Source organism: Oncorhynchus tshawytscha, linkage group LG18 (assembly GCF_018296145.1).
Source record: "Oncorhynchus tshawytscha isolate Ot180627B linkage group LG18, Otsh_v2.0, whole genome shotgun sequence".
Classification (NCBI taxonomy): Eukaryota; Metazoa; Chordata; class Actinopteri; order Salmoniformes; family Salmonidae; genus Oncorhynchus; species Oncorhynchus tshawytscha.
Window position 1 is genome coordinate 15728156 of NC_056446.1, and position 71052 is coordinate 15799207.

The 71052-nt window shown below is 43.3% G+C and overlaps 5 protein-coding genes across 9 annotated transcripts; 1 reads left to right on the forward strand and 4 right to left on the reverse strand.

Annotated features, from left to right (window-relative positions):
- Positions 1-456: 456 nt before the first annotated feature.
- Positions 457-3369, reverse strand: LOC112218071 (gap junction Cx32.2 protein-like). 2 transcript variants are annotated; one of them, XM_024378667.2, is made up of 2 exons: positions 3217-3369; positions 457-1704 (listed from the first exon to the last, which is right to left on the reverse strand). In XM_024378667.2, the coding sequence occupies exon 2, from the start codon at positions 1689-1691 to the stop codon at positions 948-950; it is 744 nt and encodes a 247-aa protein (XP_024234435.1). In that variant the 5' UTR covers positions 1692-1704; positions 3217-3369; the 3' UTR covers positions 457-947. The 2 variants fall into 2 exon arrangements, with proteins under 2 accessions (XP_024234435.1, XP_024234436.1); XM_024378668.2 differs by lacking the exon at positions 3217-3369 and adding an exon at positions 1836-2014.
- A 903-nt stretch (positions 3370-4272) lies between these two features.
- gja13.2 (gap junction protein alpha 13.2) lies at positions 4273-6424 on the reverse strand. Its single transcript, XM_024378669.1, has 2 exons — positions 6369-6424; positions 4273-5769 (listed from the first exon to the last, which is right to left on the reverse strand). The coding sequence occupies exon 2, from the start codon at positions 5744-5746 to the stop codon at positions 4871-4873; it is 876 nt and encodes a 291-aa protein (XP_024234437.1). The 5' UTR covers positions 5747-5769; positions 6369-6424; the 3' UTR covers positions 4273-4870.
- A 363-nt stretch (positions 6425-6787) lies between these two features.
- LOC112218073 (gap junction Cx32.7 protein-like) lies at positions 6788-8899 on the reverse strand. Its single transcript, XM_024378670.1, has 2 exons — positions 8824-8899; positions 6788-7984 (listed from the first exon to the last, which is right to left on the reverse strand). The coding sequence occupies exon 2, from the start codon at positions 7961-7963 to the stop codon at positions 7067-7069; it is 897 nt and encodes a 298-aa protein (XP_024234438.1). The 5' UTR covers positions 7964-7984; positions 8824-8899; the 3' UTR covers positions 6788-7066.
- Positions 8900-9486: 587 nt separating this feature from the next.
- Positions 9487-11668, reverse strand: hsdl1 (hydroxysteroid dehydrogenase like 1). Its single transcript, XM_024378671.2, has 4 exons — positions 11195-11668; positions 10646-11091; positions 10239-10448; positions 9487-10114 (listed from the first exon to the last, which is right to left on the reverse strand). The coding sequence occupies exons 1-4, from the start codon at positions 11412-11414 to the stop codon at positions 10043-10045; spliced, it is 948 nt and encodes a 315-aa protein (XP_024234439.1). The 5' UTR covers positions 11415-11668; the 3' UTR covers positions 9487-10042.
- A 248-nt stretch (positions 11669-11916) lies between these two features.
- Positions 11917-52637, forward strand: tbc1d32 (TBC1 domain family, member 32). Of its 4 annotated transcripts, XM_024377992.2 has the most exons (34): positions 11925-11962; positions 12387-12566; positions 12669-12830; positions 13050-13227; positions 13680-13751; positions 13876-14001; positions 14503-14581; positions 14683-14786; positions 14882-14943; positions 15029-15179; positions 15292-15351; positions 15707-15809; positions 19294-19431; positions 19591-19680; positions 21391-21533; positions 22139-22266; positions 22499-22700; positions 29465-29544; positions 29708-29846; positions 31953-32040; positions 32122-32240; positions 33080-33199; positions 33831-33919; positions 36764-36886; positions 37195-37303; positions 37799-37892; positions 38469-38594; positions 39601-39702; positions 44925-44994; positions 45390-45505; positions 46030-46184; positions 47299-47439; positions 49780-49968; positions 51617-52637. In XM_024377992.2, the coding sequence occupies exons 2-34, from the start codon at positions 12412-12414 to the stop codon at positions 51734-51736; spliced, it is 3933 nt and encodes a 1310-aa protein (XP_024233760.1). In that variant the 5' UTR covers positions 11925-11962; positions 12387-12411; the 3' UTR covers positions 51737-52637. The 4 variants fall into 4 exon arrangements, 3 of the variants coding, with proteins under 3 accessions (XP_024233759.1, XP_024233761.1, XP_024233760.1); XM_024377991.2 differs by having other exon boundaries at positions 11918-12566; XM_024377993.2 differs by having other exon boundaries at positions 11918-12566; positions 39601-39684.
- The last annotated feature ends 18415 nt before the right edge of the window (positions 52638-71052 follow it).

Sequence of the window (71052 nt, forward strand, 5' to 3'; positions counted from 1 at the left end):
CAAACTTTCACTGAATAGTACAGACAGTAGATGACTCACTTGTATTGACAATCTAACAGATGAGGTACTTATACTTGCATCTTATAAAATTAAACCATAATTGACTTGCAATATACTGTACATTCCTGCAGATATACATACTGCGTGTAGTCTGCAGCCTCATTGCACACACATTTGCTATAGTCCATTATCACCATGAAGATTTTGTTGCACCTCTTGACCGAAGAAGACTATGCTATATTTACAGCTTATATTTTGGTCTGAGTCAATCAAATCAGTGATACAGTATACACATCATAGTCTAGTTTTGCTGCACAATTTACTTTTTTATATGCTGTGCATACAGTATATTGTCAGGAGAAAATATGATGTTATAAAACATCACACCAGTCACCTGTTTATAGTTATTTAAATGTTTTCCTCACCTTATAACATAAAATACATTCTAGGCAAAGCTCACATTTTTTACATTTTATTTACAACCACATAAAATAAATACAAAAATCAAACTGACATAATTACAAATATTGAAAGTCACAAATATTTTCTGGATTTTGTTTTGGTCACTTCGGTCAGTGTGGTTTCAATAACCCAAACAATGTATGATGAATCACATTATATTAAGATGATCACATGATCACAAAAAGCCAATTCGAGGACCATCTCACTGAGGAGCGACAAGACTGCTGAAAATTAGGTTGCATTGCATTTGATCTCCTTCTAGTGCTCACCATGAACAAATACAACATGTTGGCTTGGTTTACCAGAGGACAATAAATCAAGCTCAAAGTTTCAGTCCTGTTACACCTACTGCATCGTGTTTACCCATACTTAAAGAATCAAGCCAAGCCTCACATTATTTTTTAGACACTGCATTATTTTAGGACGGAACAGTTTCAGTGTCATCCTTTCTCTGCCACTGAATAGCTGAGTGGTGATCAATGATTTCAGGCAGTACTGCCCCCATCCAGACAGCTGTGCATTGCGATGGCTGGGACTTTTTGGGCTCGTCTTCTTGAGCCAGAGCCACACTTAGAGCATATCAAATAAAATATCTCCACCACATTCAGCAGCAGAGATACACAAGCCACCACCAGCATGAAGATGATGAAGATGGTCTTCTCTGTTGGTCGTGACATGAAGCATTCTACAGTGAACGGACAGGGAGCTCTGCTGCATTCAATTTTGGGGTCCAGAGTAAACCCATACAAGTAATACTGACCCACTATAAACGCTATTTCAAGCAGAATCCTGAAGAATATATTGACTGTGTAACTAGCCAGCAATTCACCTTTGATTTTGACATGACCCTTCTCATCAGAATACTTAGGCCTTTTCCCCATCTCATTGCCTGCCTGACTCAGCCATTGCCTCAGTTTGTTCTCCTTGTGGATGACGTGCATGACATGTCCCAGGTACACCAATGTTGGGGTGGAGACGAAGATGATCTGAAGGACCCAGAAGCGGATGTGGGAGATGGGGAAGGCATGGTCGTAGCACACGTTCTTACAACCGGGCTGTTTGGTATTGCAAATCATATTGGACTGCTCATCGCCCCACACCTTCTCCGCCCCTGCTCCGAGGACCATGATCCTGAAGATAAACAGGACGGTCATCCAAACCTTTCCAATGACCGTGAAGTGCGACTGCACCTTGTCCAGCAGCGACGACAGGAATCCCCACTCTCCCATTTTTTTGCTCTGGCTAGAAAGACATAGAAAAAAACCCATAAATGTATACGTTTGGGAAAACAAAGCGAAAGGTTCAGTTACACTATTGGCAACATTCTGACAAATGATTGGAAATCTATGATGAGAATGAATGAAAAAAAATACCAGAGAAGATGAACAGAGAGCAGTCTGTGTTACGGAGAGAAGAACACCAGCGGTTTATGGGATGGTAAGGCTATTTCTTTGAGTAAAGTAAGCTATAAAACACATTGCCTAAATGGAGAGATTCCACTGTCTGTTATCAAGAGATTAAGTATATCAGTCAAAATCTGATGTATAATATTTTAGCATCAGACATTATATTTCAGTTTTTCAATAGGAAAATATATAAAGTTTTTTTTATTTTATATATGCAGTACATTACAGTCAGACCCAACATTATTGGTACCCTTGATAAATGCACACTCTATAAAATAAATAATACAAATGCTAAGCTACAGTATATTGTAATATTATTTTATACTAATAGAATTGCTCAGATATTTTGTTAAACAAGTCCTTTAAAAAATCTAATAAAAGATACTGGTCAAAATGACTGGCAACCCTGTTTTCAATAGCTTTCAATACCTAACCTTGCGAGGATAATGGCACTAAACATGTCCTGGTACTTGGTAAAGGGCCCAAGGACCAGTAGGAGGCAAAATAGCCCCATAACATCAAAGATCCACCACCAACATATTTGATGTTATGGGGCTATTTCACTTCCACTGGTCCTGGGGCCATTGTTAATAAGGTCATACGCATCATGAACTTTACCCAGTACCAGGACATTTTAGACCTGGTTGCCTCTGCAAGGAGGCTAAAAGGGACAAAAGTGCATCTTTCAGCAAGACAATAACCTCAAGCAAACATCAAAATCCACAAAGAAATGGTTCCTTGACAACAAAATCATCTCAGCCTCCGGACTTGAACCCCGTTGAAAACCTGTGGTTTGAATTGAAGAGGGGATCCCAAAAGCACAGACAAAGGATATCAAGGATCTGGATTCTGTATGGAGGAATGGTCTAAGATACCTCCCAATGTGATCTCTAATCTAAATCTCTAAACTACTGTATATCTCTTTCTCTGAGCAATTGTCATAGAATAAAATCATTTCTATATTTGTTTGAGAATACAATATAGCTCAGTATTTCATACTCCCTTTTCTTGCTCATCTTTATCAAGGGTGCCAATAATGATGGGCCCGACTGTACATTCTGTTTTGAGTATATATATATTTTTTTAGAAATGATTTCGATTTATTTGTATGATATGCCCAAAGTATGTAAGTGTAAAATGGCCCAAATACCACAAAATCAATATTTCAATAAAAACTCAAACTTTTGTTTCTAGGTTAATTAAAGATATGTTTAAGCCTAGGTTGTCCCTCTTACAATGGTTCAAGCGTATCCAGAAATCATTTTGCTTTTGGTGATATTAGATTAGCATTCTTATGTGTTTTCATGTAAAGGGAAAACAACCAAATAGTTCATTAAATATGTCTTACCTTTTATACAGACACCTTCTGGGCAGAACACAATATCCACCAGTTGTAAGTGGCAAATGTTCAAATGCTACGTACTGCTACTAGTTTACCTTGAACTTCAGTTTTGTCGAATTACACAATTGTCTTGTCGTGCGAGCTGACACGTTGTGCATGGAAATGATACATCTTCTGTTTAGAATTATGTGTTCCTGGGAATGATTGTACAAGTTAATAATTGGCAAAACAATGATAAAGGTACATTTTAATGTTGAGTCATTTTGTATTTCCAAATGAGTCAGTAATAACCATGAAATGGCTTTGTAATCTAAGCCATAGCCTTTGCTAATGATTCTCATTGACAATGTGGGTGGTCCAGGTCTAGGTAGTCAAAGGGTAATATAAATTCATGAAATCTTAAATCAATATTTTGGGGGGGTTCTTTGGATAGTTTTCAGAGTATACTGTATGAAATTGTATTTTTGTTGTTGACAATGCTCTCTCAGAATATGTGCCCTGATTGACATTAATAGAGTTCTGGCAAAACATAAGGATACTTATTTTATTATACTATAGCTATAAGCCCCTTTATTGTGAGGGTTGGAGGATGTGCCATTCATCATTTACAAGTTGTGCCTATAGCAATATTTTCATATGCAGTCTTGCACTCCTAGAACATTTATCTGGATTGGTATTTTGACAAAGTTCTGGTATAATAATAAGCCACTTTATTATGAGGGTTGGGAGATATACAGATGTAGGATCTTAATTTAAGCCAGTTTACTACATCAGGAAAATAATCCTGCAGCAACAGGAAATGTGAATTATTAGGTGGATTATAATTAATGGATTTTTTGTAAGGGTTGATAAACCTTAAATACACTACAGCAAGAAAATAGTGATCAAATTGAGATCTTATTCTTCAGTGATGTTCATTTAAAAGCAATATTTCCATAAATGCTGTCCTAAGAGACTCAACTATTCATGTGTATTATTGTAACATGTTTCAGTGATTGTTTGATGAGTTTTCAGTCTCTAAGGTTCATGCAACCACCATTAATACAAACATTAAAAACATTATTTTTTTTACAATATATTTCATTTATTCCTTCAAAAAAAGAAAAACTGCATATCTAGATTGTATTGTAGGATAGACAATATCTCAGTTGTTAACATTCATCAGGCAATATACAAATAATTTCAAGACCCCAGGTGGTAGGTATTTTGGCAATGAGGCCCTTTATCAACTTCTCCATGCTAGCAGATACCCATAGACTTCCAGTCATTATGCTAACGCTAGTTAGCATGTGCTCACTAAACCTCTAACTTCCTTCATACTGGACATGGAGACATAGAAATAGTATCCACGAATTCATCTGACTGGGGAAATACATTGACAAAATCCCAAAGCTTCCTATAACAGAAAATGTTACATAGAACATACCATTGGGATATAATAACTGAATTGCATTTATATTCAAGGTGTATTGGCATTGAACAGTAAACATTCACAATTGAACAGTAAACATTCAACATCAATACATAAAATGCACTAACTACTAGTGCACTGCGTTTAAATCAATAAATATAAGAAAACAAAACAGGTAGTGTATTCATTCAGATTTTCAACAATACAAAAGATCAAGATACAGTCATGGCTAATTAACTTTCAAGTGTCTTAGTGGTCCCCTAGCAACCTTTTCTCTTGTGTGGCTCCATCCAGACTACCCCCTAAACTCTGCCCACTCTCAAACTCCAGGTTCATCTTATTCTGTCTCAGTGGGTCCATCTCAGTATCCACGCGACCAGACCACCCAGAGGAGTGGAGGGTGGCGGGGTTCGCTGCTGACGTAGTGCGATGAGTGCGCCCCTTGGAGCCGCCACATCTCACTCTTGTGTAAAGCAGATAGAACACCTCAATCACATTCAGAGCCAGAGACACACAGGCCACCACCAGCATGAAGATGATGAAGATGGTCTTCTCTGTGGGACGAGACATGTAGCATTCTACAGTATAGGGACAGGGAGATTTGGAGCAAGGGAACATGGGAACCATGACAAACCCATACAGGTAGTACTGGCCAACAATAAAAGCGATCTCTAGAATGATCTTAAAGAATAGCTGGGTCATGTAACTGCCCAACAAATCTCCCCTAATTCTGACCTTCCCTGCTTCATCTGTGTATTTGGGCTTCTTCAATGTGCCATTATCTTCTTGGCTGTGCAGTATGGCTCTCAGCTTGTTCTCCTGGCTGATGACATGCATGGCATGGCCCAGGTACAGAAGAGTTGGAGTGGAGATGAAGATGATCTGCATGACCCAGAAACGGATGTGTGATATGGGGAAGATCCAGTCGTAGCAGACATTTTCACAACCAGGTTGTTGCGTATTGCATATGAAACCAGATTGTTCATCGCCCCACACGCTCTCCGCTCCAGCACCCAGAACCATGATTCTGAACAGGAACAGGACACTCATCCATATCTTTCCAATGACCGTTGAGTGGGACTGCACCTTGTCCAGTAACGTGGAAAGAAAACCCCAGTCTCCCATGTTTGCTGATGTTCAATGGCTTTCTGAAGAGGAGAAGAAAATAACCAGTTAATTCATTTGACAGAAGAAGGCCCATCTTATCAATGAGTCAGGTTGTCAATGTTTTCCACTTCTCTTGTTATCCTTAATCATTCATTTGATTTTTGGGGCACGCACAGAACGGCATCAAGACCAAGTTCCTAAAACTGATATCCCTCTATCATTAAGACAATACAATATATATATATTTTTTTTTTTACAACATTGTATGTAATAACCCTTCTGTATTGAAAGATAACCCTCGTTCAAAAACAAACTTAAAATGTAAGCAGTTAGTCACACAATGAAAAGCAGCAAAAATGCACATGACAGGCTAGATCATAGGTCATGTCTAGTATGTATTGATTATGAGGAAAAGTTGATGTATGCCTTATTTACTATTAATAATATGTTCATATTTTATGATATTGCATGGAAATCAGTACACCCCAAACACCTTACGTACTGAACAGTCTACTACTATAATAACTTAAATAAAAATGAATTAGATCCAAAAGAATTACAGAACAAACTACTACTTGTTTTTCTTTAAAAAATGACTCAAAGGATAGGAAAATGTGAAGTGAAAAAGGTTGCCTCCTACCTGGTCCTGACTCTATGGAGAATATACCTCTTAGACCAACTGATCACTAACTTGAGTTGAACCTTGAGTTTTGGAGGATGGTGGTAAGGATTGCGTCAGGTTCCCTGTTACGTTGTCATAATCAGCTAATTCAATTTTAAAAGTTAACCTGTAAAGGACTGGCAGGAAGAGCTGTATATAATGACTGACAGAAAGATACATACCCACAACAATAAGAAGCATGCACTCAACAGACTTCATAGGAACACATCTAAAGAAATAATATTGTATTGTAATGAATTGATAACACAGGGCCCAGAGTTGTTCCTAAAATAGGCATCATGGTGTCCGAAACATTCAAACCAAACACAATACGAGCCAGAATAATTTCCTTATAAAATAATTATTTATTAAATCAAGATTATAGTGTTATATGAATGACATCTACATATACATGCAATGTCACAACCTGTAATACAAATCCCAAAGAAATATTTAGAAAATTAAGAAATGCATCTAATATAAAGAAACATATTTATATTAGACAATATTTTCCCGTGGTACAAGCTCAAACATGAATCCTTTATCACATAAAAACATGATGAATATGTTACTTAATGTTTAGGAGAAATATATATGGCTGTAGACTGGCATGCGAATCATTGAGTCAACATTACAAGCAGGCTTTGTGAAAAAGAATGTGTACAAAAGCTGACACCTTAGATGTGGACTTCCCCCATGTTAGCAGTGTTTTCCTCAGAAGCCACACTTTTCGTCACCCCACTGCCCAGCTTCCTCCCCTGCAGCTCCAACTCCAGATTGACCCAGTTCTGGATCATCTGGTCTTTGTTCTCAAAGGCCTTCCTCTCCAGAACAGGGGTGACCGGGGTCACCGTGTAGTCCTTCCGCCTGTCCAGACACTCTTTGACCGATTTGACAAACAGGTAAAAGAGCTCAATGAGGTTGAGGAGTAGAGACACACAGGCTACCACCAGCATAAACCAGATGAAGACGGTTTTCTCTGTGGGTCTGGACAAGAAGCAGTCCACCTTGTGAGGGCAGGGGAAGCGAGCACAGATAAAGCGGGCCTGGAGGGTGAAGCCATACAGGTAGTACTGTCCCACGATGAACCCCACCTCTAGAAGGATCTTCACCAGTACGTGCAGTACGTAACTGCGTAACAGACGGCCACGCAGGTTAATCTTTCCATTGTCGTTGCTGTACTTGGGGACTTTGTAGCCCTTCTTCAGGAAGTTATTGGCCTGCTCATCCTGTGCTTGCTTCTTCATCTTCTCCCGGACTTTCTTCTCTACGTGGATGATGTGGAGGACATGGCCCAGGTACACCAGGGTTGGGGTGGAAACGGAGATGATCTGAAGCACCCAGAAACGGACGTGTGAGATGGGGAAGGCGTGGTCATAACAGACGTTCTCACATCCCGGCTGGTCTGTGTTACAGACGAAGTCTGACTGCTCGTCCCCCCACACCTTCTCTGCCCCGGACCCAAGGACCAGGATCCTGAAGACAAACAGGACCGTTAGCCAGATCTTCCCTATGACCGTGGAGTGGGACTGCACTTTGTCCAGCAGCCGGCCCAGCAAGTCCCATTCACCCATTTCGATCAGTTAGACAGTTTGCTGTGGAAAAACATATCATTGATTTATCACATGGTGGATTACTGTTATGACTACAACTGTCAAATGTTTTTAATGTTTTAAGCAATGTTTTAGAGAATAAATAGATCTCATAACAGCATGAAGTAAACTGTACTAATTCAAATGTATCAGTGATTTGTCAATCAAGGACTTTATGGGTTAATTTGAACCATTGAGTACATTGATAAGTGAAGGCCCATGAGGCCCAGATATCAGGAGCCATTACAATAACAGACCTTTGCAATCTGGTGGGAACCAAGGACCTGACCTTGTTAAACCCCCAAACATTGATTGCTTTATTCAGGAGGCACAAGACATTACAATTATTTCCTGCCTTTTCCATTGCAGTTTCCTGTGCCACAATTTAATTCAGGGTAATTTACTGAACGCATACTCAAAATTGAATCTTTGCCGATCAACATTTTCTGAGGAAAAACCTCTCACTACAGATAGTTTTTCATCAAAGATGTACGCGTAGTCTAAGTATTGTTACACAGATATGTTCACATGTTATAAATACTATAATTATAGGCTATGTCATTACTTTTTAGTCATGGTCAGCAAATCTCATCAACCCTTACAAAATATCCCTTTAATGTACATTTCAATTGATTAACCTCACTGTCTATGCATTATGACTGTCTAGTATAGTATTACCAATCAGAGGCAATGCACTTAACTATTTTAAGAGACCTTTGCATTTTCGTAATAAAAGAAGAGACCATTACATCTCACTTTCTAATGTCATGAATGCAATTTTCACAAACCTGGTATTTGATTGTGTAATAATCATAAGTCAATTGCTTGCTTTTTCAACTTACCAACGGACAAGACTTGCAGAAAGTCTGGAGCTCTCAGTCTCTCAGGAGGGTGATGTCAGAGTGAAGCCGAGAATCCTCTCAACCTTCCCCTCTTATGGAGGCACCATCCAAACCACAACAAAGACTACATATCCCACCTCTTAGTCATGACACCATTCAATAACCTGTGGTAGTGTTGTTGCCCAAGGTGAAACCATAAAATGATCATTTAGGTTCATATGATATCTACTGTATATCTACTGTATACCAAACATAGAGGCAGGGTATGCCAATATCCGAGACATTAAGCTTTAAAAACAAACAAAAGTGAGACAGTGCCAACCTGCAACAATATTGAATTGACTACATATCAAATATTGATTTTCATACACAATATGCATTTTATGTGTCTAATAATTAGACATTTTGCCATTTCTTTGTCAGTTGTTACTTTCCAATTCTTCCATCAATTGTTTTGTTTTTAACAGCAGACTTTGCTTCACATGTCCTTGTGAGGATTACAGACAATGACTGACCACATTTTTTCTAAATAATGTTACATATGTCAAGATGGTTGATCTTTCTAAATAGAAATGATTTACAAAACTATCTTATCTTTGTTGTTAAAAACATAGATATGTTATGTTCAAAAATGAAACCCTGATCAAGTACATCAACAAATCGTTATCTAGTAAGGACCCTCTTTATTGAGATACATTTTTTTATTATGCTATGCATTACATATGCATATTCACCAAGCATCGACTACATGAAAAGTCATTCAAGAGCACACAAGTTGTTTCTGCAATCATATCACCAATAAGTATAATCACAGCACATCACTAAATAAAAAAGAACCCATTTCAAAATCTATTCTCAAGTATACTGTCAGTTGTACCAAAACAACTCTTTACATAGGAATGCCAGTTAAACACCTCAGTGATCACAGTTGGTCAAATAAACCTCAAATCACTGCAAAAAATATCTCCATCACCTCCCATATCTGTGCATGTCACGGACGTCATTAACATAATTTGGGCACTACACTCCTGGAGATTCTTTAGTGTTATTGTAAACTATGAATAAATATAATTTTGTTATGCAATTCAAGATACAATCATTACACAAACTAATTCACTCACTAGTGTAATATCATCTGTATGATGACTGTATGACTACCAGCAATGCATAACGTTGTTGTCATGTGTTCAGTGGCTGGAGTTCTGTTTCTGGAGAACTTTCAGCATGAGCTTGTGAGCATACGTGACCCCAAGACCCAAATCCATTCGGGCATTGACTGCACAAGTCGAAACTGGAAAAGAGAACACCAACAAGAGAGTCATGGTTAGTCTATAGTTTAAAATGGACTATGGCTACTAAATGTCTATCCCTCAACTCTACCAAGACCCATTTTAAATCAGTACTGATCTGTGTACCTGCAGTGTATGAGGCCAATAGCCTGTGGTCCTGTGTGAGATGCCCAGGGTGGAGATGGCATGACGGGCATACACGTCTGACTGCGGTATTAGCCACCCGCCTGCTGATGCTCCATGGGGTGCCACTTGGAAAGGTACCAGACTTTGCACAAAGACTCCCTGACGACCATATTCATGGTGCAGAGCACGGGAAAAGTTGTCAAGGTAAGCCTGAGAGAAAAAAAGAGAAGAATCACAGCCATTTCAGTACAACAAAACAGTAGGCCACAATGCATTTAAAAACATGAATGTCATCACACACACACACACACACACACACACACACACACACACACACACACACACACACACACACACACACACACACACACACACCTAATAGGGTGTGTGTGTGTGTAGAATCTGACCGTAGACGCAGAGAGAGCAGCTTTGCTTGGAGAGGGTCTATAACATGCCCCAGAAGAGATGTTCACTACTGCTCCACGTCTCCTCTCTACCATGCCAGGTAGAACCAGGCGCGTCATCAGTGTGGTGGCAGCAATATTTCTGTTGATTACGTCCCATAACAGGTCTTCAGACAGGCCAGTAAAGTTTGGCGAGTTGCGAAGGGAGTCATCCACACAGTTAACTAGAAAGCCTATGTCTTTGTCCCGCAATGCATCTTTGACAGGCTTGCAAGCTGCATGGCCCTGACTGAAGTCTGCCACAAGCACCATTGTATCTACTCTGTGAGTCTCAGATATGGCCTTGGCTGTGTCACTGACACTGGCACCCTCTTGGCTTATCAGGATGATGCAGATGCCCTGCCTGGCAAGCTCCTCTGCATAGGCTTTCCCTATGGCCTCTGAAGCACCTGCAATACATGGGCATAGAAGACATGATGAGAACCACAACATAAAAACCCTTTATGTGAACTGTGGAATTATTCTCTGTCTATTCTATTGCATTTACCTTACCATAAATGACAGCCCATTCACCAAAACGGCGGCCAAGGCGCGTGCTTGGCATCAGTCGGGGAAGGAAATGCACCCTGACAAAGCTGTAGCAGTCCCGCACGAGGATGACAGCTTTGCTGGCTGTATACAGAGCACCCACAACGGCTAGGGTTTCCACACATGAATTGCATGACCGAGCAATTTCTTTGTACAAAAGCTCAAAACTGTCAACAGCAGCCATAGCAGTCACGGGTTGGTATTTAGCTAGCTAAACTAAAAACTACAGACAATGGTTTCCAATCCTAGCCAATCTGTATTACTTATGTACCTCAATAAGCCAGCTAACGCTTTTCTGATTATATACTTGACTTGATACTTAGTACAATTGTGTCTCGTATTATGCCATCTAGGTAAATAGCAGTTCTGACAGGTGCAATCTTGAGCTAGTTTGGCTTTTGACAGACGCTCCTTTCCCGGAAGGGATTGTAAACATGGGGACCATGTGACACCTAACACAGGAACGGGATTTAAAGGCACAGTAACAAGCATAACGTCTGAAACCCTTTTACAAGTAGTAGCTGTAATTTATTCCATATCATCATTGTCAATATTAACTCCATAAAAATTCAAACATCCTTAAACATCGTTCACCATTGGTGTTTGTTTGCAACCTTTTTCTCAGCATCATCTTTGTCTGTGACCTTCATCTGCTTTGAATATCCCACAATGCACGAGTGTGAGCTAGCTACCTGTTTCCATAGAGACAGTGGTCGAGCCAAGCTGCAGCAGGTTCGAAATGTTTACAAACTATTCAACTAGCTAACGTTAGCTATAATGACTAAATACGCTGTACCATATGTAGCTAGTAAGTCTTACACCGTTTATTACAATGTGATACATTTGCAATGGTTTGGGGAAATGTTGAACGAAGTTAGGTCATGCAAAGGACTTTATCTAATTTCCTTCGTTGCTAGCAAGCTAACGTTCGCTACCGTCGTTAGCAAACTATGTTAGTGCCCTAATTGCAGAAATGTCAACACACCATCAACTAGCTACATAGCAATACAATGCGTGTACGGGTTTTTAATACAACCACATCGCTTGTCTAACTAGCTAGTTATCGCATTGAAGAAGCGCTGTAGTAGCTAGCTAGATAACAAAGTTGGCACATTCTAATCTGAATTCTGCAGATAACGTTACAGTATTTCTGCAGAGAAGAGTGAATCCACATCAAGACCATGTCTCAGTTCTCAGCTGAGGCTGAGGCTGAACTTCAGTCTCTTTTGAGGCAACTTCTAAAAAGCATCAAAGACAGAATCTCTGGTGCACCATCCATTGAATGTGCAGAGGAAATCTTGCTTCATCTGGAGGAGACAGACAAGAACTTCCATAAGTATTCAGAAATAAATTGCTTTCTCGATTGTTCCCATCAAATCTGTAGTAATTTGTGTCCATTTTCATATCATTCTTGTTTATTATTGGTCTCTTTTTTTAGTTATGAATTTGTTAAGTACCTGCGGCAGTATGTGGAAAGCTCTCTGGGAGCAGTCATCGAGGAGGAGACAGAGAGCTGTGCCCGAGGGGAGGGATATGCTGTTGGGTCTGTTCAGGACACCTTGGTCCATGCTGTTACAAGGAAGACTAGAGAATCTGGAGAGTATGTATGGTGTCTCTTTCCAGTGTCCATTAATTAAGCATTCCCAGTGAAGACGAGATGACTAACATGACTCGCCACTTCTTTCACCGAATATTCCACTGCTTACAGGGGGAGTCTGTATGTGCTTGTATGCTTCACAACGAATACAATCTTGAAGCAGGAGTGTAGACTAGATATGGCATTGCATTCACCCCATCACATTTACTTTCTCATGTGTAGATACAAGCAAATGATGCAGACATTGAAGAACACGATGATGGTAGTCGTTGAATCTTTGATTAATAAATTTGAAGAGGACCAACTGAGAAAGGAGGAGATGCACAGGGAGAGCCAACATCAGCAGTCAAACAGCCATTACACAGACAACTGCTCCGACAGTGATTCATCCTTCAATCAGGTAATAGCATGTAAAATAAATAGCCTACAAGTCACTTTTGATGCCCTAATTGAATTTGGTCTGCAACTTTGTGGTCTGCTACTCAGTATTGCTATATAAACGCATGATGTGTTTTCGTTTGTGCTGGCAGAGTTCATATTGATTTATAGGGGGTTTAATCTAGGCTGGGACAAAGTGAGGATCCACCCAACTATCCACTGAATGGCTTTTTATACACTATCAGAACAGTATCATTATACCTTATTAACATATTTATTTTGGTTTGGATAAGTAATACTATTAAATGTGTAAATCATTATGTTATAGGCTACATTTGTTTGTGTTGCCTCTGAGTTGCGTTTGTAATCAGTGTAATTTATGCTGTCTAATTTTAGCTTACCAAGCTCAAAAAAGGGAATGTACAGTAATTACACATTAACTACAGTTGCAAATGCTTCCATGTTTCCATACAGAGTTATGCATTTATCAAACAAGAACAGCTGCAAGTTCTTGCTGAAAAGCTTGACCCTGGTAGGCCTAAAGAGGTAAAAGGATTTCAATATGATTTCTATCCTGTATAATTTGCTAGGTTATTACTAGCGGCAGAGATTTAATTGATTGGAGCCAATGTTGTGTGGTCCCTGAGAGTGAGAGTGATGTGTTGTGCAGGTGCGCTGGGAGGCCCTGCAGGCTCTGTGCTGTGCCCCGCCCTCGGATGTGCTAAGCTGTGAGAGTTGGAGTGGCCTGCGCAGGAACCTCTCTGCTGCCTTGGCTGACCCAGACCCTGACCTCAGTGTAAGTCACTGAATAATGCTCACAGAAAGGTTGGCTCCTATGAGTGCAGATAACATGTTCTCAGAGAGATGCCTGTCTTGTGACATTTTGAAAATCATATTAAAGAGCCAACAAAGGAGAATGAATACTGTCATCCTTGTTTTGCTTATACAAGGAAAAGAGCTGGCCAGCTCAGTTTGGCAACTGATGATTTCTAATATATTAACTCAAAGTAAAGTAAGCCTATAGTATAGTTACACATTATCGGTATTTCTTGTAGGCATACTTAGAGTAGACATTTGAAACCTCAGATGAATACAAGGTCCATAAATAGAAAAGGATACTCTGATATGGGAATTCACCCCCCAGGGAACTTGTGGTCAACTTTAGTTTTTTTCAGTCTGATGAACATTTGTCACAGTGAAATTGCAACAATTCACATTTGTATGAGTCCTATTTCCCAAAGGTTGTCTGTTTCTCTCCTCAGATTTCTCAGTATTATTTTGTTTACTCTCTACTCAGGATAAGGTCCTGCGCTTTTTTGCAAAAACATTCTCCTGTTCGCCACTGAATGTAACAAGGGAGATCTACACCAGTTTAGGTAATTCATTTGTTTTTCCCATATATGTTTCTGAAATGTATTGTTTAAAAAAAAAAATCAGTCTGATGTGGATAATACATATTTTGCCTTCTGATAAATAGCCAAAAGTCTGGAGTCTGACTTCCTGTACCATAAATTGAGCCTCCCTACTGGATCAGCGGGGATTGATGTAAACAGACAGGACATTACCCGTCTCTTAAAACAAGTATGCACCCTCTCTAATGGGATACTTTCATGGCAGTTATACCTATTTGAAAATTATGTCATTCTTATACTTTTTTTTTGTGTTTTTTTTGCCAGATGCGATTAATGAATGATTTTCAGAAGGAAGTAACAACCTTTTGGATTCGGCACCCAGAGAAGTGAGATGTTTGTTCTATTTTATGAAGTGATCCAAATGAATAGTTTAATCTAGAATTAGATTTAGTATCTTCTTTCTGTCACTAGGTACATGGAGGAGATAATAGAGAGTACTTTCTCCCTCCTGTCCATAAACCCTGAACACGGGTTAGAGACACAAGGGTCAGAGAAAGCCTTGAAGCCCATGCACCTCATTGCCTTACTGGATATCAAAGCCACCTGGTTTAAGAAGTGGATGGTGAGCACAATATTAACCTTCTCTAAACACCACAAAAAAACAATCCCCCCCATAAGTAGTCAAACCAATTGTCAGTGCTAGGTGAATATGATGACATTCCTGTCTCTTCCAGCATGGTTACTACAGCAGGACCGTGGTCTTTAGGCTCCTGGAGAGGAAGTACAAGTCTCTGGTGAGTGAGTGATGACTCATCTTTATGGTTCTGTGACAGTGAGGGTGGTGGTGACGCGATTGATGATGAGCTGATGATTGTCTCTGATTGTCCTCCTTCGTGATAATACATTTGTTTCCAGTTTTATTAAGATTAAAGTCTAGATTGCCTTTATAGCTATTGTCTTGCAGTATACAGTTGATGAATGTTGAAGACATTAAACTTTCTATATATCTAGTTATATTCTATTCGCAGGTAGAGTGCTGGGAAATGTATTACCCTCAAACAAATTATTTACTTTACAGGTCTTCAGTTGTATTTTTTCAGTGTTTTCAACATTCCTTTGATGATTGTAATGAGCGCTGTTCTATCCCAGATTGTGGCAGCTCTTCAGCAGTGCATTCATTATCATGACTCCTGTGACCCAGTCAGAGATGAGACGGCTGAGGTCATCCACTCTATGGAGCACCAGCACATCGGTAAATTAAACTTTCATCTACACTGGTATTTCTCCATTCTATTCAAATTATATTGTAACCAAGATCTACTGTAGCACAACACCAATAACCAACATGTAGACCTATTTTGTACACTGCTCAAAACAAATAAAGGGAACACTAAAATAACACATCCTAGATCTGAATGAATGAAATATTCTTATTAAATACTTTTTTCTTTACATAGTTGAATGTGCTGACAACAAAATCACACAAAAACGATCAATGGAAATCAAATTTATCAACCCATGGAGGTCTGGATTTGGAGTCACACTCAAAATTAAAGTGGAAAACCACACTACAGGCTGATCCAACTTTGATGTAATGTCCTTAAAACAAGTCAAAATGAGGCTCAGTAGTGTGTGTGGCCTCCACGTGACTGTATGACCTCCCTACAACGCCTGAGCATGCTACTGATGAGGTGACGGATGGTCTCCTGAGGGATCTCCCAGACCTGGACTAAAGCATCCGCCAACTCCTGGACAGTCTGTGGTGCAACGTGGCGTTGGTGGATGGAGCGAGACATGATGTCCCAGATGTGCTCAATTGGATTCAGGTCTGGGGAACGGGCGGGCCAGTCCATAGCATCAATGCCTTTCTCTTGCAGGAACTCCTGACACACTCCAGCCACATGAGGTCTAGCATTGTCTTGCATTAGGAGGAACCCAGGGCCAACCGCACCAGCATATGGTCTCACAAGGGGTCTGAGGATCTCATCTCGGTACCTAATGGCAGTCAGTCTACCTCTGGCGAGCACATGGAGGGCTGTGCGGCTCCCCAAAGAAATGCCACCCCACACCATGACTGACCCACCACCAAACCGGTCATGCTGGAGGATGTTGCAGGCAGCAGAACGTTCTCCACAGTGTCTCCAGACTGTCACGTCTGTCACATGTGCTCAGTGTGAACCTGCTTTCTTCTGTGAAGAGCACAGAAGCGGTCCTGCTGCTGGGTTGTTGCCCTCCTACGGCCTCCTCCACGTCTCCTGATGTACTGGCCTGTCTCCTGGTAGCGCCTCCATGCTCTGGACACTACGCTGACAGACACAGCAAACCTTCTTGCCATAGCTCGCATTGATGTGCCATCCTGGATGACCTGCACTACCTGAGCCACTTGTGTGGGTTGTAGACTCCATCTCATGCTACCAATAGAGTGAAAGCACCGCCAGCATTCAAAAGTGACCAAAACATCAGCCAGGAAGCATAGGAACTGAGAAGTGGTCTGTGGTCCCCACCTGCAGAACCACTCCTTTATTGGGGGTGTCTTGCTAATTGCCTATAATTTCCGCCTGTTGTCTATTCCATTTGCACAACAGCATGTGAAATTTATTGTCAATCAGTGTTGCTTCCTAAGTGGACAGTTTGATTTCACAGAAGTGTGATTGACTTGGAGTTACATTGTGTTGTTTAAGTGTTCCCTTTATTTTTTTGAGCAGTGTATTTGGTTGTTGGAGAACATTTCTAATTATTACACAGGACATTTTAATCATTAGAGGCTAATAGCTTTTTCTGTGGCTTTTCACCTGCTGTACATCCCTTGAGAACTCAATGCAGGCGACAGGCCCTCCCTCCCAGCTCATCTCCACCTCTCCCTATTCACCTGGTTCACACACCTCCTTATCCCACTGTGTGTGGGGTGTTTAGATGCTGAATAAGTCAAGTCTTGTTGAGGCGGCCCGTATCTGCAGTTATCAGACACCCGGTGGTTTGTTTTCCTCTGTCTGTGGTCTTACAGTCTGTCCTCCTCCTCTCCAGGCCCGATGGCTCTGCTGCTATCTATCTATCGCCAGGGCCGAGGAGTTCTCCCATGCTTTGAAAGAGATTACCACTGTGTATACTGTGTAGTCTGGGGAAGAACAGAGGAGCTGCATAGTGAAATACTGTTAGGGATGGTGGGGATGGAGGAAATCACTGACTGGCCAAGCTCAGGGAGTAGAATAGCAAAATGTCTATAACAGCAGCCAGAGTATATTCAAGTCTGGTCTTTTGAGTCTTGAGAAGCCCAGATTATCATTTGGTCCATGATACAAAGAATGACTTGTGTGAACTGGAGCTCACCTGTAATGAATATGTAGGGAGTCAGGAAGCAGGTGTAGAAAGAGAGTTTAATAATAAGACAAGGCAGGTGAACAAACCAGGAGTAGTGTACTGAACGTGAAAACAAACCAATTCTGCCTGATGACTGAGGCTACTGAAAGCTAAATAAAGGGAAGGTAATCAAGGTGATGAAGAAGTCCAGGTGTGGGTAATATTGGGGAACGGGTGTGGATAATGATGGGGAGCGGGTGTGGGTAATGATGGAGAGCGGTTGTGGGTAATGATGGAGAGCGGGTCTGGGTAATGATGGTATGCAGGTGTGGGTAGTGATGGGGTGTGGGTAATGATGGGGAGCGGGTGTGGGTAATGATGGGGAGGGTGTAATGATGGGGAGCAGGTGTGGGTAATGATGGGGTGCGGGTGTGGGTAATATTGGGGAGCGGGTGTGGATAATGATGGGGAGCGGGTGTGGGTAATGATGGGAGCAGTTGTGGGTAATGATGGAGAGCGGGTCTGGGTAATGATGGGGAGTGGGTGTGGGTAATGATGGGGAGTGGGTGTGGAAATGATGGAGAGCGGGTGTGGGTAATGATGGAGAGCGGGTGTGGGTAATGATGGAGAGCGGGTGTGGGTAATGATGGAGAGCGGGTGTGGGTAATGATGGTTGCCAGGACCGGTGATTAGTAGACCGGCGACGTCAAGCCCTGGAGATGGGGAGCGGGTGTAGGCGGGACAACACCATGATTGTGCTAAACAACTAATTGTAAGCTATGTAGGAGGTAATTAGGTAAGGGAGACTGGGGTTATGGAAGTGCAGAAATGATTTAAGCATCCCTTAGGCTTTTTGAAAAAAACTTTTCCTAAGCCTGTATTCTATTTCAGACTAGCTTCTCTCTCCTCTCCCAATGCTATATCCACTGAGACCTAAGAATGGCCCACTATTTCTCTCCCATACGCTGTTTCTCCTGAATACAGTGCCATTGATATTTCCTACAGCCTCATGTATAGAATGGAAGGCCTAATAAAAAAGATGCCTAATGTCTCTCTCCCTTATAGTTCTCCTTAAAACAGAGCGTGCCTCGTGTTGTCTTCTGTGGGGCAGCTCTGCCGTAGAGTGAGGCTGCGTTCTTGACCTTGCATTGGATGAACACAGATAAACTGACCCCGTTGTCAGTGATTGTACAAAAGGCTTTTTTTGTCCCTTGTTTGAACCTGTATTATCAGCACTGCCCGTAGTGTTTTATTGTTTCAGCGTATGCTAAAAGATAGGTTGGTGAAGAAATTGTATTATGTTTCATATCAAATTACATCAGCATGCTATTTGTTACATGTCGTGAATGGAGTTTCACCTGAATAAATGTTAAAGGAGTTTAGACAGCATGTTATCTCTTTTGTTCCCACTGTTGAAGCATAATCTTGTTTCTGTCCAGGCACTGCTCAAAGGACTCTCTACACTACCAAGGAGCTGGAATATATGTATTTCGTTCACTCATTATGTGTGCTTGGAAGGCTTCTCATGTACACTAATGGGAGAAAGCTCTTTCCCGTCACAGTGTGGAACCGCAAAGGTATGAACAGAAGTGAATACTTTTTTTTTAAATGGGGAAAAAAAGCGTAGTTTGACAGTTATTTCACAGAAGTTGCGTTGACCCCCATCCTGGAGGAAGAGCTGTTGCATTACTCTTGGTTGCCACCTTAACTGTCTGACACGTGTCATTTTCTTACAGATCCAGTCAGTCTGACAGACTTGCTTGTCATTCTGATTAGCATCATGTACCAACACCCCAAGCCTCCTCACAGTGACTCATCACATGCAGGTGTGGTTCACGTTGCCTCTCCCATCCCTTGACTCACTATCCAGCCTTCTTTTACACATGCTTCTCACCCTCTCATTAAGATGATGACTTAACTATGCAAGAAGGTGCAACAACAGATGAGTTGTTCCACGGAATGAGTGCCTTTTGCATCCCTTTGATATTTTAATATTGCATTTAAAAGCTAGTTATATTAATGGACGTGCCCTTTAATATAGACCACATGGAGAATTCAATACATCAGATTTTTATAATGACTGAAGTCTGGCTAAAGTCCCAAAATGCAGCATTTTGATATGTCCCCCGGTGCACCCTTTGTGACTTCTAGGAAGACTTTTTTCCCCCCCACCTTCATCGGCCCTAGTTCTTTTGCTGCTTTGACAAAGTCATTTCTGAGTAGTATTATTTATTTCGTCGTTCACGTCTGTCTGTCCCTCATTTTAAGGTCAACCCTGTTACGTGAACTGAACTCTTGTTTTAATGTGGTGAAAGTATTTATTGTTAAATATATATTTTAAAATAACATTGAACATCTAATCCTTACATCACAGTGTAAAAGCAGCTGAGCTGGTTCTCTGTTTTTGTTGTTGTCTGTGTTCTGGTATTTTGTGGTTGAAAAGTGAGAGGGTCAAACATAACTTGTCAACCCTTGCTACCCATAGATAGACAAGCTAGGAATGTTTTAACAATAAAGACATTTTTGTGAAGCTTTCTTTCAATTACCCCTCCCTGTTGCCCACAGCAAACTTCCAATTCCCCTGTCACAAGGGGATTTATGGCTGTTCTCACCTCGAGAGATGGGAAACGGTGTTTTTTAAGATTTAGTTCTTTGTGACAGAATGTAAAAATGACGTGAAATCTAAGTTTGTTTTTGCCCAAGTTACACTACTCAAAGGCACCCAATTTGGTGGAACAACTCAGATACTCCAGTATGTGGCTTAGTTTTTATGACAGCCCTTTATCTTGATATGTGTATTCTAGAGTACACCCACTTTGTGTCTGTCAGACCTTTGTTAAGGTGACACTGTGATACTCACTGAGATGAGAGATAACATCACTGAGACTCAACTTGTGTTGAGCCGTTATACACTGAGTGTACTACATCTTTTTCTATGATACAGACTGACCGGGTGAATCCAGGTGAAAGCTACGATTGATGTCACCTGTTAAATCCACTACAATCAGTGTAGATGAAGTGGAGGAGACGGGATATAGAATCATTTTTAAGCATTGAGGCAATTGAGACATGGATTGTGTATGAGTGCCATTCGGAGGGGGAATGGGCAAGACAAAATATTTAAGTGCCTTTGAACAGGGTATGGTAGTAGGTGCCAGGCACAACTCAATATTAGGAAGGTGTCCTCAATGTTTTGTACACTCATTGTATATTATCTGTTGGTGACACCAACACCCATTTTATTGCCCCTTCACTTTCATGAGCAACACTACAATACCTTTACCCCAGTTAAATGATCAATAGTAATGTACCTTCCCTGTCTAACAGCATGTCCTTTGCCAGTGCTCCACAGCTAAAGCCACAAACTATAGCTTAAAATAAACATATCTTTCATGGTCTTTGTTCAAATAATGATTACTGATACTTAGGAATTTTTGTTGCTGTGTCGTAAAATCTTAAACTGAGCTGTCCCGTGTGTTTGTGTGGGTGGGTTTTTATGCATGTCTGCATGTGTGTCGTTGCAATTGTGTTTCTAGACACTCTCTCTCCCACCACTCTTGTAATGGAGTTGCTGAGGACCCTGAGTGACCGCACAGAGTGTGCAGTAGAGTGCCTTTACCAAACCCCTGTCATAGAGACACTGCTGGCACCCATCATCACCCTGCTCAAAGGAAAACAGGTCAGTATAAAGCAGGTCAGTATAAAGCAGGTCAGTATAAAACAGGTCAGTATAAAGCAGGTCAGTATAAAACAAGTCATTATAAAGCAGGTCAGCATAAAACAGGTCAGCATAAAGCAGGTCAGCATAAAGCAGGTCAGTATAAAGCAGATCAGCATAAAGCAGGTCAGTATAAAACAGGTCAGTATAAAGCAGATCAGCATAAAGCAGGTCAGTATAAAACAGGTCAGCATAAAGCAGGTCAGTATAAAGCAGGTCAGCATAAAGCATCTGTTGCATTTTAGGTTACTTGGTACAGTATCACTAAATAACTACACTAAAATAATACAATCTCTCAGCTCTAATGGTTATAAACCTGTATTTATTCAATATATGTAATGCAGTGTAAACTGGGGTAAATCCAAGTGTTTATTTATACAATATTTCAGTTCTATATACAAATGAATGAACCAACATCCCCAGCATGATGTTTATTAGTATTGTAGAAATGTGTTGATGGTATGTGGTAAGTTAGTTACATTTGCACTGTATGAGTTGTCTGTGTTATTTTGTATTAATTCTGCAATGTGCCCAAAGCCATTTCAATTAAGTGTTTTGTGTCACAGGCTAAATTAAACTCCCCAGAAACTACATTGATTCATATAGCAGACACTCTCGCAAGAATTGCCACCACTGAGCGAGGATTATCACTTTTCTTAGATGAAAGAAATATAGTTTCTGGTGAGGGGGAAGGGTAAGTAAAAACTTATTTTATACACAGGGTACTTATTCATTGTTTATTATTATGAATATTGCACTTTCAGCATCTTAAGTGTACTAAAAAAGTATGACGTTTTTTCTCGTGTACTTACAGAGCACAACAATTTATGTTGGATTCTTAATCCTTATACATCAAACATTTGAATGGTATACCAGTATGAGTGACGGCTCATGTAATCGATCAGGGTGTTTTATTTGTGGTCTAGTATTTCAGCTGCCCATGTAATCGTTCAGTTCACCCAGAGGCTCCTGGCTAAAGAGCTGCCATTGTTACGGAATGCAGAGACATCATATGGCGTAAGCGGGGCCTTCATCTTCGTGTGTCGGCAGATGTACAACACATGTGAAGGACTGCAGGTGCTCAGGCCCTATGGCCTGCATGAGTGCATCGCTGCAGCTTGGAAAAAGGTATGTTTTTACTCTACCCGAAAAGGAAGCAATTTTCCATCATACTAATCAATTCTAAATGTTTTGGTCGCGTACACAGTTTAGCAGATGTTATAGTTGGTGCAGCGAAATGCTTATGTTACTAGCTCCTAACAATGCAGTAAAATGTCAAACAGGTACACAATTAATCAATTAAAAATAGAAAGAACAAGAAATCAATAAATAATGGAGCAAATCCAATTAACAATCCAAATAGCACTTTAACAGTAATCCTGACGCAATCTATACATATCTATCTGTACTCCAGCACTTTGGATTTGAAATGATACAATGACTATGAGGTTAAAGTGCAGACTGTCAGCTTTAGTTACTGCACTTTTTGTACATACAGTGGTTCTTCCTTTAAAAGTTGCCGTGTACTGCAGCACAGCTTGCGGGGTGCCGCAGAATTTTATGGCACGTTATTTAAATGTCAGCCGTTGTTGCCAGAATGATGCAATTTACCACAATCTGCCACCATCTACCACAAATGGTCACGGCATAAGCTCAAAACTTTTAAAGGGAGAACCACTGTAGTAGTCCCACCGTTTTAGGGGACCAAAAGTATTGGGACAAAAGTACTTCCACTGAGATGTAACATCACTGAGACTCAACTTGTGTTAAGCCATTAAACACTGAGTGTACAAAACATTAAGGACATCTACTCTTTCCATGCCATAGACTGACCAGGTGAATTCACGTGAAAGATATGATCCCTTATTGATGTCACCTGTTAAATCCACTTCAATCAGTGTAGATGAAGGGGAGAAGGCAGGTTAAAGAAGGATTTTTAAGCCTTGAGACAATTGAGACATGGATTGTGTATATGTGTCTATCAGAGGGTGAATTGTCAAGACTAAATATTTAAGTGCCATAGAATGGGTTATGGTAGTAGGTGCCTGGCGCACACATTTGAGTGAGTCAAGAACTGCCACGCTGCTGGGATTTTCACACTCAAAAGTGTCCCGTGTGTTTCACGAATGGTCCACCACCCGAAAGACATCCAGCCAACTTGACACAACGGTGTGAAGCATTGTAGTCAACATGGGCAAGCATCCCTGTGTAACGCTTTCGACAGTTTGTAGAGTCCATGACCCCGACGAATTGAGGCTGTTTTGAGTGCAACTCAATATTAGGAAGTTGTTCCTAATGTTTTGTACACTCAGTGTATACTAATATATATATATATAAGATTACATAAGCAAGATCTTTAACTTATCCTAAGACACTCCCAGTGTATCAGCAGTTTTACTAGTTTGATTACTCATTTGCCAGCAAGCAGGTATTGTCACGCCCTGGTCGAAGTATTTTGTGCTTATCTTTATTTATTTGGTCAGGCCAGGGTGTGGCATGGGTTTTTGTATGTGGTGTGTATGTATTGGGATTGTAGCTAGTGGGGTGTTCTAGATAAGTCTATGGCTGTCTGAAGTGGTTCTCAATCAGAGGCAGGTGTTTATCGTTGTCTCTGATTGGGAACCATATTTAGGCAGCCATATTCTTTGAGTTTGGTGTGGGTGATTGTCCTTAGTGTCTTTGTTCCTGTTGCTGTGTTAGTTGACACAAGTATAGGCTGTTTCGGTTTTCGTTACGTTTATTGTTTTGTAGTGTTTTGTGTGTATTCGTGTTACGTTTGTTTGATTAAACATGGATCGCAATCTACACGCTGCATTTTGGTCCGACTCTCCTTCACCACAAGAGAACCGTTACAGAATCACCCACCACAAACGGACCAAGCAGCGTGTCAACAGGCAGGAGCAGCCCAAAGAGGAGATGCGTAAGAAGGATTTCTGGACATGGGAGGAGATCCTCGATGGGAGAGGACCCTGGGCTAAACCAGGGGAGTGTAGCCGCCCAAAGGTGCAACAGGAGAAGAGGCAACAGAGGCAGCAGCAGCAGGAGCAGCAGCAGCTACAGTGGGAGAGGTTGCACCACCTGGAGAAATGGACATGGGAGGAGGAACTGGACGGTAAAGGACCCTGGGATCAGCCTGGAGATGATTGTCTCCCCAAAGCCGAGCTGGAGACAGCAAAAGCAGAGAGGCGGCATTATGAGGAGCTAGCACGGCAGAGCGGATGGAAGCCCGGGGGTCAGCCCCAAAAAATTCTTGGGGGGGGGCTCACAGGGAGTATGGCTACGCCAGGTAGGAGACCTGCGCAAACTCCCTGTGCTTACCGGGGGGCTAGAGAGACCGGGCAGGCACCGTGTTATGCAGTGGTGCGCACGGTGTCCCCAGTGCGGGTGCATAGCCCGGTGAGGTATATTCCAGCTCCTCGGATCGGCCGGGCTAGAGTGGGCATCGAGCCAGGTAAGGTTGGGCAGGCTCGGTGCTCAAGAGCTCCAGTGCGCCTGCACGGTCCGGTCTATCCAGTACCACCTCCACACCCCAGCCCTCCGGTAGCAGCTCCCCGCACCAGGCTTCCTGTGCGTGTCCTCGGTCCAGTACCACCAGTACCAGCACCACGCATCAGGCCTACAGTGCGCCTCGCCTCTCCAGCGCTGTTGGAGCCTTTCTCCTCTCCTGCGCTGCCGGAGTCTCCCGCCTATCTAGCGCTGTTAGAGCTTTCCTCATCTCCAGCGCTGCCGGAGTCTCCTGCCTGTTCAGCGCAGCCAGAGCCTTCCTCCGACACAGCGCTGCAGGAGTCTCCCGCCTGTTCAGCACAGCCAGAGCCTTCCTCCTCTACAGCGCTGCCGGAGTCTCCCGCCTGTTCAGCGCAGCCAGAGCTGCCAGTCTGCATGAAGCAGCCAGAGCTGTCAGTCTGCATGGAGCAGCCAGAGCTGTCAGTTTGCATGAAGCAGCCAGAGCTGTCAGTTTGCATGGAGCAGCCAGAGCTGTCAGTTTGCATGAAGCAGCCAGAGCTGTCAGTCTGCATGGAGCAGTCAGCGCTGTCAGTCTGCATGGAGCAGTCAGAGCTGTCAGTCTGCATGAAGCAGCCAGAGATGTCAGTCTGCATGGAGCAGCCAGAGCTGTCAGTCTGCAAGGAGCTGCCAGTCTGCAAGAAGCTGCCAGTCTGCAAGAAGCTGCCAGTCTGCAAGAAGCTGCCAGTCTGCACGGAGCTGCCAGTCTGCACGGAGCTGCCAGTCTGCACGGAGCTGCCAGTCTGCAAGGAGCTGCCAGTCTGCAAGGAGCTGCCAGTCTGTAAGGAGCTGCCAGTCTGCAAGGAGCTGCCAGTCTGCACGGAGCCGCCAGAGCTGCCAGTCTGTAAGAAGCCGCCAGAGCTGTCAGCCTACATGGAGCAGCCAGAGCTGCCAGTCAGCGTGGAGCAGCCAGAGCCGCCAGTCAGCATGGAGCAGCCAGATCTTTCAGTCTGCCAGGATCCGCCAGTCAGCCAGACTCTTCCAGATCTGCCAGTCAGCCAGACTCTTCCAGATCCGCCAGTCAGCCAGACTCTTCCAGATCTGCCACTCAACCAGACTCTTCCAGATCTGCCAGTCAGCCAGACTCTTCCAGATCCGCCAGTCAGCCAGACTCTTCCAGATCCGCCAGTCAGCCAGACTCTTCCAGATCCGCCAGTCAGCCAGACTCTTCCAGATCCGCCAGTCAGCCAGACTCTTCCAGATCTGCCAGTCAACCAGACTCTTCCAGATCTGCTAGTCAACCAGACTCTTCCAGATCCGCCAGTCAGCCGGGATCTGCCAGAACTGCCAGTCGGCCAGGATCTGCCAGTCGGCCAGTATCCGCCAGTCGGCCAGTATCCGCCAGTCAGCCAGTATCCGCCAGTCAGCCAGGATCTGCCAGTCAGCCAGGATCTGCCAGTCAGCCGGGATCTGCCAGTCAGCCAGGATCTGCCGAAACCACCAGCCAGCCAGGATCTGGTAGATTTATCTACATGCCTGAGCTTCCTCTCACTCCTGAGCTTCCTCTCACTCCTGAGCTTCCTCTCACTCCTGAGCTTCCTCTCACTCCTGAGCTGCCCCTCAGTCCCGAGCTGCCCCTCAGTCCCGATCTGCTCCTCAGTCCAGTGGGTTTCTGGGTGAGGACTACTAGGCCATGGTCGGCGGCGAGGGTGGACTATCCAGGGACGCGAGGAGAGGGGACTAAGACATTAATTGAGTGGGGTCCACGTCCCGCGCCGGAGCCGCCACCATGGACAGACGCCCACCCGAACCCTCCCTATTTGTTTTGAGGTGCGTTCGGGAGTCCGCACCTTAGGGGGGGGGGTTCTGTCACGCCCTGGTTGAAGTATTTTGTGTTTATCTTTATTTATTTGGTCAGGCCAGGGTGTGGCATGGGTTTTTGTATGTGGTGTGTATATATGGGGGATTGTAGCTAGTGGGGTGTTCTAGATAAGTCTATGGCTGTCTGAAGTGGTTCTCAATCAGAGGCAGGTGTTTATCGTTGTCTCTGATTGGGAACCATATTTAGGCAGCCATATTCTTTGAGTTTGGTGTGGGTGATTGTCCTTAGTGTCTTTGTTCCTGTTGCTGTGTTAGTTGACACAAGTATAGGCTGTTTCGGTTTTCGTTACATTTATTGTTTTGTAGTGTTTTGTGTGTATTCGTGTTACGTTTGTTTGATTAAACATGGATCGCAATCTACACGCTGCATTTTGGTCCGACTCTCCTTCACCACAAGAGAACCGTTACAGGTATGATATGCTGTTTGCTTTAATGAGCCATTGTCTACGCCTTTATCAATAGGAATTCTAAGTAATCCTTATCCCACATTCAGATACCAAACTCCACCCTCCTAAAATGTTCTCATAAACATAACATGTGAAATACAGTATTAACTATTGTACTTGGTGGGGGGGAAGACATCAGAAAAATACTCTTTTGCCTGTTGAGTCAAATGTCAGAAAGTTAAAGTTCCTGCAGCCCTATAAAATATTTGGAGTCATTAAATGACCAAGGATGCTGGAGGTTACCGAAAACCATACTTTATGATGGACAAGTTGTATTTTGTTGATCTGTAAACCTCCAGCATCCGTGGTGTCTTAAAAATCTAACAAAATTGTATTTGTCACATGCCCCGAATACAACAGGTGTAGGCTTGACCATGAAATACTTTCTTACGAGCCCTTCCAATGATGCAGAGATTTATAATAAAAAGAAAAATAGTAATACAAGAGGAATAAAATACACAAGAATGGAGCAATATACAGGGAGTACAATTACCAGATCAATGTGCAGAGAGATGTATGAGGTAGATACTGTACTTTATCTACATGAAGGCAGGGTAAAGAGACTAGGCATCAGGATAGATAATAATAAGAGTAAACTAAAGAACAGAGTAGCGTCAGTATATGATGAGAGTAAAAGTGTGTGTGAATGTGTGTTGATGTTGTGTCCATATGCGTGTGTATGTGTGTCGAAGGTAAGCGTGTGTGTGCGTATGTAGTGTGTGTGTGTGTGTGTGTGTGTGTGTAGTATTGTGAGTGCGCATAGAGTCATTGCAAGAGAGGGTCAGTGAATATAGTCCAGGTAACCATTAGGTAACTATTTAGCTGTCTTATGGCTTGGGGGTAGAAATGGTCTCGGAGCCTGTTGGTCCGAGAGCTGACGCTCCAGTACCATTTGCCGGACGGTAGCTGAGTGAACAGTCTGTGGCTGGAGACTTCAGCAATTTTTATGGCCTTCCTCTGACACGTCCTGAATGGCAGCTGTCCGCACCACCCTCTGTAGCGCTTTGCGGTCGAGGGTGGTGCATTTGCTAAACCAAGCGGTGATGCAGCCAGTCAAGATGCTCTCCATGGTGCGACTTTTTGAGGATCTTTGGGCCCATGACATATCTGACCCCTCCCTGTAGGCTGTCTCATCGTTGTCGGTGATCAGGCCTACCACCAGAGTGTCGTCAGCATACTTGATGATGGTGTTGGAGTCGTGGGTGGCTACACAGTCGAGGGTGAACAGGGAGTACAGGAGGGGACTAAGCAAACACCCTTGAGGGTCCCCCGTGTTGAGAGTCAGCGTGGCGGAGGTGTTGTTGCCTACCCTCACCACCGAACAGTTACAGAGGGTGGTGTTCAATCCCAGGGTCCACAGCTTGGTGATGGACAATGATGTTGAACGCTGAGCTGTAGTTTATGAACAGCATTTTCAAATAGTTATTTCCCCTTTTGTCCAGGTGGGAGAGGGCAGTGTGAAGTGCAACTGAGATTGTGTCGTCTGTGGATCTGCTGGGCGGTATGCTAATTGGAGTGGGTCCAGGGTGTCTGGGATGATGGTGTGATGTGTCTCATGACCCGCCTTTCAAAGCACTTCATAATGACAGCTGTGAGTGCTACGGGGCGATAGTCATTTAGGCAGGTTACCTTGGAATTCTTGGGAACAGAAACAATGGTGGTCAGCTTGAAACATGTTGGGATTACACACTTGCCAGCTGGTCTGTGTATGCTTTGAGAACGTGTCCTGGTGTTCCGTCTGGCGGCCTTGCGAGTGTTAACCAATTCTCAATTTGAGCTTGTCAACTACCCTCACAAACCCCAGAACAAAACTTTGCCTTCACAATAGCACCTCCACAAACCAAATTTCATGAAAGTTTAAACAAAACCATATTGTCTAAGGCCATTGTTTTGTGATGGGTGTTGCGTATCAGGCAGGCAGCTACAGGAGACAGAGAACTTTCTACACTGCTAATAATGGATCCCTGTGAGCCCTGTGCCTCTATGGAGGAAGGTATAAAGACTGGAGGAATGAGATGCAGATGCAGAGCATGACTGCTGAACTCCTCATTATTAAAGTTCAGTGTACGGGTTCAGGGGAGAAAAACAAAGGCTCAAGCTGAAGGTTTCTTTTCTCTCTCACAGACAACCTCCCTGTCAGAAAGAGTTCCCACCCCGGTTCCCGGAGCAATCCCCGGCACGTCCTCTCAGGAGCTGCAGAATGTGTAAGTTTCTTTGTGTCTCCCCCTGCAGGCAAACAGCATCTATTATAATTATGTTGTGATTTTATTTTCAGTCACCCCTCTAGCATGTTGTTAGGAAGGATAAATAAGATGGAAAATAATGAGTCTTCCCATCAATCATTCCTTCTGCTGTCTGTTCACACAGAGTGGTTTGGGAGGAGACTTTGCTGGACAACCTGCTGAACTTCGCTGCCACACCGAAAGGCCTGCTGCTCCTCCAGCAGACTGGAGCCATCAATGAGTGTGTCACCTACATGTTCTCCAGGTTTACCAAGAAACTACAGGTATGGAGAGAGAACACCATGGTGGGGATGAATAGGCTAAATTGAGTCCACTACCCTACTTAGTATTTATAACGCCCAGCTATATACAGTATACAGTTGAAGTCGGAAGTTTACATACACCTTAGCCAACTTTATTTAAACTCAGTTTTTCACAATTCCTGACATTTAATACTAGTAAAAATTCCCTGTGTTAGGTCAGTTATGATGACCATTTTATTTTAAGATTGTGAAATGTCAGAAAAAGAGTAGGGAGAATTATTTATTTCAGCTTTTATTTCCACATTCACAGTGGGTCAGAAGTATACATACACTCAATTAGTATTTGGTAGTATTGCCTTTAAATTGTTTATCTTGGGTCAAACATTTCAGGTAGCCTTCCACAAACTTCCCACAATAATTTGGGTAATTTTCCTGCCTCATGATGCCATATTTTGTGAAGTGAACCAGTCCCTCCTGCAGCAATGCACCCCCACAACATGATGCTGCCACCCCCGTGCTTCACGGTTGGGATGGTGTTCTTCGGCTTGCAAGCCTCCCCCCTTTTCCTCCAAACATAACGATGGTCATTATGGCCAAACAGTTCTATTTTTGTTTCATCAAACCAGAGGACATTTCTCCAAAAAGTACGATCTTTGTCCTCATGTGCAGTTGCAAACCGTAGTTTGGCTTTTTTATGGCAGTTTTGGAGCAGTGGCTTCTTCCTTGCTGAGTGGCCTTTCAGGTTATGTCGATATAGGACTCGTTTTACTGTGGATATAGATACCTTTGTACCTGTTTCCTCCTGCATCTTCACAAGGTCCTTTGCTGTTGTTCTGAGATTGATTTGCACTTTTCGCACCGAATTACATTCATCTCTAGGAGACAGAACGCGTCTCCTTCCTGAGCGGTATGACGGCTGCGTGGTCCCATGGAGTCTATACTTGCGTACTATTGTTTGTACAGATGAACGTGGTACCTTCAGGCATTTGGATATTGCTCCCAAGGATGATTTTCTTTTGATTTTTCCATGTCAAGCAAAGAGGCTCCGAGTTTGAAGGTAGGCCTTGAAATACATCCACTGGTACTCCTCCAATTGACTCAAATGATGTCAATTAGCCTATCAGAAGCTTCTAAAGCCATGACATCATTTTCTGGAATTTTCCAAGCTGTTTAAAGGCACAGTCAACTTAGTGTGTTCTGACCCACTGGAATTGTGATACAGTGAATAAGTGAAATAAGTGAAATAATCTGTCTCTAAACAATTGTTGGAAAAATGACTTGTGTCATGCACAAAGTAGATGTCCTAACCGACTTGCCAAAACTAGTTTGTTAACAAGAAATTTGTGGAGTGGTTGAAACACTTAGGTTGGAGTCATTAAAACTAGTTTATGTAAACTTCTGACTTCAACTGTACACATGCTGGTACCGCTACACTGAATTTGAAGTATAAATGTCTTTTTATGTAGCCTTACTGCCCAATGTATACATCATGTACTGCAAACGTGGGCACAATTCCCTGCTGATTTAATTGACTAGAATTGTTAACATGCACTTCCTAATTACCTTCCTTGTTTGGCGTACATTTTGCTCCAGATTGTAATCAAGCTAATCTATTTTTAATTTGCGCCATTGTTTTGTAATTAGTTAAGAATCTTTACACATTAAATCACTTTGTTTACATTTGTTTACATTTAATAATGTTTTAAATCTTACATTTCAGATTTTAGTCCTATCTGTAGTTAATGCTCATTACTTTGATTCATCCACAATATTGGTGAAAATGTGCTTGGTATCTGAGGCTTAAATTCTGTAGGTCTTTCTTGCGTTTTCCACTTGTTGTTTTACTTTCATCTTTATTTTCAATCAATTGTTTGAGCTAGTGATTTACATCAAATCAATTAACAGAAATACGGTGTATTTATACATCTGAGTGCCATTTCGATAACCCAGAGGATAGAACCATGCCTCTGGCCTAACTAATGTGTTCCCATTTTCAGAATAAACTAATATTCTTCACACAAAGACATGCACACACATACACTTTTTTGATTATGCAAGATAGTAAATAGCTTTTGGCTAATAGCAATCATGGGCTATTCTCAAATCTGTGAAAACGCTTTCCTCCAGGTCAGCCGATGTGAGAAGTTTGGCTACGGTGTGATGGTAACACAGGTAGCAGCAACAGCCCCCGGTGTGGTGGCTTTACACAGTTCTGGTACAGTAATACTACTAGTAAAACAGAGCATATTGTTATACAGTGTTAACACATGAGTTACCCCTCAGTATGTCCTGGCAGGTTTTGTGCAGGCCTTAGTGGTGGAGATATGGTCGGTCCTGGAGTGTGGGAGAGAGGATGTGAGGGTCGTTCACCCCAAGTCCACCCCCATGGACCCCATTGACAGGAGCTGTCTGAAGGTAAATTATTTTGCTCAGATCTTTACAGTGCTGTGTGCTTCAACGTCCATGGTTTCCTCATGCAGCCTCCTGAGGATAATCAGCAGGACAACTCAGCCTTGGTATTCACAGTCAGCCTTTCTTGGCCATCAGGTCAGAGAGAGGACTTACTACAGAGAGTGCTCATGAACAGGATGGATGGTTTATTTTAGTGAGCAGTGCTCTGATTGACATTGGTGTTATGACTGTGGGCCCTGTTCTGTTAGCTATTCATGGTGGGTGGGTCAAAGGTTGAGTGGTAGGTCTATACCATATTCAGACAGGATAGGAACCAGAATGACAAGAAAGACAATTATGTTTTTGTTTTGCTGCCATTTATCCCCTAAATTAAATAACGGGATCTAACAGATAATAGCCTAGCTCTTGTTTTCGGATGTTTTATTTCAATACGGTCTTTTATATTCACCAATCTACAGGAAGTAATCTACTCGGGTATTCACAGTTGGTGTTCATCAGTTTGAGATGATCTAGCAATATGTCAGTCCTCTGATACACCTCCGCAATACACACTGTCTGGAGAACATGTGAATGTAATTGTCATCCCTTTAATCCTTTTTTATTGAAATGCAGTATAGATCTTTAGACTTATAACGTTCCAAGTTCCATTTTCAGCAAAAAAAAAAGCTCTTTGAATAAATAGAATGTAGGAAAGAAACAACAGAAATTGCTGCACCCCAACCTTGTCATAAACCCAAACTCATTTCATCTTGACCTTAGCTTTTCAGAACAACCAAATGATGTATGACTGTTTGATGTATGATGTATGACTGTTTTGACCCCACCCCTTCCCTTCCCCCCAGTCGTTCCTGTCCTTGGTCAACCTGCTGTCCTCCCCCCATGCTGTGTGGGAGCTCCTGGGACAGCAGCCTCTGCCCAACAAGGCTGAGTACAACCTAAGGGAGATGCCCACATCCATTACAGTCAGTCCCGACCCTCACACCCTACCAGGAGAATGCTGGACTTGACATACACTTGTATCTGTTTCCTATGTTGGATATGGTTTTAACATCAGTTTGTTTGGATTATGCTACCCATAAATAAAATGTATTTGCTTCAGATATTTGAAAATGTGAAATATAAGATTATGCAGACAATGTCAAAGATAAGGTAGTACCAAAAGGTGAATAAATGAAGATTGTTCACTCAGGCCATTTACCATTGGAAAACAATGGTCAGTTCCGGTCTGCTTAACGGGGTGGTTCTCTCATAGACACCAATGCAGTAGCAGCTGGGTCTGGTCTGCTTAGTTTATTGAATGTAATGTAACCAGAAAAAAATGAGGGAGTGGGGTGTGTCACTTCCTCTTCTGTCTCTGGTAGAATTTTTTTATGTGGTTGCAGTTCCAGGTTTTGCCATAGGAGGCCACACTTACATAGGTTGTGTGCAAACGCAGCTGTTGTAACATAGTCCTACATGTGTACTTCTACAGACATAGCCCAATCAATAACTACTGCAAACGACCACGATGTAGGTAGAAATGTATTTATCAACCTTTCACATCATCACAATCTTTTCAGCATTTTCATTCTGTGTTGTACCTCTTTGCCACAGGATTTGATTGATAGGCTGATTGCTGTGAACTCAGATGTGAAAATTCATTCACTGTTCAACTACGAGCAATCTCACACGTTTGGCCTGAGGTAAGATCAATACTGTTCTCCGATCTTTCTTTCAGAATGAATGGGTGGTGGGAGCACAAAGGCACAGCAGTGCATGCATTGTGTGGTTTATCATCTGATTGGCCTGATTAGCCTGATCAATATGAGATTGACTCTTTGCTTTATGCTATTTTTATGCGACATCGACTGTCTGAATAATTCCACTGTATAAAAAGAGCTTTTCTCAGAATTGACTCGTATGTTTTCTTAGTTGAATTCAGGCTGTGTTACTGAGTCACTATTTTAGACACAGAGAAAGCAAATTAATATAACACTAAATAATTTTCTACAGATTAGACCCCACGACTGTTAAAGCTACCACAAAGGATATTCCTATTTTTGATAAGTCATTTATTTCATTCTAAACATGATTTGATGTGAGTGTTTTGTTTTGTTTATATCGCTCACATCTTTTGTGAACTCTTCGGGAAAATAATCTTCCATCAACCTAGTGATGTATATGGATTGGAAAGGGCAATGTATTCCACGTTGACTTCAAACAAACACCAGGCTGCCTCAGTGTTAACACGGCTGGCTGGTTCTTTCACTTTTATACACTTCTAGTGGTTATAGACTTGTCACTGGATGACCTCTGCCTCACTATCTGTCTCTCTGAGGAGAGGTCATCATTACTGAGCCACTGTCCCTCCTCACGTCCTCATTTCACCCAACAACTGTCACAGCCGCCTGTGTGTCACTGGACTGGCTGGCAGGATATCACAGGGAGGACCTGTCAGAGTGACGTGTACGGTGTCCATAGGACAGTCTAGACATGTCTAGTCTCTGACAGCACAGCACAGTGTAGATGTAGCAGCTGCTATGTGTTTATGGGTGAGTAAACCAGTTTTCTAGTGGAGGAAGAGTGGATAAATAATGCACAGCACTGTGAGTACAGACCACCTGATAACCATTTGTCAATGCTGAGGGGCTGTATTTATTCTCTGGCATGGAAGTAGCTCTTGGAAATGAGGAAAGTATTTTTTGTTCCACTTCCAAGCTGCCTTACTCAGGCTTGACTGGGTGTTAGCTCACCCACTGTTTTTTAGGGTTTCTCCACGCTAATTGTCCTTGGAACTGAACACAACATCCTCATCTTGAAAAGAACTGTAGATATAGGTTAGATGTTGACCTGCATGCTAAACAATGAAGGATGACTTGGGAAACGGACAGCCTTCAGGACTCACCAAAGCCATTCTGTCTTCCAATGGACGTCAAACTGAATGACTGAAGGTGCCCATCACACTGAGGGCATGATGACAGTTGACAGCAGCACAGAAATGAATCATCTTGCTTTGACAGAATGCTCTATCACAGCCACAACTCACACCTTGCTTAACCAGATCACATCCCTGTGTACCTCATCCCTGTGTACCTCAAAGGGTTGTCTCTAGATTGTTCTCTTACAAACACCTTATTGTTTTTTAACACATTGCCTCTGAAATTTTTCACTGCTTTAGACTTATTTTCTCTCTGCTGTTTTGAATGTTCTGTATTTTTCTGCCAGAGGGACACACACTGGTTTTGAAGTCAAAAGTGAATCCTTAGCGATGGCCGCCCCAGTCAGAAGGAGGGCAAGTCAGTGTTGGTGTTTCAGGGAGCGTGGCGGAAACTGCAGATGAAAGAGCCTGAGCTACATTCTCTTAGGAGGGCCCCACTCAGCTCCACCAAATATGCAAAATGGATCAATTAGGAGACTCTTGTTTTTGAAGAGGATGGCTTCCTGTTGACAAAACGCTGTGGCTGTGTAATTTGCTTGAACGGTTTTATTCAGTGTTCATTTCACAAGTGTCTCAGTAACACGTTGGCTCCCATTTTTCATGCTTAAAATAATGATAATGAATTGCCCTCACACTGCACTCCTTATCAGAGCCTGTAATGATATGAACAAAGATGGAGCTCCTTACTCCCTGAATGCAGAACAAGCATTTATAATGTTTACTGCCTCCTGGCTGGCTTCTACACAATCTTTCACTTGTAGTTAATGATTTGACTGGTGGGATATTTCTGCTCAAGGACTGGATCTTTTTTCCTGTTTACAAGAACTTGCATTCCTGCAGTTTGGTGTCTGTGTTGAAAGAATTATATCTAGAATTGCTCTGAGGGTCCCAAGATTGTTTTGGTCTTGAGTTAAAGAGCAGGCTGCAATGGAAGAACCATTTTGGTTGAGTGCAGCTTCCGTACAGTATGTTGTGTTTGCTGCCCAAATTCTGTTCAGTAGGATTGTGTCACTGTCCCTGTAAAAGGACCAGGCTGATATGAACTGACTGCTAGGTAGAAAATCCCTTCATTATAGCCATTAGAGAGGGACATCTCTGTCACTTAACAATATAACCCAAGGTTGTCATATTTTACTGCTCACTTCCACCTGCCTGTTTTATTTCCCAGCCATGTTCTCCAAAAGTACACAATGTCTCCGTCACATCGCTCCTGTATCCGCTTTCATGATTTATTACTCTCACAACTGCTGCATTAATGTTGAAATCTATTTCCACAACTCAGTTAGGGATTCTTTCTCCCTATTATGCAAAGCCCTCTGGCTTGGTCCTTTGCGGAGTCTGTTAATATACAAGGCAATAAGGCAGGCTAGCAGAAACAAATGCTAGCTTTCATAAGACCTGGGGAAAAGACAACATGCTGTCTGTTGTAGGTGTGTAAGCAGTAGGCAGCTAGACCCAATGAGTTGTCAGAGCAAGCACCCAATGGTTTGTCAGAGAAACATTTGGTTGTGGCTGAGTCATTTTAAAACGATTACGTCTGTACGATCTGTAATTCTATGTCCTTGAGAAGTAAAAATGTGTTTATCTATGTATTTTGGTGTACTTTCAGATTACTTAGTGTGATGTGCTGCAACCTAGACTCCCTCCTTCTTCTGGAGTCACAGTACAACATTTCCGACATGTTGCTGCAATGTCAGAAGGACAACATCACCGATCCATCGTCCGGTGAAGGGTATTTGAAAAGGGTTTTGTTTTCCTGTGCCTCATAGTGGTATGGCAGGCTTTGGTTCCACCGTTAGAGGTTAATCACAACAAAATAAGAAATGGATCATTTGCCTTGTCATGGAAATAAAGCGTAAACAAAAGGCAATTTCCAAAAGGGTGTTTTGAATACCTCCTTAATGGATATTGCAACTGTTCATGAATTGAAATGCTCCATATTGTCCGGTCACAAAATAAATATATTTGCATGCACGCTAGTTTTATTTGTGAAGTGGAGATTTCTCCTCCCATTGTTCCTTCACCCCTCTCCTCTCTCAGAGATTTCATCATTGATGGTCTATCTGTGGAGAGGAACCACATCCTGGTGCGTATGAGTGTGATTGGAGGACCATCGGAGAGGAGACTTCCCCTTAGGGTCCTCCAGAAGGTCAGTGCCCTTCTACTCACACCCCTTGGCCTTACATCAAGTCGAGGAAGTCCTGATGACTGAAGGAATGGTTTTCCAGAACTGTGTGTTACACTTAAGTGCTATCATCTGCATATACAAAAGGTTCATCATGGTAACCTGTTCCAGGGATGCTGTGATCTTCTGTGACCTGGAAAGACATTCAATAGCTTTCAATAGCACCTTGTCTTCAATGAATGTAAATAGCACAGACAAGATGATAAGGATTAGCAAACAAAACTCCATTAACATTTAGAGTACACTGAATCTGAAAAGTAAACCATGGTTCATATGTGATTTATATTCTACATCTTTACATGTGGAATAGCTCAGATTTCACTTATTACATAGCATCTACAGACAATCAGTAACACACCATATTTGTATTAGGCGTGTCAATAATATGAGATACATAAGCTTGTAGGAGTTTGTAAACAGAGATCACATACATTTTAAATGATTATTTATCTTTTTTAGGGCACTGACCCTTATCCATGGCCGATGTTTTCATCATACCCTCTGCCCAAGTATTATATACTGAATCTTCCAAAGACAACCCGGTGTAAACAGGGTAAGATTTACATACTGCATCTTCCAAAGACAACCCGGGGTAAACAGGGTAAGCATTACATACTGAATCTTCCAAAGACTACCCGGGGTAAACAGGGTAAGCATTACATACTGAATCTTCCAAAGACTACCCGGGGTAAACAGGGTAAGCATTACATACTGAATCTTCCAAAGACTACCCGGGGTAAACAGGGTAAGCATTACATAATGAATCTTTCAAAGACTACCCAGGGTAAACAGGGTAAGCTTACATACTGAATCTTTCAAAGACTACCCAGGGTAAACAGGGTAAGAATTACATACTGAATCTTCCAAAGATAACCCGGGGTAAACAGGGTAAATATCACATTATACATTGTCAGGGATTGTGAAAAACTGAGTTTAAATGTATTTGGCTAAGGTGTATGTAAACTTCCGACTTCAACCGTATGTCAGTGTTGTTTAAAAGGTCAGGGTCAAGAAAGAAAAGATATCTCTGATTGCATAATGGAGGCAAAAGTCTCCTGGAAGTTAATAAGAATGTGAATAAATGCATTTGGTAGTCGGAGTGAGCAATGTCTTTTTGTTTTGTCTGTAGACTGTGAGATAAGTGCCTTCCTGTCCTCCACCAAGAACACGGAGAGGGATGGGAGCTGGATGGATACCTGTAGGAGACAGTACTGCAAAGTCATGACCACCAAGTCCAACATTGTCTCAGGGAACAGTGGGTGATATAAAATTATGTTATGTGTAGGGCAATACGTTTTTCTAGACAACATGGTCTAACCAGGAACACCTCTGGGCCCGACATACGATACAGAGATATTCCTGGTCAGGTCACATGGTCAGAAGGGAAAAAACCCAGACCTAGACTTCTGACCCTGAATAGTTTATCAATAAAAACCCTGAATCAATATTTCAAAGTTCTTGCCATTACATGATATGCTACAATCAATACGTTACACACTGTATTTGAGAACGATAGTTCTGTTGGGTTATAACTCATCTGTTTTATATTCAAACCACAGACGGAGGGCACAGTATGTTAACATTTGATAGTCCGTTAAGTTCCCATGAATAAATGGACAATCAGTTTGTCAGTGGATGATCAATTTGTCAGTGGATGAAATGATAGACCCATATTGAGTGTCCTGACAACTAGATAATGAAGAACCAATAGCTCTCTGCATATAACTGCAAGTGTATCAATGACCAATTTGTTAAGATTACTATCTTTCCCACATAAGATTTTCATGTACTGTACTTGTAATTGACCATACTTGTCATGTGTCAACTGTTGCGGTCTCTGAGGGTGTTCGCGTCATTCATTGGTTGCTAATCATCGAAACCGTCATGATTCATTGTGTGTTCAATTGCTTCCTCTGAATGTCAATCTAAAGTAGTTACATTTTGAATTATTTCTTGTGAAGGGATCACGGAGTGCAGAGTAAGAGACTTCATGATTTCTTATTTAATTCAGAGACAAAGAAGCGCCCAGGACGAGGGCCTTTGATGTAGCTTAAATTATAAAAATTGTCTACATAGAGCTTCCTCTCTTCATATATTAGATAAACAAGATGCTTGATTACCTTCCTATTTTCCCAGCTGTGTGTACAGTAAAAGTAGCTCAATTTGTACTTGCATGATGTATCATTGAAGAGAGATGGCTTTTTCAAAGGCATCTGTGATGTTCCTAAAACCCACTATGTGTTTCCTGTATCCGCCCCCAGTCCTGGCTGATCTACTGGAGAAGGCTGTGTCGTACCTTTCTGCTTTGCCATCAGAACGTTTCTTCCCACCTGCGGACTACATAGGTCAGTGTGGCATAGTGAGTGAGTGATTCATCTTGCATTTTTGTGGAATTTGCCTTGAAACTTTCCCAGTGGTGACACATTTATCAATCAAAAGTAAAGAGCAAATTATAAAATGCTGCTATCGGTGTCACATTCGCAGTTTTGTTATCTATAATTAACTGTTTTAATTAGTGATGAGTCCCTGATTTACAGTTGTAGTCGGAAGTTTACATACACTGAGGTTGGAGTCATTAAAACTCGTTTTTCAACCACTCCACAAATTTCATGTTAACAAACTATGGTTTTGCCAAGTCGGTTAGGACATCCACTTTGTGCACGACACAAGTCATTTTTACAACAATTGTTTACAGACAGATTATTTCACTTTTCACTAAATCACTGTATCATAATTCCAGTGGGTTAGAAGGATGATAGGCTAATTGATAGGCTAATTGACATAATTTGAGTCAATTGGAGGTGTACCTGTGGATGTATTTCAAGGCCTACCTTCAAACTCAGTGCTTTTTTGCTTGACATCATGGGAAAATCAAAAGAAATCAGCCAAGACCTCAGAAAAACAAATGTAGACCTCCACAATTCTGGTTCATCCTTGGGAGCAATTTCCAAACGCCTGAAGGTACCACGTTCATCTGTACAAACAATAGTACGCAAGTATAAACACCATGGGACCACGCAGCCGTCATACCGCTCAGGAAGGGGACGCGTTCTGTCTCCTAGAGATGAATGTACTTTGATGCGAAAAGTGCAAATAATAATAATAATATGTTAATATGTTTGGAGGAAAAAGGGGGAGGCTTGCAAGCCGAAGAACACCATCCCAACCGTGAAGCACGGGGGTGGCAGCATCATGTTGTGGGGGTGCTTTGCTGCAGGAGGGACTGGTGCACTTCACAAAATAGATGGCATAATGAGGTAGGAAAATTATGTGGATATATTGAAGCAACATCTCAAGACATTAGTCAGGAAGTTAAAGCTTGGTCGCAAATGGGTCTTCCAAAGGGACAATGACCCCAAGCATACTTCCAAAGTTCTGGCAAAATGGCTTAAGGACAACAAAGTCAAGGTATTGGAGTGGCCATCACAAAGTCCTGACCTCAATCCCATAGAACATTTGTGGGCAGAACTGAAAAGGCGTGTGCGAGCAAGGAGGCCTACAAATCTGACTCAGTTACACCAGCTCTGTCAGGAGGAATGGGCCAAAATTCACCAAACTTATTGTGGGACGCTTGTGGAAGACTACCCAAAATGTTTGACCCAAGTTTAACAATTTAAAGGCAATGCTACCAAATACTAATTGAGTGTATGTAAACTTCTGACCCACTGGGAATGTGATGAAAGAAATAAAAGCTGAAATTAATCATTCTCTCTACTATTATTCTGACATTTCACATTCTTAAAATAAAGTGGTGATCCTAACTGACCTAAAACAGGGAATTCTTACTTGGATTAAATGTCAGGAATAGTGAAAAACTGAATTTAAATGTATTTGGCTAAGGTGTTTGTAAACTTCCGACTTCAAATGTATGTGGATATCTAATGTCAGGACAAATCAGCATCCATCCGCCACTCATAGAATGGAACATTTTAAATCCAACTCTAATATAGTTTTTTCCCCTAGTGTTATAATCATTTCCCATGTATTTTTTATCTCATGCAATGTGCTCCATCATGACATCTGGCTCTTTGTCCAGAAATCCAAAGGCAGGTTATTTACTGTTCAGTGAGCACATTCTGTCCATCTCATCACTAGTTATTTAACTAACTTTCCCTTGAAGCTCAAAGGATCCTCAGTGCTTTGGTGTTCTTTTAGCCTCATTATGCTATCAACACACATCAACATTTTCAGGGTCCAATGAGACCTCACTGCCCATTATCTATTAATGGGAGCTAGCTAATAACTTTAGACCAGTCAATGATGGTCTGTCATTTCTAAAGCTTTGGTGCTGATTTGAAATCTTTATTTTCATGTTTTCTTGGAGCTTAGTTTTATTGTTTCCTCAAACCTGGGCTAACCTACCTTTTATCACTGTTTGAGACCCCTTCCCTTATATATGTTCCGTTATGTGTTCCTGTAGAATTCTGTTAATAAATGTCTCATAGTATATGGTTGACTTGGTAACATGCAGAGGTGCGTCAGTGTTTCTCATTGAGCCCTTTGAGTTTTGGTCCTGATCAATACCATGAATGTGGCAGGGCTTGCAAACTATCACAGATTACAAAGGGAAACACAGCTGAGAGTTGCCCAGTGATGTGAGCCTACCAGATAAGCTAAATTCCTTCTATGCTCGCTTCAAGGCAAGAAACACTGAACCATGCTGTCCCCTGACGACTGTATGATCACACTCTCCGTAGCCGTTGTGAGAGAATTTTAAGTGCTTTCAACAGGTTAACATTCACAAGGCCGCAGGCCCAGAGGGATTACCAGGGCGAGTACTCAAAGCATGCGCACCTGCTGGCAAGTGTCTTCACTGACATTTTCAACATCTCTCTGACCCCGTCTGTAATACCTACATCAGGACTGCCCAACCCCCTTCCTGGAGATCTACCGTCCTGTGGGTTTTCAGTCCAACCCTAAATTAACACACCAGATTCTAATTAGCTGCTCAACATGACCTTAACTAGCTGAATCAGATATGCTAAATTAGGGTTGGACTGAAATCCTACAGGACAGTAGATCTCCAGGAAGAGGGTTGGGCAGCCCTGACCTACATGTTTCAAGCAAACCACCATAGTCCCTGTGCCTAAGAATGCCATGGTAACCTGTCTAAATGACTACCACCTCATAGCACTCACATCTGTAGCCATGAAATGCTTTGAAAGGCTGGTCATGGCTCACATCAACACCATCATTGCAGACCCGCTCCAATTCGCATACTGCCCCAACAGATCCACAGATGACACAATCTCTATTGCACTCCACACTCCCCTTCCCACCTGTTTTAAAGGAACACCTATGTGAGAATGCTATTCATTGACTACAGCTCAGCGTTCAACACCATAGTGCCCTCCAAGCTCATCACTAAGCTCAGGAACCTAGGACTGAACACCTCCCTCTGCAACTGGATCCTGGACTTCCTGACGGGCCGCCACCAGATGGTTAGGGTAGGCAACAACATATCTGCCACGCTGACCCTCAACACAGGGGCCCCCAATGGGTGCGTGCTCAGTTCCCTCCTGTAATCCCTGTATACCCAGGACTGCGTGGCCGCACACGACTCCAACACCATCATTAAGTTTGCCGACAACGCAACGGTGGTAGGCTTGATCACTGACGACAATGAGACGGCCTATAGGGAGGAGGTCAGAGACTTGGCAGTGTAGTGCCAGGACAACAACCTCTCCCTCAACGTCAGCAAGATAAAGGAGCTTATATCGTGGACTACAGGAAACGGAGTGCCGATACGCCCCCATTCACGTCGACGGGGCTGTAGTAGAGTGGGTCGAGAAGTTCCTCAGTGTCCACATCACAATCGTGTTGGTGTGTTTGGACCATAATAGGTCCTTAGTGAAGAGGGCACAACATCACCCCTCCCCCTGAAAAGATTTGGCATGGGCCCACAGATCCTCAGAAAGTTCTACAGCTGCACCACTGAGAGCATCTTGACTGGCTGCATTGCCGCTTGGTATGGCAACTGCTCGGCATCTGACCGCAAGGGGCTACAGAGGGTAGTGAGTACGGCCCAGTACATCACTGGGGTCAAACTCCCTGCTATTCAGGACTTTTATACCAGGCAGTGTCAGAGGAAGGCCCTAAAAATACTCAAGCCACCCAAGTCTCTTCTCTCTGCTACCACATGGCAAGCGGTACCAGAGCTCCAAGTCTGACCAAAAGGCACCTGAACAGCTCCGAGCCATAAGACTGATGAACAGTTAATCAAATGGCTACCAGGACTATTTACATTGACCCTTTATTATCATGTATTTATCTTAGTTATTTTGCACTGACTTCATTGCACTGGCTGTATGCACACTCACTAAACTCTACCCACACACTCACACTACATACGCTCACACACACACACAAAACACACATACACACATGCATATTGATGCCATACACACACACACACACACTCACAGATAGACACTTTCACACACTCTGCTGCTACTCTGTTTATGATATATCCTGATTGCCCTGTCACTTTTACCCCTACCCACATGTACATACTGTATTACCTCAACTACCTCGTACCTCTGCACATTGACTCGGTACTGGTTCTCCTTGTATAAAGCCTCGTTATTGTTTTTATTGCGTTACTATTTTCTTTTTTATTTAGCAAATATGTGTCTTACTTTTTAACTCTACACTGTAAAGTAAGCATTTCACTGTAAAGTCTTCTCCTGTTGTATTTGGCGCATGTGACAAATTACATTTGATTTTGATTTGAAGTGTTCTTTCTCCGCTTCGCTTGCTTAACTCAAACACACACTGGAGTCTCTTTGTGCGAGACATGCTCATTAGAGCTGAGATGTAACTCTTGGGCTGTACTGTAGCTCACAAAGGAGGGTGAATCGTAGAAAAAGTCTAAAGAAACTTAAAAAGTCAAGAAAACCATTTCTCTCTCACACTCTCCATCTCCCCCTCAGACACACATGCACACACACACTCCAATGCCCTGTTTTCCCCTTTTGTCCTTTCCTCCGTGAAGTTATTCCTTTCACCATCAGGGGAGCAGTTGTCATATCCTGTGGGGTTTAGCTCTCTTCCCCTCTCCTGTCATGGCTTGTGATTGACATTAACAACAGGCTCGCAGATTTGCTCATGTCGAGGGGCTGCCATTATGTGGTGGAGAATAATTTGCTGGAGTTCCTTCACCTCACTCCCAGGCCTTTCTCAGGGGCTCATCTATCAAGAAGAAACAATGGCAGACGGGAGAGAGAAGCCATTCATCTCCATTAGATAGTCATTTCAATCAGGGAGTGGCACTGATATTAATAAAGAGGGAAGAGTAGTTTCCACAGAGCTGCAGGTTTACTTCACTCTCATCAAGGCCATTTTCTCAATTAAAGCATGCGTTGGTTTCTATGATGAATACAGAGCGCTCGTCTGATCATCTCTGCAATGTATCACTTGATGCGAGATTAGGGTTTGAGTCATTTCGCCAAATGAGCGAGCATTGTCAAAGGCACAGTCGCTTTGCTTTGCCACAGTCATTGAATTGACATTTTTATTGATGGCTGGGGAGCGCTAGTGAGTAAACCCCTGGTAATTTCCAGTTCCTTTATTGCCTGTTTTATAGCGTCGGGGAGCGGCATAAAGACTGGCAGCCTGTCGTCTGTGGACCAGCTGGGGATTCGGGCCTCTCTCAGGTAACGCCATCTGCATCCTCAAAGTCTGAACCTCCCAGCTTTGTTCCAATCTCCCCAGTAAGCACCAGCCATTTTCTCAGAGAGGGCAGGTACTCAACGGCCAATAAAGATAACAAAAAAACGATTATTACAGAATGATGTGGTGATCAGCACTATTGCAGAGACATTCTAGAACAATAGGTCAACTTTCTATGAACTCGAATGAGATATTGCATACTCTGGGCAATATGCTAATGAGAGATGAGCGTTAAGACAAGGCTAATTTAGGCTAATTATATCCTTCTATTAACCCTAATTGTTCTGATTGAACACCACATAATTTGTTAAATAGATGAGTCAAAGTGTGATCTACAGTAGGATCCTGAATGTTTGAATTTGTGTCTGTTTGTTTGTAGGTATGGGAGACATCTGAACTTACTGAGGGATAACTCTGAGCAGGACCTCTGTCTTTTGATGAAGCATTGCCAAGAGCTCCTATCTCAACAGAGAGCCAAACTCACGTCGGAGCTTTGTATCCTTATCTGCTATGTTGACAACCATACGAATCACAATGGGACTGACTAAGCATCCGCTGACTATTCCAGAGTCAGTAAAGTGATATCTATTGTTTTCTCTCAGAAGGAAGAAAATATATTTTACACCTGCTTTTTTCAAGGACGCAACATGAACCCTCAAGAGGCTTTCAGAAACGTACATTTTTCTCAATTGAATGATACTTGAAGTTCTGCTGAGATTCCTCTCTTTATTCCGTGATAAGAGCCTCTCATATGACTATGCTCTGTTTTAAATTCAGATTAATACGTCTATGTTTATCATCATCATCGTCCACTCCCCTACAGTATGTGTCTGTCAATCACATTGAGGAGGCCCACTGCATCCAGCCTCGGGCCCCTCAATCTTTAACCCCTCTCCTGCCTGCTGAGACTGACCTGTGGTGCTCTAGGTGTGGTTTTTATAGTGGCCCTGGTGATGTCCAGTCAGACAGGCCCAGATGTTGCACTCTGTCAGAGCCTCTCCATAACTCCCCTCCACCAGACACTCTGCAGGGAGCCTACCCCGGTCATGACTGGTTCGCCTCCACCGTGTTCCTCATCATGGCTGGAGACATGGAGAGAGCACTCCGCCTCCTCCTCCACCTCTCCACCCTGCTCACATCAGCCTTCCTCTGGCCCGCCAGGCTCCACGGATCGGTGAGTCCAGCAGCCCACCCCTCGTTCTTCCAGGAAGGAACTGAATACTAAGTTGCCTCCAGTCTGACAGATAGAGCGTAGCTCTTTTCTCCCCCTGCTCTCTCCCTCTGTTTCTCCCTGCCTTCTATTTTCAGGCAGCTCTGGAAGTAGTCAAGGAAGAGGACGGTTAAAAGTATGTAAGGAGATAAACACGTCTTTCATTTGGTGGGAGCGTGTAATTTTTAAAAAAAATTTTTTTTACCTTTATTTAACCAGGCAAGTCAGTTACACATTCTTAACAGTTCTTAACACATAATGAATCCTGCTGCAAAATTGGATTCTTATGAAATACTGTCATTTGTATGGCCATACATTGGAAAGATGCATTTTAGAGTTGCATTTTAATGCTAAATATTCTCACCCAATTTATGCACCACAAGCCCAATCATACACGTTTGAGTTATGTTATCGTTTGTATCTGTGTAGACTAGGGATTCTTAATACTGCGTGTTTTCTTGATGGAAATGGTGGACATGATAAGATTATGCTGGAATAGTCATTATCAATGTCCCCACTTACATTTGGAAACAGCCATCTCTGACTGCTGATGACGTTGAATACTCAGCTGTTAATAGTGCTTCAGCAGTAAGAATATGTCTCGGAAATGGTGGAAGCGTTTGTACAACTGATTACAAATCTTCATGGCTCTGCCATCCGAACAGCAGTGCATGCAAATCAGGATGTATGCAGACAGATGGGAGTAAGCACACCATGTCGCAGATGAGGGAGAATTACTAAACAGTGGCGGCACAATCCTCTGTATATTTTATGCGGACGATGCTGTCAATACCTAGAAGAACAGAGGGACAAGTGATTAAGTGATAGTAGCAAATTCACACAGTGTACCCAGTGAAACACATACACACACGCACGCACATTGCGTTCTCCGAAAGCATTGGGCTCTGACAATTCTGTTCTGAGGAAATTGAGGAGTGAAAATCAGACCAATCCGCTGTCTGCTGTTTGTGTGGCATTTGGCGTTCACATTTGGCAAGTTTAGCTATTAACCTACAGAGCTTGGCTTTTGTAGTTAGTTACTATGCATTGTAAATCTGAACTTCTCTTCGCCTTTTAGGTTCACCTGCCCATGGAGATTGCTCAGTCTAGCATCCATCCGGTCTACTCATGCACAGCACACTATGTCGAGATGCTGCTGAAGACTGAAGTGCCTCTAGTTTTCTCTGCCTTTAGGATGTCCGGTTTTACCCCCTCCCAGGTATAATATCACCTTCCGTCCTTTCACTCGTCCAAATGTTTCACTCGTCAGGGTGCTATTATAATGAAATGGACACCCTAAGGGACTATTTTGACCATGTTTATGACCATTAAAATGGGATAGAAAATGAGTTTTCATGAACCGGCATAATACGTTTTCCTCAAGGTGACAGTAGTACTTATTCTCCATATAAAAGTTCAGAACTGAGGCTGCGGAATCCCTCTGTTGTTCGGCTTGCCACAGTTGATTCCCTTGACGTCAACTTTCATCCTCAAACAAAGAGTTCACCTTGAAAAATCTTCTTTTTGATCTCATCTCCTTTTGGCTCAGTGTTTCAGGCGGACTGTCATCTCAGACGTAATGTGTGTCAACAGGGACTATAAGCCAAAGCGTCTCTCACAATAAAAAAAAGTTTATAATATAGCTTTTAAGTCAAAGTCATTGGGTGCAAACTATTGAATGCACTTCCTCCCAGTTTCCCAATCACAGCTCTATATATAAATCCAGTATATTCTTTGCCATAGATGAAAATATACCCTCATAAGTTGAGTTTTGAAAACATGACAAATCAGGAATCACGTCATGAATCTGACCATCGGATGAAGGTCAGATTCATTCCTCCATCAGGAATGGCAAGATATTATTGTGCTCCTGGGTGCCTCGTTAAAATTCCAGCTGCAGCTACGCCACATCCTTTGAAGTTGCTAGGAAAGATATTCAGAGAATGTAAACATACAGAGTAAATTGCAGTGTGGAGTTGGTGGGCAGAGGTGGAGGGCCTAGCAGAACAGGCTGGGACTTGAGTTAGCTCTGTCTGACGGAATAGTTCAAGTTGAATTCACTTCTTTCCCTTCAAAATACTGTCATTGAAAATAACTTGAGAAGACAATGCATTCTCAACATGCTCTTAGAGGCCCAGTTAGAAAGAACTGTAAAGGGTGTCCAGTGTACTGGTAATTCGGACAGGAAAACCAATTAGGATTTGTCATTGTTTTTATTGGTGCATTATATGAGCTTGATAGTAATCCATTATGCATTGAAAATAAACTCAGCAAAAAACAAAACGCCCTCTCACTGTTAACTGCGTTTATTTTCAGCAAACTTAACGTATGTAAATATTTGTATGAACATAAGATTCAACAACTAAGACATAAACTGAACAAGTTCCACAGACATGTGACTAACAGAAATGGAATAATGTGTCCTTGAACAAAGGGGGGGGTCAAAATCAAAGTAACAGCCAGTATCTGGTGTGACCACCAGCTGCACCAGATTTGCCAGGTCTTGCTGTGAGATGTTACCCCAGTCTTCCACCAAGGCACCTGCAAGTTCCTGGACATTTCTGGGGGGATTGGCCCTATCCCTCACCCTCCGATCCAACAGGTCCCAGATGTGCTCAATGGGATTGAGATCCGGGCTCTTCGCTGGCCATGGCAGAACACTGACATTCCTGTCTTGCAGGAAATCCCGCACAGAACGAGCAGTATGGCTGGTGGCATTGTCATGCTGGAGGGTCATGTCAGGATGAGCCTGCAGGAAGAGTACCACATGATGGAGGAGGTTGTCTTTCCTTTAACCCACAGTGTTGAGATTGCCTGCAATGACAACAAGCTCAGTCCGATGATGCTGTGACACACCGCCCCAGACCATGACGGAACCTCCAGGGTTGTCTTAGGCATCTCCCAGTACGGACATTGCAATTTATTGCCCTGGCCACATCTGCACTCCTCATGCCTCCTTTCAGCATGCCTAAGGCACGTTCACACAGATGAGCAGGGACCCTGGGCATTTTCTTTTGGTGTTTTTCAGAGGAAGTAGAAAGGCCTCTTTAGTGTCCCAAGTTTTCATAACTGTGACCTTTAATTCCCTACCGTCTGTTGACTGTTCCATGGGTACATGTTCATTAATGTTTTCTGGTTCATTGAACAAGCATGGGAAACAGTGTTTAAACCCTTTACAATGAAGACCTGTGAAGTTATTTGAATTTTTAGAAATTATCTTTGAAAGACAGGGTCCTGAAAAAGGGAGGTTTCTTTTTTAAAACTTTTTTTAACCTCTTATCCTCTGTGTGCTTCAGTATCCTAGGTAGAGTGTTAAGTCAGTTTATTATGGTCAGTCAGACTGTCCAGTTATTTTTCATGTAACCCCAGTTATTAAAGCACATGGTAGACTTACAACCACTCTGCATGCTCCACAAAGCTATGGCCTCAAAGCCTTAATACTCTTTTCATTCGATTTTTAAAAAAGCATAACCCTTTATTTTCATCACTTCAACCATCTAATTTTATGTTTTACATTCTTTATATAATTGATTTAATGTGTGGGCGGATGTTTTTCCAGATGTGTGTGCAGTGGCTAGGCCAGTGTTTCTGGAACTACCTGGACTGGTCTGAGATCTGCCACTACGTGTCCACCTGTGTGGTGATGGGGCCGGACTACCAGGTGTACATGTGTGTGGCTTTGCTGAAACACCTGCAGCAGGACATCCTGCAGCACACACAGACCCAGGACCTGCAGGTCTTCCTCAAGGTGAGTCTGTTTGTCTATCTGGGGTTAGTGAATCGGATCTTCAGCAGATAACAGCAGAGTCCACGCTCCATCAACAGCCTCTGACAGTAGTTTGAATAAAAGATCATGTTATGGCTGTATCTGGAGATATGCTTGTGGTGAATTGTAGCATGCATTTTTGTAGCAAATACAGCTTGACAGAAGCACACTTACGCAGTCTCTTCACTGTCCTCGGTTCATCTTGGAAAGTTTGAAACATGCCATCTTGTATATGCTCATTGAGGTTCACACTTTGAGTAATAGGAGAAGGGTTTAAGCCAGACTTCAGATGGGTTTGTTGGGTTTTTACATATCTACACCTTCTGAGTCTATATTTCATGTCAATAAAACATTGAAATGGAAATGACTTGTTACAATTGTTCTTGATGTCAGTCTGCAGCTTGATGCGGTGGAAGACACAAAGTGAAAAAGCATCGTCAGTGACTCAGATGTTACATGGAAAAACTGAAAATAAAGCCTTTCTTTGTGAAAATTCTAAAGAAGATGCCTGTCATTACACAATGCTGCCATAGGTTTTATCACCCAAAGAACTGCTCCGAAACATTTTCTAAAGTGCCTTCCAACATGTCCACTTCTTCCCCTACTTACTTCTCTCTCACGGTGACAATAAGATCAAGGCTGCGGTATAGTTGGTATACCTTCTTGCTGTATGAATTCTTATCTGTTCACTATTTCCACACGTTTGACGGTGTTTACAGCTCTTTTCTGGGTGACAAGTGATAAAGGGAAATTGCATTGGTCATTTTGATGGATTTTCATACAAAGATTGGCGTCTACAGAGAAAGAAACAGGATGTAGGATGTTCTTCATGCTAATCTCACATTTATCATGACGGCGCTCTCATGTTTTGACAGGGTGATTAAGTGAATGTACTCCTGAACATACTGCAGATAACAGGTCTATCTTATGTCTGGCAATGTACTCAGACACAAAGACCTCTACATCATTTAAAGCATGAATTTAAGAATGTGAAATTAGCTTTGCACTTGTTTGATCAGGGTTGTTCATGAAAAAGTAATGAAAATAAAATGTGCTTTTTGATCTAAATTGAAGGTTAGGGTTAGGCATTCAGATTAGGCTTAGCAGTATGGTTAAGATTCGGTTTAAATCAGATTTTAAGATTTTGTGACTGTGCTAGCTAGTGACCACTGCATAGTTGCCTCCAGATCAAGATTCATGACAATAAATGCGAACCTGCCCTTTGGGTGCTGTGTTCTGTAGGTAGCAAACAGAATAGACTTGCACTGCACACCGAGTGTTTTTCATTTTCATTGTCTGTGAACTTGAGAATCACCATAAAGAATGTGTCACTCAGAGTAATTATAATACCTTCAAGTAAATTGCCGACAGTACAAATGACCAAATTAAATGTTATCTTCTTGTCCCTAGCATTTTGGCCTTTATCCAATTGGGGTTGTTAAGTTGTCCTTGCAAATGAGGTCATACCACATACTGGCTGCACTATTACAGGTTGTTAAGTCCACGTTGTTGTTGGTTGTATATTGCTATGCCACCCTCCTTACCACACACACACACAGCTCATAAAGCTCTGGACTAGGAGCCTAACCAGAGTTGTTGTGTTCTCTTCTCTCCCCTTGATTTCCATCAGGAGGAACCCATCCAAGGCTTCAGAGTGAGTAATTACCTTGAGTACATGGAGGGTCTGGAGCGCAGTTACAGAACAATGGTACTGACAGACATGAACAATATCTCCCAGAGAGTCAGCTAGCAGTGATAAGACACACAATAGTCTCCACTCACCAGGCTGCACTGGGACTGGTTATAACAAGGTAAAGGATTCTCAAGACGGGTTTAACATTCGATATTGTGTATGCTCTCTGTAAATGTTTTTATTTTTTAACCTCTAAGATCTGATATCGAGATATTTCTCGCCGTATTTAAAGATGTACAGTGGCATATAATGTATGTATGCCATATTTAACAGATTGAGAATGTTATGAAATACATGGTAATTAACTTCTTTCTTGACATACTTTCTTGTCTATTTACATCTTCATGGATCTTCTTGAAATGTTCTGATCATCCTCTATATTAATCCAACCTTAAGGGCATAATGATATTTACCTGTAAACCTACTGACCTCTCCTATCCGATACAGCCCCTACTAATACCTCCACTAGACAATATGATGACTGTTTGTTCACACCTTTTAATTCCACTTCTACTCGTCAATGCATTACAGATCATAAGCTCCTAACTGTAATGGGAGGTGTATGGTCTGTGTACGTGCCACAAGTGTCGCTTACCAAGTGTATCTATGTTGTGGGTCCAATCTCCTCATTGAGAGGCTTGATGGTGACCGTGGAGAGGCAGCGTGTTGTTGTCACAAGTCTTAGTAAACAGCCCATCTCTTTCAGCTGAACCATCTGATACGAACGCCTCTGAATAATGAATGAGATCGTTAAAGCCTTTAGTAGCTCCAACATGACTGTTAAATATTATATACTGTTTACCATCTACGTAGGGCAGAGGTCGATAGAAGAGATAGAAATCAGTGCCACAAAATGTTTACCCGATAAGCACTTGAAGTGTGGTTTTAAAATGAGTTTGACTTTTATTTCTTTATCTTTGATCTCTCATGTGTTAAATAAAATTGAACATTCAGTCTAGGTTTGATTGTCTGTCAGTGTCCTTTGTCCCCTGTTGGTACGTCCCATAATTCCGTTGTGCTAAATCAATTAGTTTCAGTGTAATGAGCTGTTTATTTAAATGATGTGAAAAATCTCATCGGCCAACACTGCTGCATCTGCTGGAGATGGCGCTTAGATTACATTTTAGAAATGACAACAGCAACCTTTACGGTAATGATGACTCTAATAGTTCATCTCAATGATAGACTTTAAATTACAGGAACTCATTTGAATTGGCTAATTAGTTATCATTACACTGATTGTGGTAATTAAGGCACACCCTCAGCTGCTGTGCGACACTACCATGCCAAGCCTTTTCTTAGCAGATTCCCGATTTTATTATTTACTTATTTATTTTGTACTTGTATTTCAGTGGTTGCTAATGCCTATGTTGGTGCGGTATACTGTTCACCTTGCATGTGTGTGGAGCAGGTTGGTTTGGTATTACCACCATTACATCAGACATATTGATGGGCAACCAACTCACAGAATAGTATAGGTCATTGGATGCCATCTTAACTTAGTATTTTACAACCACGTCTTTGCTGACTATAACAATTTGCAATTGTTTATTGATCCAAAAGTGCATTAAACAGCGGTAGAAACTCCATAACCTGAGTCTCCATTCCATTGCTGCCTCCCCTTTAATTTGAAATGGGCTGGCGTTTATTAAAATGCAAGAGGTAGACTCTCGTAGTCCCTCTGCCTAAACCCTGCTTACGTCAACCCCTAGATTGACAGTTTGTCCCGTCTGAGAGAGAAGAACGACGGAGAGAAAATAATATATTCCGTTCTCTTCGTTGGATAGAGGTGGAAGAAGGAATTGGATGGAAAGGACAAGATAATAGGGAGACCAATCCAGGAAACTTGAAACAACTCTTGAAGAAAGATTCTTTGTCATGGGCACAGGTTCTGAATTGGTAGATATTCACGAGGCAACATTTTGCTTGGTCTTTTAAGATTGTAATGGCATTGCTGTCCCCAACATAGTGGCTAAGTGGTTGGCTATATATGCCCTATCCATTTCTCCACATCTAATCTAATGCCTCCATGATCTAACATTTCATAATTGTATTAGTCCACAGTCACACTTTGACTTCATCACTGTTGATCCGCATTATTGTTTGTTGCCGTTTGAAAAGCAGTTGTACGCGTTTGTACAGAGATTTTTATAGAGCCCATGAGAGAGAGTGGAATGGTAGAATGAGAACCAAAGGCAATGAGTGAACTGTAAATGATAACCCGGCCGAACAAACTCCCTCTAAGTGTCTATCAGTTGTAATCGCTGCATTGGCCACACTCCCAAAGTGTTTATTCCACTCACTGGTCCCAGGTCAGTGGAGGAGGACTGAACTAGAAAGGTGCAGAGGCACGACTGTGGCACCTGGCTGGCAAAGAAATCAGCTTTGCATGTTTTCATTCTGTGTCATCCACGCCGTTGCACTCTGACCCTTTGGGAGACCTTGTGAAGGAGAACTGTAAATTGACCTGTAGATTGCTTGGAGACTCCTCGCTTTACAGAGGAGAGGTGAGTGGATCGATAGCGCATTAATCACCCTGGTCAACTTGCTCTTATTACTCCCCTTTCACACAAATAACACTCTGCCACAGCACCCTCATATTCTTTACCTCTTTACAAAAGATTCCAGATTCCACACAAATCAAATCAAATCAAATTTATTTATATAGCCCTTCGTACATCAGCTGATATCTCAAAGTGCTGTACAGAAACCCAGCCTAAAACCCCAAACAGCAAGCAATGCAGGTGTAGAAGCACGGTGGCTAGGAAAAACTCCCTAGAAAGGCCAAAACCTAGGAAGAAACCTAGAGAGGAACCAGGCTATGTGGGCTGGCCAGTCCTCTTCTGGCTGTGCCGGGTGGAGATTATAACAGAACATGGCCAAGATGTTCAAATGTTCATAAATGACCAGCATGGTCGAATAATAATAAGGCAGAACAGTTGAAACTGGAGCAGCAGCACAGTCAGGTGGAAGTTGAAACTGGAGCAGCAGCATGGCCAGGTGGACTGGGGACAGCAAGGAGTCATCATGTCAGGTAGTCCTGGGGCATGGTCCTAGGGCTCAGGTCAGTTGAAACTGGAACAGCAGCATGGCCAGGTGGACTGGGGACAGCAAGGAGTCATCATGTCAGGTAGTCCTGGAGCTCAGGTCCTAGGGCTCAGGTCCTCCGAGAGAGAGAAAGAAAGAGAGAAGGAGAGAATTAGAGAACGCACACTTAGATTCACACAGGACACCGAATAGGACAGGAGAAGTACTCCAGATATAACAAACTGACCCCAGCCCCCAACACATAAACTACTGCAGCATAAATACTGGAGGCTGAGACAGGAGGGGTCAGGAGACACTGTGGCCCCATCCGAGGTCACCCCGGACAGGGCCAAACAGGAAGGATATAACCCCACCCACTTTGCCAAAGCACAGCCCCCACACCACTAGAGGGATATCTTCAACCACCAACTTACCATCCTGAGACAAGGCTGAGTATAGCCCACAAAGATCTCCGCCACGGCACAACCCAAGGGGGGGGCGCCAACCCAGACAGGATGACCACTACAGTGAATCAACCCACTCAGGTGACGCACCCCCTCCAGGGACGGCATGAGAGAGCCCCAGTAAGCCAGTGACACCTCCTTGTTCGGCTGTCTGTTGTATCTGTCAGGGTTTGGTGACACAGGCAGAAGTGTAGTAATGAAGAGCTTCCAAGACATGTTTGGTGGTGTACAACTGAGGTGAGTGATAAAGGTTAACACTCATTTAACACTTGTTTAATTAGTCAAAAGTCTGGTCTCTTTTGCTTTCTATTTATACAAAATATATGGTTTTTAACTTCTGCTTTTGCAGTTGAAGGACATCTTTCCAAAGAGCACACAACATGCACTGGTCCATGTGTCCTGTTAGAATACTGAACAAGAGCCCTGAAAGAAAAAATAAATGAGAAATGGCAAAGAAACCCAGACCTGAACTGCAATACAGAGAGGAACACACACTGATAACAGCGCGCACACTCTCATGCACGCACACATAAACACACACACACACGCAAACATTAGGTTTCCAACCAACACTCAAGTATCCATCCAAAACAATGAAACAGGAAATCAAGCTGCAAACCAGTCATAATTAATAGGCTGGCACTTGCAGAATAAGAGATGCTAGAGAGCCCGGATTGTACCAGTGTCACTCGGATACATCCGTTAAATGAAGGAGCAGTACCTGACTAACAGGCACTGTGTAACGCGCGTGAAGGGCAATAAGTCAGAGCAGCTCCTCACCATACATCACAGCAACATGATAGCAGGGACACTTCCTCACGTCTCAGACACCCGCGGAGAAAGGTCACTAGCTGGAGACATCATTAGAAGGGCCTGACCGCTGCGCAAATAATGGATAGATCCTCTCATTCTGACTCAAGTGCTCTCATCACCTCAGCCCTCGTAATGGTCAGCATTGAAACATAATTTAGTCGTGTTGTGTTGCGTTCGTCTCAGCTCTGCTTCATTGGGATTCACATGTTGCGCAGGCTGTAATGAATGACAGATGATTATGGCTAACCAATAGCAGTCATGTTTTTAGACCATGCTCCGTACTAGCAACAAAGCTAGTACCGAGCATAGTGTTTTATTTATTTATTTCACCTTCATTTAAACAGGTAGGCTAGTTGAGAACAAGTTCTCATTTACAACTGCGACCTGGCCAAGATAAAGCACAGCAGTTCGACACATACAACAACACAGAGTTACACATGGAATAAACAAACATACAGTCAATAATACAGTAGAAAAAATGTATATATACAGTGTGTGCAAATGAGGTAAGATAAGGGAGGTAAGGCAATCAAATAGGCCATCGTGGCGAGGTAATTACGATATAGCAATTAAACACTGGAGTGAAAGATGTGCGGAGATGAATGTGCAAGTAGAGATACTGGGGTGCAAAGGAGCAAAATAAATACAGTATGGGGATGAGGTAGTTGGATGAGCTATTTACAGATGGGCTATGTACAGGTGCAATGATCTGTGAGCTGCTCTGACAGCTGGTGCTTGAAGTTAGTGAGGGAGATAAGAGTCTCCAGTTTCAGCGATTTTTGCAGTTCGTTCCAGTCATTGGCAGCAGAGAACTGGAAGGAAAGGCGGCCAAAGAGGATTTGGCTTTGGGGGTGACCAGTGAAATATACCTGCTGGAGCTCGTGCTGTGGGTGGGTGCTGCTATGGTGACCAGTGAACTGAGATAAGGCGGGGCTTTACCTAGCAAAGACTTGTAGATGACCTGGAGCCAGTGGGTTTGGCGATGAGTATGAAGCGAGGGCCAGACAACGAGAGTGTACAGGTCGCAGTGGTGGGTAGTATATTGGGCTTTGGAGACAAAACGGATGGCACTGTGATAGACTGCATCCAATTTGTTGAGTAGAGTGTTATTTTGTAAATGACATCACCGAAGTCGAGGATTGGTAGAATAGTCAGTTTTACGAGGGTATGTTTGGCAGCATGAGTGAAGGATGCTTTGTTGCGAAATAGGAAGCCAATTCTAGATTTAATTTTGGATTGGAGATGCTTAATGTGGGTCTGGAAGGAGAGTTTACAGTCTAACCAGATGCCAAGGTATTTGTAATTGTCCGCATATTCTAGGTCAGAACCGTCCAGAGTAGTGATGCTGGACGGGTGGGCAGGTGCGGGCATCGGTTGAAGAGCATGCATTTAGTTTTACTTGCATTTAAGAGCAGTTGGAGGCCACGGAAGGAGAGTTGTAGGCATTGAAGCTCGTCTGGAGGTTAGTTAGCACAGTGTCCAAAGAAAGGCCAGGGAAAACAGAATGGTGTTGTCTGCGTAGAGGTGGATCAAAGAATCACCAGCAGCAAGAGCAACATCATTGATGTATACAGAGAAGAGAGTCGGCCCGAGGATTGAATCCTGTGGCACCCCCATAGAGACTGCCAGAGGTCCAGACAACAGGCCCTCCGATTTGACACACTGAACTCTATCAGAGAAGTAGTTGGTGAACCAGGCGAGTTAGTCATTTGAGAAACCAAGGCTGCTGAGTCTGCCGATAAGAATGTGGTGATTGACAGAGTCGAAAGCCTTGGCCAGGTCAATGAATACGGCTGCACAGTATTGTCTCTGATCGATGACAGTTATGAAATCGTTTAGGACCTTGAGCGTGGCTGAGGTGCCCATGACCAGCTCGGAAGCCAGATTGTATAGCGGAAAAGGTACGGTGGGATTCGAAATGGTCGGTGATCTGTTTGTTAACCTCTTGAGCTTATGGCTGAATACTGCCCCCTTTGGAGGAAGTGCGTGCCCATAGTAAACTGAAAATATTTTTTTCCAAAATTGATAATATATGCATATAATAATAATTATTGAATAGAAAACACTCTAAAGTTTCTAAAACCGTTTAAATTATGTCTGTATGTAAAGCAGAACTCTCAGGGCAGCCTTTCTCCCAAACTCTCTCTTGTCAAGAGAAAAGTTGGGTCAACTTTGACGTCATCGCCCCCACCCTTCCCAGGCAGCTACCGATCTGGGAACAGTATGTATTTGTTCAGCGCGATGTCTGCTTTCAATTGGCACGTTCATTGTTTGAATTTCGCGCTCCCTCATCCTTTGGCGGGCGAAAATGCCCGGTTCACTCTCACATACATGCACTCTATTGCGCGCGGCCGATTTGGAGAACGTTCTTTTCCAATAGACACCAGTTGAAGCCGGTTCGTTTGTTCGCGATGATCATTGTTTTACAATTAAAATTGTTTGAGCTATTTGATGCTAATTCAGTACCCCACAGGATATTTTTGTGCTGGTCGAGGGCAGACAGGTCTGGAGTGAACCAAGGTCTATATCTGTTCCTGGTTCTAATTTTTTTGAATGGGGCATGCTTATTTAAGATGGTGAGGGAGGCACTTTTAAAGAATAACCAGTCAATATCCTTCCAGGAAGTGTTTTAGGGAGCGTTTGACAGTTTGACAGTGATGAGGGTTAGTCATTTGACTGCAGATCCATTACGGATGCAGGCAATGAGGCAGTGATCGCTGAGATCTTGGTTGAAGACAGCAGAGGTGTATTTTGAGGGCAAGTTGGTTAGGATGATATCTATGAGGGTGACCGTGTTTACGGATTTGGAGTTGTACCTGGTAGGTTCATTGATCATTTGTGTGAGATTGAGGGCATCGAGTTTAGATTGTAGGATGGCCGGGGTGTTAATCATGTTCCAGTTTAGGTCACCTAGCAGCATGAGCTCTGAAGATAGATGGGGGGCAATCAATTAACATATGGTGTCCAGGACGCAGGTGGGGGCAGAGGGTGGTCTATAGCAAGCGGCAACGGTGAGAGACTTGTTTCTGGAAGGGTGGATTTTTAGAAGTAGAAGCTCATTTTTTGGGCACAGACCTGGATAGTATGACAGAACTCTGCAGGCTATCTCTGCAGTAGATTGCCACTCTGCCCCCTTTGGCAGTTCTATCTTGTTGTAAAATGCTATAGTTAGGGATGGAAATTTCAGGGTTTTTGGTGGTCTTCCTAAACTAGGATTCAGACTTGGCTAGGACATCCGGGTTGGCAGAGTGTGCTAAGGCAGTGAATAAAACAAACTTGGGGAGGAGGCTTCTAATGTTAATATGCATGAAACCAAGGCTTTTACGATTACAGAAGTCAACAAATGAGAGCGCCTGGGGAATGGGAGTGGAGCTAGTCACTGCTGGACCTGGATTAACCTCTACGTCACCAGAGGAACAGAGGAGGAGTAGGATAAGGGTACAGCTAAAGGCTATAAGAACTGGTCGTCTAGTACGTTCGGAACAGAGAGTAAAAGGAGCAGGTTTCTGGGCGCGATAGAATAGATTCAAGGCATAATGTACAGACAAAGGTATGGTAGGATGTGAATACAGTGGAGGTAAACCTAGGCAAATAGTGACGATGAGAGAGATATTGACTCTAGAAACATAATTTAAACCAGGTGATGTAACCGCATGTGTGGGAGGTGGAACTGAAGGGTTAGCTAAGGCATATTGAGCAGGGCTAGAGGCTCTACAGTGAAATAAGGCAATAATCACCAACCAGAACAGCAATGGACAAGGCATATTGGCATTAGGGAGAGGCATGCGTAGCTGACTGATCATAGGGGTCCAGTGAGTAGTTAAGCTGGCTGGAGAACGGCAATTCAGACAGCTAGCGGGCCGGGGCTAGCAAGCTAGCGGTAGGGCCTTTTGAAGGACGTCGTGACGGAAGAAGTATGTTGTAGCATCCTCGTGTGGTTCCGTCGGCAGACCAGCCGTAATGGATTAGTAAGGTTCCGTGAAGTAAAGCTGCCCAGTCCAATTGGCAAAATAGGTATAGTGGCCCAAGAAATTGGCCGATGGACCTATTCAGCTAACAGTCCGATATGCTCTAGACAGCTAGTGGGCCGTGGCTAGCAGGCTAGCAGATTCAGGGGACGTTGCGACGGAGGGTCCTGTTGGAAAAAGAACCCTCGAGCAGATTACGTCGGTAGTCCAGTCGTGATGGATTAGTGTAGGCCTTACAGGTAGTTAATATCTTTAACTCTTCACAATGCATGTGTTTAACTCTCTGTCGTAGTATTATGCACCTGCGGCTCAAGCGTTTTGAGTTCCAATGCTGTCCATGGGCATCAGTGTGCAGACGAGGGCTATTTCTGACAGCTTGTATTGGTGTGAGGAAATGTCAGGCTAGTGTCAGAGTGTTCATAGCTGCGTTAGCTGCTCTGTACTGTTGAATGTCACAACTCCAGAGACATTGTTTGGAGCGGAGCACGCCCGGTCAACAGCTGATGCTAAACTTTACGGTAACAATGGCTCCCTTTAAAGGTCAGAGCTGAATGTCACTCATTTTTTTACAGGGGTTTAGTAGTGTACGTAGAGAAAGAAACCTGTCGGTCTGAAAGTGACATTATTTGTTGAGTGTACCACTCTAACGTGCTTAAAACCTATTTTATCCAGGGTTGGCGATGCCAGTGATAAGGTGCTTTATTTATTGACATGAATACAGTTTGTGTATACTGTGCATAGTGATACCCTTATAAAGGTGTCCATACAAAAGCAATGTGATTACAGAGACACTTTTTCTTACTGCTCACCATGATTTATTACAGTGACATAAGGCAATAAAAATAATCACTGGCCTGCTTTGCTGGGGATGTGACAAACAACATTGGGTGAAAGATAGATGAGACCGATGAATTGGGATGCAACTGTTCTCTATTGTATAGCCTTGACTGGGTAGATCAAACAAGCTGAACTTAGTGCTCTTCATGCATCAATACAGGCCCCTCTGGGGGAAGGAGAGACAAGAGTCCAGGGACAATTCCAGTCAAATATTAATCATAATGTCACAGAGTATGAGTGCACTCTGCATGCTCCCAGTCATGGAAAAGTGGTCCACTCTGCAAGTCATGCAAAGAGATTAGATTGATAATGACAAGGCTTTGCAGACTCACTAAAAGTCTGAATCTAGCTCTTAGCCAGGCAATCTATAAAGCTAAACAAAAGCTAATATTAATGTATTAATATGAATAGCTACGATGACTAACCGAGGGCGTTTTCCCATGGCGTCTTGTCGGCTGTCTTGATATTCCCCTTTGGATATGAGCAGCGGAGCAGTTTGGCAGTTTGAGAGAGAGTGGGATAAAAGTGCAACAGTAAATGAGTTTGGCCTGGTGAGGTGCAGGAGTTCTCCCTGTACAGAGGAGATGAAAGGTCAGTAAGCGAGATGGGCTGAGTAATCAGATCGGTTGGGCCGGTGATCTCAGCCATGCAATAAACATGACCTCTGTCATCTATATTTTTTTCACCAGCGACGGACGGCCAACAGCATCTCATCTGCTGATTACAAAAAAAGAGATAACAAAATCAGATCACACTGCACCTGTAAAAGCAAGTCCTGGAATCATCCCCTAGCACCATACTGCAGGCAATGCATTTGAACTAATATTTAAATACAATAATATGACATAACTAAAAAAAGTCCAATGCTGTTGTGTGCAGAGATGTCCCAGTCAGGATGGAGTGAGGTGAGGGAAGAAATAGAGAAGAGGAGATGGAGAGATTGATTATTCAGTGGGGACGCTGACATGCATGGTAAATGCAGCCTGTCCCTTTCCTCCTATTACCATTTGAAATATTCCTCCAGTTTCATTAACCCTGGAAAGTTCACATTCGTCATGCTGCTATTGATCCCACTGGCATGACCAGCAGAGGAGAGGAGAGAAGAAGGGGAGGGGTGGCCCTCACATCGAGAGCTACCGTCAAGCTACATTATCTGGATGGATTCATTAGCAGTAGGTAGACTTGTAAACCATCTGTTGTCATGGTCAAAGTCTGTCCTTGTGCCAATCAATAACCTTAACCAATATTCGTATCATGCTAAATCAATGTTTTGTATACAGTTTCTACTTATGTATTTACCAAAAATAGTTGTGTCAGGGATTATGCAATCAGTGTAGCTTCACTTCCTGAATGGCAGAGAAATGAGCATTAGAGCCACTGATGTCTGTGAGGGCAGTACAAAAATAGGAGACGCTCATTTACATACAAATACATTGACATTAATTTGATGGCAGCTGCACTAGCCCTGAAATCCCTGCAAAGTTCAGCATGGGGCACAGATTATACCAGCTCTAATTAATGATGTGGCCCTGGAGCCTCGGCAACCAGTGATCAGAGTGGCAATGAGCTCACATATCAATCGACAGAGCACGCACACACACACACACACACCCTGTATGCACACACACACAGTATGCCCTCATTACCCTCATATACATTTGGATGAGTGCTCATTACTGAGGGCAAATCAAACAAACGTATCAACTATTTTACAGATCCTACCACCTGAGCTTTTTGTAGATTACGAATTTTCATAAGCATAGCCACTACAATTAGAATATGATTCCCACCTTCCAGACATACTATATCACAGTAAATAGATACTGGAGAAGAATATAATAAAAAGTTGCCTAGGCTTTCAAGAGGGCTTGTCACCAAACTATGGATTGATTGCAACACATTTGCCTCCCAGACAAAGGGAGCGCCTTAACAAGCATCCTGTCGAGAACTTTGCAGTTCATCTGATTTAAATTACACATTCCATCATCCAAAATTTGCATCTGCACAATATCAGTAATTAAAGAGAGAGCTAGCGAGGCAAGTCGGTAATCATTTCGGCCTTTCTCACACTGAATGAGACTCACAGTCGGAGAGGGAGGAATTATCATTTCCATCCCAGCCTCCTTTCAGCACATTCATAGACCTACAGTGTTGCTCTTTAGAATATACAAGAGCAGAGGTTATGTCCAAGCACACCTAGCTAGTGAATTACCCTGAGTCGTGGTAGATGTCCGTTTATGGTTAAACATGAATCATGTTGTTAGCAGTAGCCAAGGATACCGTGTCTATTTATCTCATTGACCTTTTCATTAACCCAATCGTCTTCTTGAACTGTCATTAGCTAGGTTCCCATCCATTTGGGGACAGATTTGAATGCAAAATACTCATCAAATCGGCATTAAAAACATGTTCAACTCTACCGACGGTTGTCACAAAAGCTGTTGTGCTTGATAAAAATGTGCTCACTCTGCTCGCTGTTTGTTGATCAAGTGGACCGTTTATATGATGAGATATGGATAAGAGCAAGAATATTTGATTTGATAACTGGCAGCCAAGCACCGATCATCATGTCACCAGCATTTAAAAAAAAAAGAATTGCCCACCCTCGCTATTTAGCCTATTGGAAATGAGCATGATCACAAAGCAACTGTTCGGTCCTCTGAAGTTCATCATAACATGTTTAATCTGCCTGTAGGCCTACAACTTAACACATCATTGCGTGACTCCACATTTGTTGTTGTCGTTGACGTTATGGTCATTTGAGCAATATCTGCGAATAAGGGCGTTTCCACGGCAATTTCTCTCATAGTACACTTTGCCGTGTCGAACGAACAAATTGTCTGTCGACATCTATGAATATGATCTGACATTTCCGGTTCCCATCACCACTGTGGTGACTTTCTTTTTATGTGTCAGGTAATTCATCCGCATGAAAAGGTTGGATGGAAATGTTCCTAATGGCACTCCAGAAAGCCGTGATTTGAAATGTATAAAAAGCGGACAGGCACAGATGGTCTCCATGGTGGCTGGGCACACAGTGCAATGCACATGATGACATGATCATCGTCCTGAGAAAGGGACCGTGGTTTATGTCTGTGGTTGATGGGGACAGTTAAGGAGGTGATTGTTTTTCTTACACACCCACAAATTGATCTGCCTTGGCTCCATCACGTGGTGTCATTATCAACACCTCAGATGATATTCTCTCTCTCTCTCCTGTCTCTCTATCTTTCTCCTTTGGAGGTTCAGTAGGAGAGAGATCACCTCATCACCTGCTCTGACAGTGGTCCTTGTCTTCGTAGATGAAGAGGGGGCTTGGGTAGTCATGCCTGTCCATTCGGTTTAAATGGGTGGTTTGTACGGGGCTGACGGGCGCATTTATATCACCTTGGAGGCTCTGATTTAGCCTACTGTGCCCAGGGTCTTCCTGCTCAGCAGTAAAACAGTCATATCTGATGAGCAGGCCCAGTATTGGACTTGGGTGGAAGGGTTCTTTAACACCTGTTTTTATATCTGAACAATGGTTGTCATTTGAAAGGGTGTCATTTTATAGGGTTAGAGCAGGAGTCAAATACATTTGTTTCCGACATAGCTGTTGTGAGTGACACTCAAACCTCTGTTTGGAACGTTTTACCCTTTCCCAGTGATGGTGTATCTGGGCAGAATAGAATATACTGTATATTCCTAGTGACAGTTATGGGGGCACAGTGTCCCCTATTTCCTGGTTATTGTGGCAGAGTAGAATACCTCCATTACTGCCATATTTCTGGTTGACAGTAATGGACCAATACAAGTGCCTGAGACCAGAGTCCAGTGACAGGCAAAAGACAAGGTCCCAGCCAGCCCAGGCTAAAATAGTCAGTGGAGGACCTCGGGCCCCTAGCAGCCCCACTCTGTCTCCTCTGACGTAGCCTAATATGATTTGAGTCTGGTACTTTGAGAGGGGAGGTGTGTGTGCGCATTTGAGGCATTTGCACTGGCGTAATTCCGACAGCTTTTCTGTGATGCAGACGGCCCCGCTTGAACTTGTCACTTCACCGTTCTAAAATACAGAGCAATAATCACAAACACAAGAGCTATTTCAGTATCCACAGGAAGCATAACAGATGCCATTATTTCCATCGGTGTGAGACGTTTTGCTCAGTCTTCTCTGAAATGCAAAAATAGAAGCTCAGAGCAGTGATCTGTGTATTCAAATGAATAGGTTGTGGATTTGTCAGCTAAGGATGGCAGTGTAGACATCAAAATGCCGCTTTGCTCAAACACAAAAGGGCCTTCATATTAAGCGCTGTGTATGGTGTGGCATGAAAAGGTGCCTATTCTCACAGATTGAAATGGCAAGGCATAAATTATAGATGATAAGGGGATTTTTGAAAATGTACCAGTAGAACAATTAGTCATCTTGTCTAGACATGGCTTATGCTTTGTTTTTGAGCTGTTCAACAGAATTGGAGACAAAAAAATGTAATAATGAGAGGCCGGGTGTTTGCTATTCAACCTTCCTGTCTTGAGCAGTTAAGTATTCTTCTGTTCTCTTGTTGCTCGCCAGGTAAAGCAGAAAACATGAGGGGATTTGTGGGCTCAATTGCATTCATCATTGATAGAAATGTCATGTCAAATTATCAGATGGAAGCAATCACTGCCTCGTTATTTTCAGAGAAATATTATTTTCTGACTAACACCTTCACAAAATACTTCAGTCAGTGAGTGGATTTGCCTAATGAGTCCCACCGTGGTGGACTTCTAACCCCTTTAAAAATATTTCCTAGGGGTTAAGAGCGTTGGGCCAGTAACCAAAAGGTTGCTGGTTCGAATCCCTGCGCCGACTAGATGAAAACTCTGTCGATGTGCACTTGAGCAAGGCACTTAACCTTAATTGCTCCTGTAAGTCGCTCTGGATAAGAGCGTCTGCTAAATGATTTTAAAAAATGACTACGGTAATAATAATCATAATTAACAGGGGCTGAGCTCGAGCGTGCTTGTGAAACAAGGAAGGATCCCAAAAGGGCCCTGGAGCTGGTTCTTTTTTACAAAAACGCCTGTGGAGTCTGAATGGTTTGAGCTACAAACCATTAAAAAAAAATCTGAGACATGTTTTGCTCTATGATGCTCACAAGCCACACGAGTCATTAGAAGGTAAGGGGCTCTTCTACCTAGATCATAGGAAATCCAAGGACATTGTGTCTATAGTACTGTAATAAGCTCACATAGTTGCTGTCACAAACTCCAAACTCCACACAGTTGTCACTGACTAGTTGAATATTCATTTCTCACTGAGCAACCTATTTCTGTACTTTTCTCTACATTTTTACAGCTTTGGCTGATCTTTTTTTCTGGACATGTGTCAATAAAACTCATGAATGCAACTGTTTATGTCATATTAATTTGTGTTCTACTTGTAGCCCTGGTTGTCTTGAAAATAAAATGGTAAAAACACTTCATTGTGAGGCTAAATATAAGGGCAGGTCATGCAGATAAATGAAAGTCAGATAAATGAAAAGCAGATTTTTTTTGCTGTGGTCTCGGGAGTGATAGGGTTAATTCACTGATCAGCGATGTAAAAGGTTAACATTTCATTCGCTCTATCAAGAATTAACAGAGATGTGACAGTAAACTAACTGTCGGTTACTGTTGTTCAGTTCTCCTCTCCCCTCTTGTTCATATTCCCATGTCACTCACACATAGCCAGTGTTCCCGCCAACCATATTCAGCATGAAAACTGACACTCCATTTATTATACAACGGTCATATTTGACTGATAAATGATAATGGTTCTAAATGAATCAGAACTTTCCAGCGACAAGAGTCCATTTGAAAAACGTATTTCAGTTTTGTTTTTGCTGTTGTCTCTTTCATTTCTCTATGTCAGAGGGGGAGAATGATGGTGGAAGGTTGTTGAAACAATACACTCCCAGGAGGGGATATCTGTCCTGTTTTAATGGATTCCTTCAAACAGTCCGATCGGCCAGTGCCCGCTGCTCGTTCAGCTCAGGAACGCGTGCAACATATATCCACTGCTCACTCAACAGGATGAAATTGTGGCACCTCCGAACGCCATGCCATAGAAAATATCAACAACAGACAGCAGAGGGGTTGCTGCCTTCACTGCTTGCTAGAACCGCTGTGATTGTTTGTTTTTTTAAAGCATTTTCACTCAAAAGACAAAGATTAGGACTAGAGGAGAGGAAGCAGACAGCATCACTGAAGTGATAACGACGTGTTTAATAACCGACGGTTAAACAGCAGGATTGTGACTTGCAATTAACTGCTAGAGTCTGTCAAATAATCCTGCTCATAAAGGAGAAGGGGAGGACATTTTTAGAAATCCTACCTTCAGAAACTTTGAGAAGCTACGTTTTTGGAGAACATTGTTTTGTAATAAAGAGATCTTTCTACTCACACAGTAGAGAACCGTCTTAGTCAATACTTTCACAATAAAGTTCTAGATTATCAGTGGAGTCCACATTTGCTGGTGTGACAAGTTTATCCAAGCATTACTGAAAGCCCTTACAACAGTTTTTGTAGGCTCTTGAATTGCCTCTTGAAGCAAACAGCTTTTACAGTATGTCTATACTGAACTAGTATGAAAATGTATTTTAAAAAGACTATGCTAGATAAATCAGGGAATTACCACTAATACTGCAATATTTTGTAATACTCATGTCCGGTGTGACATCACAATCCAAAAGTAGTAATCACTGGAGGGTAACTACGAAGGAATGCAGTAGTTTGTGGTGAGGCCATAGCAACATGCTTATCATAAAGAAACCTCAGTGAGCACAAAGCCTAGGGAGTGTTTGAGAGCAGAATTGAGATGAGACAGAGGAGCTTCTTGGCCTGAACGCATCACAAAGCATACACACTCTGAGACCTCCATCTCAAACATGTAAATCTCAGTGAGCTACATCCTCCAGGGACGGAGAGAGAGAGGGAGAGAGGGGAGAGAGTTTCACGGAAGTCAGCCTCTCTGACTCTTTGCTCTCCATGGGGAAATCCCATCAAATCAAATCAAATGTATTTATATAGCCCTTCGTACATCAGCTGATATCTGAAAGTGCTGTACAGAAACCCAGTGTAACGGTTTTCTAGTGGTGATGAAGGAGAGTCGGACCAAACTGCAGCGTGTCGATTGCGATCCATATTTATTAAACAAAACGTAAACACGACTAAACACTAAACACTACAAAACAATAAACGTAATGAAAACCGAAAACAGCCTATCTAGTGCAAACTAACAGAGAGTACAAGTAAGACACTAAGGACAATCACCCACGACAAACTCAAAGAATATGGCTGCCTAAATATGGTTCCCAATCAGAGACAACGATAAGCACCTGCCTCTGATTGAGAACCACTCCAGACAGCCATAGACCTTGCTAGACAACCCACTAAGCTACAATCCCAATACCACCACCAAAACCCCAAGACAAACACACCACAATTACAAAAACCCCATGCCACACCCTGGCCTGACCAAATACATAAAGATAAACACAAAATACTTTGACCAGGGCGTGACAGAACCCCCCTAAGGTGCGGACTCCCGAACGCACCTCAAAACAATAGGAAGGGTCCGGGTGGGCGTCTGTCCATGGTGGCGGCTCCGGCGCGGGACGTGGACCCCACTCCTTTAATGTCTTAGTCCCCTCTCCCTTCGTCCCTGGATAGTCCACCCTCGCCGCCGACCATGGCCTAGTAGTCCCCACCCAGAACCCCACTGGACTGAGGAGCAGATCGGGACTGAAGGACAGCTCGGGACCGAGGCAGCTCGGGACTGAGGGGAAGCTCGGGAGTGAGAGAAAGCTCAGGAGTGAGAGGAAGCTCAGGAGTGAGAGGAAGCTCAGGAGTGAGAGGAAGCTCAGGAGTGAGAGAAAGCTCAGGAGTGAGAGGAAGCTCAAGAGTGAGAGGAAGCTCAAGAGTGAGAGGAAGCTCAAGAGTGAGAGGAAGCTCAGGAGTGAGAGGAAGCTCAGGAGTGAGAGGAAGCTCAGGCAGGTAGATAGATCTACCAGCTCCTGGCTGGCTGGTGGTTTCAGCAGATCCTGGCTGACTGGCAGATCCTGGCTGACTGGCAGATCCTGGCTGACTGGCAGATCTGGAAGAGTCTGGTTGACTGGCAGATCTGGAAGAGTCTGGTTGACTGGCAGATCTGGAAGAGTCTGGTTGACTGGCAGATCTGGAAGAGTCTGGTTGACTGGCAGATCTGGAAGAGTCTGGCTGACTGGCAGATCTGGAAGAGTCTGGCTGACTGGCAGATCTGGAAGAGTCTGGCTGACTGGTAGATCTGGCGGCGCTGGGCAGACTGGCGGCGCTGGGCAGACTGGCGGCGCTGGGCAGACTGGCGGCGCTGGGCAGACTGGTGATGCTGGGCAGACTGGCGGCGCTGGGCAGACTGGCATACGCTGGGCAGACTGGGGGCACTGGCGGCGCTGGGCAGACTGGCGGCACTAGCTGCTCCATATAGGCTGACATCCCTGGCGGCTTCTTACAGACTGACCGCTCTGGCGGCTCCGGGCTGACTGGCAGCTCCTTGCAGACTGGCAGCTCCTTACAGACTGACAGCTCCGTGCAGACTGACAGCTCCGTGCAGACTGGCAGCTCCATGCAGACTGGCAGCTCCATGCAGACTGGCAGCTCCATGCAGACTGGCTGCTCCATGCAGACTGGCTGCTCCATGCAGACTGGCAGCTCTGGCTGCTTCATGCAGACTGACATCTCTGGCTGCTCCATGTAGACTGGCTGCTTCATGCAGACTGGCAGCTCGGGCTGCTTCATGTAGACTGACAGCTCTGGCTGCTCCATGCGGACTGACAGCTCTGGCTGCTCCATGTAGACTGACTGCTTCATGCAGACTGGCAGCTCGGGCTGCTTCATGTAGACTGACAGCTCTGGCTGCTCCATGCAGACTGACAGCTCTGACTGTTCCATGCAGACTGACAGCTCTGGCTGCTTCATGCAGACTGGCAGCTCTGGCTGCTCCATGTAGACTGGCTGCTTCATGCAGACTGGCAGCTCGGGCTGCTTCATGTAGACTGACAGCTCTGGCTGCTCCTTGCAGACTGGCAGCTCCATGCAGACTGGCAGCTCTGGCTGCTCCATGCAGACTGACAGCTCTGGCTGCTTCATGCAGACTGGCAGCTCTGGCTGCTCCATGCAGACTGGCAGCTCTGGCTGCTCCATGCAGACTGGCAGCTCTGGCTGCTCCATGCAGACTGACATCTCTGGCTGCTCCTTGCAGACTGGCAGCTCTGGCTGCTCCATGCAGACTGACAGCTCTGGCTGCTCCATGCAGACTGACAGCTCTGGCTGCTCCATGCAGACTGACAGCTCTGGCTGCTCCATGCAGACTGACATCTCTGGCTCCTCCATGCAGACTGACAGCTCTGGCTGCTCCATGCAGACTGACAGCTCTGGCTGCTCTATGCGGACTGACAGCTCTGGCTGCTCCATGCAGGCTGGCAGCTCTGGCTGCGCTGAACAGGCGGGAGACTCCGGCAGCGTAGGAGAGGAGAAAGGCTCTGGCTGCGCTAAACAGGCGGGAGGCTCCGGCAGCGCTGTAGAGGAGGAAGGCTCTGGCTGCGCTGAACAGGCGGGAGGATCCGGCAGCGCTGTAGAGGAGAAAGGCTCTGGCTGCGCTAAACAGGCGGGAGACTCCAGCAGCGCAGGAGAGGAGAAAAGCGCTGGCTGCGCTGAACAGGCGAGGCACACTGAAGGCCTGGTGCATGGTGCTGGAACTGGTGGTACTGGATCGAGGACACGCACAGGAAGCCTGGAGCGGGGAGCTGCTACCGGAGGACTGGAGTGTGGAGGTGGCACAGGATGGGCTAGACCGTGAAGGCGTACTGGAGATCTTGAGAGCAGTGTTGGCACAGGATGTGCAAGGCTAGGGATGTGCACAGGAGGCCTGGTGCGTGAGGCTGGCACCAACTTCACCAGCCGACTAACACGCACCTCAGGACGAGTATGGAGCGCTAACCCAGGTGCCATCAAATCCCCAACACGTTCCGTCGGGCGAATTCCATGCAAAAGCACCAACACAGCAACTCCCTCATTTCTCTCTCCTCCAATTTCCCCATTAACTCCTTCACAGTCTCTGGTTCTGGTCTCCTCCTTGGCTCCTCACGATAAACAGGGAGAGTTGGCTCAGGTCTGACTCCTGACTCTGCCACACTCTCCCTGAGCCCCCCAAGAAATTTTTGGGGCTGATTCTCAGGCTTCCATCCGCTACGCCGTGCTGCCTCCTCATATCTGCGCCTCTCAGCTTTCG

Bases quoted from the DNA above. Each gene is read 5' to 3' on its own strand.
- LOC112218071 (XM_024378667.2), bottom strand. From the start codon at position 1,691: ATGGGAGAGTGGGGATTCCTGTCGTCGCTGCTGGACAAGGTGCAGTCG.
- gja13.2 (XM_024378669.1), bottom strand. From the start codon at position 5,746: ATGGGAGACTGGGGTTTTCTTTCCACGTTACTGGACAAGGTGCAGTCC.
- LOC112218073 (XM_024378670.1), bottom strand. From the start codon at position 7,963: ATGGGTGAATGGGACTTGCTGGGCCGGCTGCTGGACAAAGTGCAGTCC.
- hsdl1 (XM_024378671.2), bottom strand. From the start codon at position 11,414: ATGGCTGCTGTTGACAGTTTTGAGCTTTTGTACAAAGAAATTGCTCGG. The intron at 11,092-11,194 runs GTAAGGTAAATG...CATGTATTGCAG, and splicing joins TGAATGGGCTGTCATTTATG to GTGCTTCAGAGGCCATAGGG. The intron at 10,449-10,645 runs GTCAGATTCTAC...TTTTTCTCTCAG, and splicing joins CTGCTCTCTCTGCGTCTACG to GCTTACCTTGACAACTTTTC.
- tbc1d32 (XM_024377991.2), top strand. From the start codon at position 12,412: ATGTCTCAGTTCTCAGCTGAGGCTGAGGCTGAACTTCAGTCTCTTTTG. The intron at 29,847-31,952 runs GTATGGAGAGAG...GCTTTCCTCCAG, and splicing joins GGTTTACCAAGAAACTACAG to GTCAGCCGATGTGAGAAGTT. The intron at 46,185-47,298 runs GTGAGTCCAGCA...TTCGCCTTTTAG, and splicing joins CCGCCAGGCTCCACGGATCG to GTTCACCTGCCCATGGAGAT.